The sequence below is a fragment of the Muntiacus reevesi genome, chromosome 2 (genome assembly GCF_963930625.1).
Source record: "Muntiacus reevesi chromosome 2, mMunRee1.1, whole genome shotgun sequence".
Lineage (NCBI taxonomy): Eukaryota > Metazoa > Chordata > Mammalia > Artiodactyla > Cervidae > Muntiacus > Muntiacus reevesi.
In genome coordinates this window covers 72,880,409-72,941,356 of record NC_089250.1, presented here as the reverse complement: position 1 = coordinate 72,941,356, position 60,948 = coordinate 72,880,409, and the positions used below count along the sequence as shown (strand labels likewise).

Sequence of the window (60,948 nt, the reverse complement as noted above, 5' to 3'; positions counted from 1 at the left end):
AATAATTAAAAAGAACAGTCTGGATAATAACAGTCTTCTGTGAAGATCTCACAAAGCAATGGTCTACTAAAAGCTTTGGTAGGCAAGGGTTGGGCAAAGTACAGCCACAGGTCAACACCTATTTTTTTGTAAATAAAGTTGCATTGGAATACAGCCACCCTCACTGGTTTATATATTGTCTGTGGCTGCTTTCACAGTACAACAGCACAGTTGAATAGTTTTGACAGAGGCTGTATAGCCAAAAGCATTTACTATCTGGATATTTATGGAAAGTTTGCTGATGACTTCTGCAAGGGCTGTAGCTACCTTAGCTATTACTAAGCCACAACCTCCATGAGCATCATTGTATTCACCAGTAAAAGGGGACAAATAAAAGTCATCTTCAATTCCAAGATGTTTTGAGGTTCAAATGAAACAGCATATGTAAAACAGCTTTTCAGATGCTTTGCAGAGTGTAAAGTGTAAATGGGAGTCCTTATTTAGTCTCTTTGCTGAGTATCAGTTCATTATTTCCTCTCTTTCTTGAGCATCTGTAAAAGGGACAACAAAATACCCACCCCTCAGGGGGTTGTAAGGATCTGTTAAAGCATTGACTTTAGAATCAATCAGGCACAGGCTGGCGTCTTGCTCTGCCCATCACTAGCTGCACGGTCAGGGGATCCATTTAATATCTACATCGGAGTTGCAGTGCGTGTAAAAGGGAGGCCGCACGAGTGAGGCCCTGGCGCAGGGCCCGGCTCCGATCTGCAGGTGCAGTGACAAATACCACCTCCCACGGGTCCCTGCCAGCAGCACGGCTGAGCTGTACCCCTCTGCCTCTGCTCCGCGCCCACGGTCAGCCCTGGGTGCGGGTATAATTAGCTCCAGCGCGGTGGTGAGCAGCCGCGGCTGCTCACAGCCTCTGACACGACTGTCACCTCCCACACAGTTCTCCAAGCCACAGTTATCCCACTGCTGAGTGCGTTCCATGCCTGCTGGGCACCCGGCCGAGTGCCATTAGTGGACATCTGAGCCCTCAAAACCTCTGATTTATCATCAGGGACCCAGGCTGTGCCAAAAGAAAAGTTTCGGGGAGCAGGGGAATGTAGGGAGGAAAGGCTGCCTCTTGCATTTGCGGGGGGCCGGAGGAGGGGTGGGAATCCCATTTCTCCCAAATCCATAGCCCGAGGCGGGCGAGGCAGCCTGCGCCTTTAAGAGGCCTCCGGCAGCCGGGCGGAGACCAGCGGCTCCCTCTGCCCCGCCCCGGTTGGGCCCGCCCTGTTTTGAGTGACAGGCAGTCCGTCCAGTTGAAGAAAGAGAGTTCAGCGTGACGGCGAAACGGAGCAATAGGAGCCCGGGTCGGCGTGCGCGGGGCGGGGTCCCGAGAGGGCCGGGCAGGCGGGAGGCTAGCGGAGCGGCGACTGGGGGACCTCGCGGGAGCTGGGCCTTGGTCGGCGCCCTGGTGAGTGTGGGGCGCTCCTGGGGCCCGGGCGCGCGGGGCAGCGGAGCGGGGCCTGGCCCGAGGGGCGGAGGGCAGAGGAGCCGGGCCGGGGAGCGGGCGGAGGGCTGCGGCCTGCTTCAGCCCAGGAACCTTGGGGCTGGAGAGGGCGGGCCTGGGCCTCCCGGTGATGGCTCGACGAGCCCCGAAGGGGGTCAGCAGGCCCCAGGTGGGCCCGCCGGGACCTGAGGGCACCGGGTCTCCAAGCCGGAAGGGCCGGCTGGTGGGGAAGAGGGCGGAGCAGGCCTTGAGGAGCGGCGACTAGGACGGGTAGGGGACGCGAGGTCGGGAAAGAGGAGGGTGGGAGGATGGAACCCGGGGGCGAGACGAGATGCTGGGGGCAGGGAGGGGGTGACTGGAGGGGGAACGGTTGGCTGAGGACTCGATCGGAACCCGGGAGTGTGTGGGGCTGGGTGGCACCCATCGGAAGCCTGGGGAGTCTCCCTTGACATCGCCACCCTGTCCTGCACAAACGACCCTGCTCATCACCCCGCCTCGGCTACCGGGCCGGCCCTGGAGTCCCCCAGACCGTTTATTTACTTGCATTCTGCCGCTTCCCCCTCAGTGCAGACCTCTCTCACCTCTTACCTGGACTGATGCAGTGTTCTAACCCATCTGCCCACACAGGCGCTGGGGCCGCTCTCCAGTGGGCCTCGCACCGTGGCCCGAGGGATCTTTTCAAAATTCTGTCCAGGTCCCTTCGCTGTCTTACTCTGTAACTGGCCGGCTTCCACCTCTTTGCAGGACCACCCTCAGATCCTCATCGAAACTCTGGAGATGGGATGCCACCCACCTTTCCTCCCTAGTCTCAGTCTACTGACCCTTCTTGCTCAATACCCTGGTCACAATGGCCTTTTCTTGTTCCTTCTACATACCGAGCCCTGGGCCAGATCAGGATCTGCACCCTTAACCTTCTTTCCCCAGGAAGTACCTTCCCCTCCTGCCTTCTTCCAGTCAAGTCCTCTTTATTTTTCAAATCTCCACTCAAGTATCAGTTCCTCTAGAGGCATCCCTGGTCCCCGACTCACCCAGCAAGTGAATTCCCCACTTTCATCACCCTCTGTACTTCTCCTTCACACCACTTGAACAGCAGCTGTTTGACATATATTTATGAACATATTCCTGTTGGTCTATCCCAACCTCCCCAGGTAATAAGATCCACAAGGGAAAAGAAAGGGTCCGCCCTTGCTCCTTGTATTTCCCGCATCTTGCCCAGAGCCAGGCACTGTGAATATGTATTAAACAAATGAATGGAGGACTTGGCTTTGGCCAGAGGTACAGGGTGTGAGTCTGGTCTCTAATGTCCTCCACAAACTATGCCAGGCTCTGTGCTCAAGCATTGCTGTCCCATGGAAATATAATGCAATATTTGTGGTTAAAAAATTTTAATAGCCACACTAAAAAAGCAAAAGACTTCCGTGGTGATTCAGTGGCTGAGGTTCTGCACTCCCAGTGTAGGGGGCGCCTGGGTTGGATCCCTGGTCAGGGAATTAGATCCTGCCTGCTGCATCTAAGTCCCGGAGCAGCCAAAAAAAAAAAAAGGGAAAAAAGGGAAATTACTTCTTGTCATTTTACTGAACATAGTAGATTCTCAAATAATATTCTTTTGACATATAATCAATAGAGGAACATTACTAGTGAGGTATTAATGTTTTTGTGTGTTATTAAGCCTGTGAAGGGCTTCCCTGGAGGCTCACTAGTGAAGAATCCACAGCTAATGCAGGAGTCATGGGTTCGATCCTTGGGTCAGGAGGATCCCCTGGAGAAGGAAATGGCAACCACTCCAGTATTCTTCCTGGCAAATCCCATGGACAGAGGAGCCTGATGGGCTACAGTCCATGGAGTTGCAAAAGAATTGGACATAACTTAGAGACTAAACAAGAACAATAAGCATTTGAAATCTGATGTGTGTTTTATACCTAGGGCCCATCTCAGCTTGTGATACCACCTATCAGCTGCTCAATAGCCACTCACAGGGGTGTGCAGCGCTAGAAGCTTTATATACCTGCGGCATTTAATCGCCTTAAACCGTTTGAGGTAATTATTGTTACGTGCATTTCACTAATAAACATAATGAAGCTCCTAGAAGTCATGTTGCCTGCCAGCAACCATCCTAAAGTTTGTGAGCAGAGGAAGCAAGATGGGGCCCAGGACACCAATCTCTTCATCTGGAGTTTGGTCATTCTGTATCCTATGCCACTTCCAGGAAGTGCCAGGGGAGTTTGGGGGTGCCAGAAGTGGGGGCTAAACTTCTTCCCCCAAAAAATGGCACCTGTGGGTCTATGCTTATTCTGCCTCGTCCATGCAGAGTCAGTGTGCCTGGGTGCATCAGTACCACCTATGAAGGTGACTCAGAAACAAGCAGGTTTGATGCAGTTGAAGGAAAAATCTGCAAAACCAGTGCTTCTGGGTCCAGTCACCGCAGCTCAGCGCCTTCACTAACTCAGCCTGGCCCTTGGGTTGAAAAATGTACCCAGCCCGTAGCATCTCATACAAGGTGCCAATTAACTCTCCGGCTGTTCAGTTCAACAGCTACTTGCTGAGTGAGGTCCCCATCACCGTGAGACCAGCATCTGGGGAGACTGGGGGGTGTGGCCACAGCCCTCATCTTCAGGATGCCAGCTGGGTACGCGGAAAGACAAGGCCAGACCACGGAATGACTAGATGAGCGGCTGGATGCTGTGCAGTGTAGTGGAGGACCAGCAGCAGTGACATGCAGAGGCTGCCGCGGCTGCATAATATGTCTCAAGTGCTGGCTTTGAAATCCTCTAGGCTTGGGGGGGGTTACTTTGCAGTTTGCTACAGTTCCCATGTAGATGCTGCCTGGCTTAAGCAGCCAAAATTTGTGAACCCATTAGACACACTAGTTTTAACTGAGCCAGTAGAAAAGGTTTATTGAGCACCTGCTCTGTGCTAGGCATTGTATTGGCCACTGCTCTGGAACTCAAGCTCTCCAAGGTTCTTCTGCTAGGAAAGGAATATTAAGTATTATAATATATAATATAAACATTATACTATATTTTACAATTGTTATGATATTTATTATCTGATTACTATATTTATTGTCATTATTTTTATATTTTCCTTCCCTGATTGCCTTAACATATATTCTTTCATTCTGTCATCAGTATGTTAAAGCCCGGCAGGTAGGGCTTTGTCATGCCAGGGAAACAGTTACTGTGTTTTTGCAACTTTGTCAAGTTCACACTGTTGGAATTCCGCTTACTGTGGGTCAGGTACTACGCTTAAATGATTTACATGTATTATCCCACCCCCGTGTTCACAACAGCCTTATAGGGTAGGGTCAGTTGATTCAAATCCCTATTTTACAGATAAAGAAATTCTTAGAGCTGGGATCCAAGTCAAAGTCTGTCCCACCCCAGAACGCACGCTCCTAACCTCAGTAAGTTACTCTGCCATGCTAGAAGGTCAGGCTTAGAAGGGACCTCACTTACATCTAGTCCAGTCTCCTCGTGTCGATCAGGACCGAAGGCCCAGAGGCTCGGGCTCGTGGCAGAGCTGTCGGCCAGGCCTCCTGTGCTCAGGGGGAGGACTGACCCAGAAGCGTGGGGCGAGGCCCTCTCTTGTCCCTGACTGGTGGTGAGGCCTTGCCAGCTTCTCTGGACCTCAGTTCCTGTATTCATAAAACAAGAGGCTTGGCCCAGCTTGCCAGCGAGAGCAATGCTGTGTTGTTGGGGTCAGGATTGAAGGAGTTGGGCCCCCAGCCCGGGATTTCAGTCATCCCCCAGGGCTTCTAAGCGCGGCACACCCGCTCCCTACACAGGCTCTGCCTCCCTGCTGCAGCCACCACAGCCCCTTGAAGGCCGGCAGGACTTCTGATTCATCCTTCTTTTCCACTTCAGTGTCTGTTTCATTTCCGGAAACTCAGGCAAGTGATCTGGAAGCACTGACCCCTTCTACATCCACCTCGATGACCATAGGGATTTGCATAGTTCTAGGCAACAGCTCGGAGAAGGCAATGGCACCCCACTCCAGTACTCTTGCCTGGAAGATCCCATGGATGGAGGAGCCTGATAGACTGCAGTCGCTAAGAGTCAGACACGACTGAGCAACTTTTCACTTTCACACATTGGAGAAGGAAATGGCAACCCACTCCAGTGTTCTTGCCTGGAGAATCCCAGGGATGGGGGAGCCTGGAGGGCTGCTGTCTATGGGATCACACAGAGTCAGACACAACTGAAGTGACTTAGCAGCAGCAGCAGGCAACAGCTAGTCCTCTGTCTTTATAGAGTTTTTGTTTCTCTTTTAAAGGCAGTCAGGTCCAGGGGCATCTTTGAGGGTAATTTTGGCGTGGAATCCCGTGGGCACAGCTGTGTGCCAGCCCCTCTGCCGCCAGCTTTAGGGAAAGGTGGGCAGGGGAGTAGATGCGAACTTGATGAGTCCCTGCCCTCAGCTGGCAGCCTGGACGCAACCTGGCCCTGGCCGCCCATCACCATCCCCTGCTGGGGGTGGAGAGGCAGGTGTTGCGGCCCCCCGGGGTGGGCCTGGATGAGGCACAACGAGAGCGGAGAACCACCAGTCTCGAGTCTGGCTTCTCAGGCTGTCATGCGCGTGCCAAGCAGCTGTGCATCTTGTTTGAAAGCAGCTTCTGGTTCAGTGGGTCAGGGCTGGAGTGGGTGATTCTGCGTTATCCCGGGCTCCCCGGCAACGTTGGTGGTGCTGGAGGGCAGGTCACAGTCTGAAGAGCAAGAGAAAAGGCTGCAGTTGTGAATCAGCTGGATTGTGACCGTGTGTAAAAGATGCGAGTGCAAAGGAGAGCACAGTTCACTTTGCCCGAGGTCAGAGCACCAGGAAGGCCACACAGAAGAGGGACTCTTGGGCCCCGAAGCTCGAGGAGAAGTTTGGCAGCCAGACCAGAGGGAAGCAGTAACCACCGAGACCAAAGTGCGACTTGGAAGCGTCAGCAGTCGGGGGAACAGGGTGGTCCGCCGGGACATTGGGAGTATCCACGAGGAGGGTCCATGGCGGGACTGGAAGGAGCCGGGTGCCCTGCTGAGGAGTCTAAGCTCGATTCTGTAAGCATGGGACCCTGCAGAAGTTTTCTAAGCCAGAGACCTGGGTGGTTCTTAGAGCAGGTGTTACGTGACAAGAAACCCAGACAGTCACCGGCCTCCCTCACCCTTCCTCACCGCGCTTGTGGCTCTAAGTCAGTGGCTTTTAACTAAGCGTTTTGGTGAGTTTGGTGTCCGACAAAAAACTGAGGAGAAACCTCAGCTGCCATTGATGCGATGGTCCTTCTAGGCGTTTCTAGCAGTAATTGGCAGAATCCGAGCCTGCAAACCCAGCTTGCCCTCCCCGTACCCCCGAGTCTCGCCTTCACTCAGGGGTCTGACCCGAGGGAAGTTGAGTCACTTCTCACTTGAGAAGCTGTCCGAGGGAGAAGCCTCTGTGAAGATTGTGCTCTCGATTAGAAAGAGGGTGTGACCTCTGGTCCCCTTTCTGGTGCGGTGGGTTCTGTCACAGGAAACAGAAACCGACCTCCCGCGTGCCTCCCCCACTGACTCAAAAGCAAAAGAATGGAACAAAAAGCACAGTCAACCCTGATCCTTAAAGGAATGAGGGGGAGGGTGGAGAGCTGGAACCTTCTGGCCTTCCTTCTTCAATCTGAATTCCTTACTAATGGCCAGGGATCGGCTTTCACTTCCGTTCTGCTAGGCTCTCGGCATCCCGCTCCCAGGAGTGGTCCTCCCCCCAACCCCCACCCCCACACAGGCCTGGTTTATTGATGGGGCTCCGTGGGGCCTTTTGTAATTACTGATTTTATAAGCACACCTTCCAGAAGCCACTTAAAGAGGCCTCACTGGAGACCCAGAAGGTCCTGTTTTCCTCTTGTTTTCCCCGGCTTCGCCTTGGAAAACCTGGGCTTTCATTCTCGAGCCTTAGAGTAGAATCATCTTCCCCACATCGCCGTGCATCTCTCTAGTTTGGCGGCGTTTAGTTTTCTCAGTCATCTTTGTGTCTGTAGTACTTGAAAGGGGTGGGGTGGGGTGGGGAGGGGTGGGGAGTCATTTAATTCAAAGAGGCTGATGACTTCTTTGTCCTCTGGTCCTGGATGTGGACCCAAAGCTCCCTCATCCTGGCTGTTTGCTGTTGAACTCTATGGGACTGCTGAGCGGGAAGAGCAAGAGGCTATTTATAACCCTGAGAATTTTGCAATGTTATTGAATTGCTTCGACCTAATTTTCGCTTCCTTTCTAAAGTGAAAATGAAAAGAGTAAGCAAAGGAGCACTGAAAGGGTTCCCCACAAGGAGATCCTTTATCCTCGGGCTGTTTGTTATTGTTGTTGAGTCACTAAGTCAAGTCTGACTCTGTGACCCCTTGGACTGTAGCCCTCCAGGCTCCTCTGCCCTTGGGGCTGTCACCTGGAGAATATTACTCTTCTAGTCTCCTGTCTCCTAATATTTCCAAGGGAGGAAAGCAGAAGGATGTTTTCCCTACATCTTCTAACTGGAGTCAGATGTGCTAAATCTGGTTCTCCAGTGAGACACATCCTGATGTTAGATGTGAAAACCCTGGAAATGCTGTGGAGTTGGAAGGTGCTGGGTCATGGTGGGAACACACAGTCAGAGCTCCGGTGCCCGCCCCCTTCCGTGTGGCACCGGCCCTGGCTTGTGGGAGTTGAGGATGTCGGAGCTGCTGGATTTGAGCAGATACGGATGCTCAGAGCGCTGTGCTTGGTGATGAAGCTGCAGGGTTGGACCTGACCCCAGGAGGAGAGAGTGGAGAAGAGAGCTGTCTGAATATAAAGCTGTAATGGGGTAACCTGGGAGCCTTCGCAGAGCTGTGGACAGAAGGCCATGAGAGCATGGGGTCCCGTCCTATTTAGCTTCGCCAAGACTGGTGCAGAGATGAAATGACATTTGAGCAGGGCTCTGAAGCTTGCATAGGAGCTCTCCTGACAGTCCAAGGAAGGAAGGAAATGTGCAAAGACATGGAAGAGGAGGAATGTGCCCTTCCTCTTGGAAGTAACAAGTAGTCCAGGAAGGTCCAGCTGGACCCTGAAGGGCCGAGCCCCATGCAGGAGAGTGGAGGTCACCTTCTTTAGACAGTGGACTCCGTTTTCTGTCACTGTGGTGAGGTCTTGTTGGTGCAGCCTTGGCGTGCTTCAGTTTCAAGTCCAGCTCGCCCACATCCTCCCTGGAGGGCCTGCTGTGGGTACAGTGCCCGCTGCTTTCATGTGGCTGAGATCAGATTCTGGTGGGGCTGCTTACTAGCTGCGTGACGCTGAGCATGGAACTTAATTTTTCTGCCTCTATTTCTTGTCCGTAAAATGGAGTGACATCACACAGGGCTGCGACAGAAGAGAACCAGCTGTGAAGTCCCAAAGCCTGGTCTTCTTTCTCTTTTTTTGGCTGCTATTGGTCTCCACTGTGGCTTGAGAACTTAGTTGCCCCGAGACGTGGAGGATCTTAGTTTCCCGACCAGGGATCGAACCCACATCCCCTACATTGGAAGGTGAGCTCCTAACCACTGGACCACCAGGGAAGGTCCCCCTCAGAGCCGGTCTTGAGATCTGGTCTGATGTGGTGTCTTTTTTTGTGTGTGTGTGGGGAAGAGACGGGAAGGAGGCATGTGGAAGACCCGTTTGTTATCGCGTGTGAACTTTGCCTCATCTGTCTGCTGGGGATGGTGTTCAGGGTTTAGGTGAGCATCAGCAGTAGTAACGCCACAGATGTGTGTGATGAAGTGTAAGAGGCCGTCTGCATGTTACTGTTACACACGGGACGAGTGCCACAAAGCCACCACGTAACTGAACTGTTGTAAACAGACTAGACTTGTCGAAGCGGGTTTTGCTCTTCAGTGTTGAGGCCAGTGTTCCTTAAGGGCCTGCTCCATGCCATCATCCTGTGCATGTTAGGCTGCCGTCTGTTCATCTCCTTCCTCTGTAAGGCTTGTGATTTTTGCATTTTCGTATCTTTGGCCTGCCGTGGTCCCCACTCTGAAGCTGACTGTGGCCTTCTGCTCCAGAGCCCGTCAACATCCATCTCCCTTGGCTTGTGTCTTTTAAGCTCAAGAGAGTGGATTGGATTAGTCTGTGGAGGGTGGGTGTTCACCTTGGTCCCATAGGACGTGGTGTGGGTGGAGAGAGTGCCAACACACATGGGCTGCTTGGGCATTTGGGGAAAGGGCAGAATCGCAGAGAACAGGGGCTTACAGTGTCTCTGGAATAGTCCCGGTGGTTCAAATCCCCGTGCATTCACATGGATGTGAATTTTTGGAACAGACAAGAATCACTCAGGACTGACTTTAATAAAGAGATAATCAGCCTAGGAAATGCCATATGGGGTCAAAGTGAAGTGTAACTGTAAAATACAATAATGAACGTTAGCTTTGTTTAGGAGTTCCGAAATACGTGATTTGTTTCTTAGCAGTACCACTGAAGTAAGGGTAAAGCTTCTTATTTGAAATGGGCAGTCTTCATTTGGAATTTTAAGCTCTAGTTTAGAATCTTAGACTTAAAAGGCACATTACACGCGTTTTAGCTCCACAGTCTCGCCTCACAGGTGAGAAGAAAACTGAGACTTGGGTGAAGGGACACATGCTTATCTCCCAGACACTCAGTGACGGAGCTGTGACGAGGTCCCGAGTCCTCTGGCTCTGAACCCAGGTGCTTTCTTCAGCAGGGACAGGCATCCCAGCCCAGCGCTCTTCCTCTTGCACCTACACGGCCTGCTGATTTTAAAAAGAAGAAACCAGGGGCTTCCCTGGAGGTCCAGTGGTTAAGACTCTGTGCTTCAACTGAAGGCGACGTGGGTTCGATCCCTGGTCCGGGAACTAAGATCCCATATGCTTCACTCTGGCCAAAAAGTAAAAAGAAAAAGAAGAAACTAAACTAAATAGCAAATGATCTTAGAGGCCATGTTATGCATTTCCAAATATATGAAGTATTATATTAATATAAAAGCCAGCAGGACAAATCCATGGTTATAAAAGTCAGAAAGAAGTTGCCTCTTGGAGGGCTGGTGGGTGAGGGGCTGACCAGAAAGCGGTAGGAGGGAAATTTGGGGGGTGTGAAATGTTTAGTGTCTTGTTTTAGGTGGGTGGTTACAGGAAGGTGCGTGTGTGTGTTTCTGTTTTGTGTGTATGTATGTATATATACACATATTTATTTACATATGTATACACACATATATATATAAGCTCTGCATTTTATTATATGTAATTCATATCTATATTAAAATGATATGACAAGGATACCCTTAGAAAAGGATAAGGGTGTCCTGGGGATCCAGAGATTCATGGTACCATGCCTGCTTTGCTCTGTCACCTGAGCAGAGCATCTCCGCCAGGACTTGGGCCTGTCTCTTTTTAGAGATTTGTTGTGTGTCTAGGCACATAGAAATCACACGTGAGAGGTTCTGCCTGGAGCTGCAGAAGCTGTGAAAGCTCTCAGGGCCATGAGGCCAGCCCACTTCACCCCTAGGCTTGATTCAGTTGCAGCGAGCAGAAATTCAGGCCAGCTCAGTGGGGGTAGGGGGATAGGGGCACAGGGGGCACGCTGGCCAAAGTCAGCTCCACGTCTGTCCCCTTCACTGCTTTTATGCTGGATGAACTCACGTAGCTTAACCCCCTGAGCTTCAGTTTTGTCACCTTCAAATGGAGATGTCTTCAAATAATCCTGTTCTGCCTACTTCATAAGGCTGCTGGCAGAACTCAATGAAGTAAGTGATAGCACGTCGAAAACCATCTCTTCTGTGCTGCGGCGCTCTGACAGTGCTGGTAATATAAATATACCGTGTGTGTGTGTGTGTGTGTGTGTGTGTGTGTGTGTGTTTTGACCGTGCTGGGTCTTTGTTCGCTGGCTTTCTCTACTCGTGGTGAGCAGAGGCTACTCTTGTCGTGGAGCCCGGGCTTTTCTTGTGGTGGAGCACGGGTTCTGGGGTTCTCGGGTGTGTGGGCTTCAATACTTGCAGCTCTCGGGCTTGGTTGCCCATGGCATGTGGGATCTGCCTGGGCCAGGGATCAAACATGTGTCCCCTGCATCGGCAGGCGGTTTCTTAACCCCTGGGCCACCAGGAAAGTCCAAGTGCTAGTATTTTTGACAGTCGACTTCTGAAGCAGCGCACCCTGGTCAGGAAATGGTCAGGAAAGCTTCCCTCTGTCTGAGACCTGTGGGTTGGTAGGGTAAGGTAGGGTAGGGTAAGCCAAGTCGCTTCAGTCGTGTCTGACTCTTTGTGACTCCGTGAACTGTAGCCCGCCAGGCTCCTTTGTCCATGGGATTCTCCAGGCAGGAATGCTGGAGTGGGTTGCCATGCCCTCCTCCAGGGGATCTTCCTGAACCAAGGCTTGAACTCACGTCTCTTTAAATCTCCTGCATTGGTAGGTGGGTTCTTTACCATTAGCGTCACCTGGGAAGTCCGAGGGGCTTGTACCCCGTCACCAAAGAGGTTTGCACGTACAAGTACTGTGAGAACTGACATCTGTGCTTGGGTTGAAAAAGTGATGGCATCCATGAATACCAGCTTAGCAACAGCTATGCTGCATGTTCCAGGAGAGGCAGGCGGTATCCATTCGGAAGCAGAAATTGCGGGCGAGTGGTTAAACCAGGAGGATACAGGAAAAAGTTCTTTTTGATGAAGAGCGAGGCCTCTCCTGAAGCTGCGGGCATGGAGTGTAAACACACATTGAAATCATCCATCAGTGGGGTGACTTCCCTCCTCAGACCTTGGAGAGAGAATGCTTTAGCTGCTGCCTGGAACGCCACAAAGCTCTCAGTTGCCTAGGAGACTGGTCACATGGGCCCATCTTCCAGACTTGTTCAAAATGATTTACTTTCCTTTATGTTGTAGGGCAGTGGGGGAGTGGGGTCAGAAGTACTTCCGAAGCCTTGTCCTCCGATAGTGGAGCCTTTATGAAGGTGTCCTCACCTCCCTCCACTTCTGTTTTGGTGGCCCTTGCCCTGGGCAATTGGGATGAAAATAGCATTTCCTGTCCCGCTTCTCTTCCCCATTTTCTGAACCCTGTGTCATCCCACACGGGGGAGGCTTGAGGGGGAGGCTTGAGGGGGAAGGAGTGGCAGCAATAAGCAGGGAGGAAGCAAGAGAACTGTGGCCGGGCCCTGCTGACTCTGGGATCTGGGCTGACCGCAGAGCTGGCGGGGCTCCTTTAACCAGCCAGGAGCAGCCTGTGTCTGTTCTTATTGGTCTTCCGGCATATGTTTCTCCCTCTCAAGGTCCCAGGACAGGGCTTTGCAGTCAATATGCTCATTTACCACGGGGCCTTCCTGGCCCTCCAGCTGAAGCGTCACATTGCAGATCTTGCCGCTGGCTTATCTGCAGTGGATAGATAGGTTTGCCCCTTTTCTACTAGACGATCTGATCTAAAGAGACAAAAGGCCCAAGGAAAGGTTGTGGTTGATCTCGGAAAGTGCAAAGCAAGTAGTTCTATATGTTTATTTGGACACTACCTTCCGATTTTTCAAAATATGTAACAAAAGTGAAAACGAAGGCAAAGTCATTCTTTCCCATTCTTTCTCTCACAGCTGTGTCTGTGTGTCTGTCTTGGAGAGGCAGGCCCCGTTGGGAACGATGCCACCACCATCAGACATCGTCAAAGTGGCTATCGAATGGCCAGGTGCTAATGCCCAGCTCCTCGAAATTGACCAGGTAAGCTCTAGAAGTGAGGAGTCAGGGAGTGCGGGGCAGGAGGCATCTTTCAGGGTAAGGACCACTGGCAGACCACTGGCATCAGAAGTCGGAGTCAGTCAAGGCCTGTCCCCTGCTCTGGAAGGCTGGTCACCACGGCCGACAAGAGGCTTCCTTTTCGAGAAAAGCTCTCAGAGAAGTCTGTGTTCAGGCGCCAGGCTGACGCTGCCTGGCAGACCCTCTCATCAGGACCCTGGCCGTAGCAGGGTGTGGCAGCTGGTGAAGGATCTCTCCCCTCATCCCCACCACCCCCCTCTCTTTCAGAAACGGCCCCTGGCGTCCATCATCAAGGAAGTTTGTGATGGGTAAGTTGAAATTGCCCCCTATTTTAGACAGGCTAAAGACAGAGGAGCACTCCCAGACCCTGAAAGGAATTCTGCCCGAGGACCTACAGTTAGGCAGATCCCCAGTCTGGGGCTTTTATGGATCATCGTCCCATGATGGAAGGATTGCTGGTGGGGATGTCCCCAGGATCTGCTGTCAGTTGTAGGAATGCCCCACCTGAGGTCCTGGTGGGGTCTGAGACCCGCGCTGAATTATATGTGCCACCTTTGTGGTGCCAGTCTCTGCAGAAGGCAAAGGAGATTACTGTTGAATATCTCAACCTAAAGCTTTGTTTCCACCCACTCCACACGCCTCCTCCCTGCCCCCCGCCCCCCATACATCACAGCGACCACCCAATCCCTTCAGCAACTCTACTGAAAGTTCTTTATTTGCAGCTTCTAGACGGGCCCCCAGGTATGTATGGCCAAAGAGGCTGTACTGTTTTTCTCTTACATAGGTGGTCATTGCCAAACCCGGAGTATTACACCCTCCGTTACGCAGATGGCCCCCAGCTCTACATCACCGAACAGGTTAGTACGGGGACTGGCTCTCAAGTGAGCCGCCCGAGGCGGTGGTGCCGATGGCCCTCGGGAGCTTCCACCTCCTGGGGCGAGAGCTGCTGCCTGGGCAGGTCAGGGCACGTCAGTCCTCACTCTCCTGTGGTGGCTGGAGAATGTGGCTTCTGCTTCCTGAGAGGTGCTCGAAAAGCATCTTAGAAATTCGTGGCCAAGAAACAAGCAGGAGGAGAGGGCCTGACTGAAGAGTGTCAGTTACAACTCCTTTAAAAGTGACAGAAAGTTCCTGCTGACTCAGCTTGCTTGCCCAGTTTTATATCTTATCTTAGCCGCTCTTTGTTTCTCTTTGCCCCCAGACTCGCAGCGACATTAAGAACGGGACGATCTTACAGCTGGCTGTCTCCCCGGTAGGTATTCTGCTTTGCTCAGGAATTCTTTCATCTGTCAAGCGTACGTGAGTCCCTGCCATGGGCCAGACTCTGTTCTGCAAAGGAAGACCTGGAGGTGGAAAATGCCCGTCTTCGCTCCCACAGCCTGGTGGGGAGTAAACAGACACAGTATAAGGCCTCCCTCCGGGGTCTGGGGAGAAAGTTGCTCAGGGGGCCGTGGGAACTCAGAAAAGGGTGCACCGGACTCAGCCTGGGGAGAGGAGGGCACATGTAGCTCCGCTGTTGAAGGGTAAGCAGGAATCAGCTGAAGAAAGAGGAAAAGGAAATGTACTCCAGGCAGAGAGACATCCTTTGTTTAGGGGTGTTGGGAGTGCTGAGTGGCCGAGGGCCTGTAGTGATCAGTCAGAAGCCAGCGGAAGGTTCCTCGGTGGCCTTCTTGCAGGTTGGACTTTATTCAGAAGGGGATGTGGAGGACGCTGAAAGATTTTAAGCGGGAAGCAATATTTTGTTTAGATTTGTATTTTGAAAGATGACTTTAGTGATAGTATGGAAGATGGTGGAAGGCATCTTCAAGAAGCCCATGAGCAGTGTTAACAGCCCATGAAGGCAGTGGCCGTGGAGATGAAAGGGTGAGCGGGGAAAAGTGGAGGTGAGCTTGGCGAAGAAGCTGGAAGGAGCGAGACAGTCCACGCTGGCCCCCTGATTTCTGCCAGCACAGCCCTGCCAGGTAGCTGAGGAGGCATCCAGAAGGTGGGAAGGAAGCAGGAGCTTGAAGTGGCTTAGGAGCGGAGGGCAGGGGCAGCGTCAGGATGGAGGGCGGCGTGGTCCGCGGTGAGCAGAGAGAAGGGAAACTGAGGACAGAAGAGCCGCCTGATGATCTGGGAGACAGGTTCGCGGCCGCAGGCAGCCAGGTGGCGGTGTGTCGACCTTTCCAAGGTGAGGACCTTGAATTCACTGTGTTATCAGGAAGCTGGGTTTAAGAGGAAGTAGATACAGAAGGTACCAGCTCTGGGATACAGAGTTGAAAAGATACAGTTTCTTAAAAAGAGGTGAAACATTTGTGTATTTTAAAATCAAAAAGGTTTGACAGAGAGCCAGCAAAAGGTCTCCCTTGCACTCTCCTCTCCTCTGCCTAGCTCCCTGCCTCCTCCCACCCATCAGGGTTGTTCCCTTCTCTGGCGGTTTTTCTATGTCTTTGAGAATGTTTTCAGATGGAAGAGACGGAGGTCGCCAGTGCGGGAAGGAGGGGGCAAGCGATGGGGCAGGCGGGACCTTGGTGCCCATGGGACAGGAGGGGCCCATCGCCCAGCGAGGGGCTCGCCCTGACTGCTTGGTGGGACCGGGGACACGGGGCTGACCTCGGCGCATCTGCAGCTTCTGTTGCAGCTTCTCATGTGTCCTGTTACGGGCATGTAATGGAGGGCGTGGCCGGCCGCCGTTCCCTTGGTAACGTGAGAAACTGCTCCATCCGCACCATACCAGCAGCTGCTTTTTGCTGAACGCCTGGGTTTAGCTGAATCCTTTCACATATGGTATCATGAGATGGATGAGTACTCTCAATAGCCCCATTTTTCAGACCAGAAAACTGAGACTCAGGTTCAACAAGTCGCCGGTTGTGGACACTCAGGACAGGTCAGAGTCGCCTCTCAGACCCAGGTCCGGGAGCCTCGGGTCCAGTGTTTAAGGCATCTCCACCTCCCGCTTCCCTCTCTCCTCTGCTGTCTTTGTCCTGAGGACCCCATCTCTGCCCCCAGATGCTCTGTCAGTTTAATGTGACAGCCTGGGAGCTGTGCCCTTCACAGAAGTGCCCAAGTGTTTTCCGGGCCCCTGCACAGAGCAGGTGACTCTCCCTGGAGCAGGGTGCTGTAGGAGGTGGCCGCCCAGAAATGCCGTCTCAGGAGGAAAGTGAACATCTGGAGTTGGAAGGTTCTAAGTGTGATGTGGGCCAATGCGCTTGGAATCGTTCTGTCCTGTGGCCCTTTCTCTGGCCCTCATGTTCTCCACTGAGGTGGTAACAGAGGATTTCCGTGTCCTCCAGGCATGTGCGGTTGGAAGGGCGAGACGCGGGCAGCCTGACTCCTTGACAGCGGAGAACCGGGGCTCCTGTCACTTGCTTTAGCACTGTAAAGAAAAATTAAGACCCCAGGAGCGGGTTTGCTCTCCAGACTCTTCCATTCCAACCGAGACCATGAAATTAACCCACAAAAAATAGAGTGATGAACCAGTAAGATGTGAGGCTCTGGCTGTAAGATTAAGAAGTTCAGCAACAGGAAGGACCCGTGAACACGAGAGGAGGGGTCGCAGCCGCGTTTGCAGGAAGGAGGCAGGTGCTCCAAGAGGGAAAGGGTCACCTGCTTGGGGGAGGCTCTGACTCCAGCCATCCTTTTCTGAAAGCTGTCTCGAAATCAGTTACTGTTTGGTATTCTTAAAGTTTCTCCAGGGCTAGCACTTTGCGGAACAACAATATGGACTTTTGAGAGAAAGTAAAAATAAATATATGTATCGGGCTTACCAGTTTCAGATTGAAAAAGAGACCTTAGAGGTCATCAGATTGAATTCTCCACCCAATGCGGGAATCCCTCCCATAGCACTTTTGACAGATGTCATCCAGATTTTCCTTGATTCTTTGCAGTGACCAAGCCCAGTACTTCAGGAGACAACCTCTTCCACAGTCTGATGGCTTTAGTTAATAGAGAACTCTTACGGTTTGGGGAAAGGGGGTAGGGGGGTAAGTCAGGAGTTGGGATTAGCAGGCACAAGCTACCATATTTAAATAGGTTAACAAGGTCCTACTGCATAGCACGGGGAACTAGATTCAGAATCCTATAATAAACAATGATGGAAAAGAGTACGAAAAAGAACGTATGTGTAGAAAACATGTAACACTTCAGTATACACTAGAAACTAACACAACGTTCTAAATCAACTGAAAGTCAGTTTTAAAAAAGAAAAACTCTCCAATATTGATTGAACCATTATCTGTTGATTCATTGGAAAAAACCCTGTGGGAAAGGCTGAAGGCAAAAGGAGAAGGGGATGGCAGAAGGTGAGATGGTTTGATAGCATCACTGGCTCAATGGACATGAATTTGAGTAAATTCCAAGAGATAGTAGAGGACAAGGAAGCCTGGCGTGCTGCAGTTCATGGGGTCTCAGACTTGGACACGACTTAGCAACTTAACAACAGCATTAGTCTGTCTCTTTGTGACTTGCCGTAGGTAGTGGATTGTCATCCCTCAGATCTCTTATATTCCCTCTGTGGGACTCTTTTTAATACATAGACCAGAGTGATATAGAAAGGATACACTTGGCTACAGATCTGTCTTGACCTACTGGTGATTCCCTGATGGATCCAGTAAACATTTATTTAGCAAATATTAAGCAGTGTGAAAAGCGCTTTCTGCCTCGGGCTTGAGAGTCCACAGGGGCCCCTGTGAGCTATTCCCAGAGCAGCGACCCACCACGGGGAGCAGATGTCCTGTATCTTCTCCTTGGTCCCATAGTCCCGGGCTGCACGCCAGCTGATGGAGAGGACCCAGTCCTCCAGCATGGAGACCCGGCTGGACGCCATGAAGGAGCTGGCCAAGCTCTCTGCCGACGTGACCTTCGCCACTGAGTTCATCAACATGGACGGCATCGTTGTGCTGACGCGACTCGTGGAAAGCGGAACCAAGCTCTTGTCCCAGTGAGTGTTTCCAGGGTCTCGATAGGGGGCTCTCAGAGATCTACGACACTCCTCAGGGCATCCCAGTCTCTTTTCCATTGAGTCAGATGCACTTACTGAGCTCCATCTGCATACGGAGCAGCGTGCCAAGCACTGAGGTCCACACAGGGGTATAACTTGTTGTGGCCCTAGCTCTCCTAGTCTAGTTGGGCTCTCACAAATTCAGAGACGGGACAGAGCAGCTCTGTGCTAAGTGAGAAGTAAAACTCAGGGCTGAGGATGTTGGAAAGAGAGAGGTCAGCTCGCAGCTGCAATCATTTCTGGAAAGTAGATGCGACGCGATGGAGGTTAGTGAGCGAGCTATCCGTTATCAACTAGAATAGATACTGTCTGTCTGTTCTTAACCACATCCCACCTCCCTCCCTCTCCAGTCACCTCCCCTGCCCCCCATACACAAGCTCCTGATACACAGACATGTGTGGCCCTCCTCTGTAATAGCTCTCCCTCACCCCTTCACTGTCTCCCTGTCACCCGTTTTCACAGTGGGTGGGGTTAGACGGGGCATCCAGAACTTTGTGATGCACCGGAAATGTCTCTGTGCTACTCGAGTGCCAAGGGGAACATGGCGAGAAAGTGCCCTGTTGATATCAGCAGTGAATAAACATGTTTAGTTTGTCTTCTAAGCCCATGGAACCTAAGCCAGCAGAGAGGGAATCAGAAATCTTCTCTCAGCTGATGGATCAGCTGCTGAAGTTTCTTACCCAAACTGAGCTACTCATCTCGGGTATTTGTCTTAAGCCGTGGATTCACCGGCTGCACGGAAATGCTGAAGCCTGTGGCTGCTGTCAGCACTGACCCGGGGGTTCCCAGTCTCCCAGGAGTGCAGGGTTAGACTGGCCGTGGTTCCCTCCTCTTTAAAATGGAGGTGATACCCAGCTGGCTGCCCTGTCCTGAGGAGGATCGTGGGTGAGATGGGTCAGAACGTGCTTTGTAAGTGGAAACACGGTCTGTAAATCATAGAGCACTGGTGCACCACAGTCCGAGGTGTCGCAGAGTCTGACACGACTTAAGGGACTGAGCCCGCACACGCACGCACGGGTGTGTAACGGATACAGTGTATACAGAGCAGAGAAGGGGGAGAAACCATTTCAATCCTTCCTGTCCGTCAGCACTCTGGTCAGGTTTCTCATGCCTCATCATCCTGTCCTCACCGCAACCCCGTGAGGTTAACAGTGCGAGAGGAACTCCATTTTGCAGAGAGAGAAATAGAAGTCTGAAAAGATAAGATTTGCACAGCTAGTAAGTGGTCGGACAGGAGCTGAAACCATGGGCCAAAGTTCACCCTCTTTCTCCTGCGTTCTGCTGCCTCCTGGCCTAAAGGTGGACCTGGGATGCAAGCTCCCTTGGGCACCCCCACCAGGTGTTGTGGTTTGAGGGGGCTTGGTGGACGGGAGATGGCTGAGGGGCTGTTTCCCTGAGATGAGGAAGCCTGGCCGCCCAGCCGCCTTCCCCTCCGTGATACTAGAGGCCTGGGGAGGAATCCGCTCCTCGCCTGGCGTGGGCTCAGCCAGGCGCTGGCCCCCGTGGCGTCCGTGGATCTCTCGCGTGGTGCTTCCGCTGAAACCCGCGCCTGCTGTAGCGCCCTTCTCGCCTGTGTTCCCTGGTGCTGAATCTTCGTATCGTTTTGTGTGTGTTTTGCACATGTCTCAGCTACAGTGAGATGCTGGCATTCACCCTGACTGCCTTCTTAGAGCTCATGGACCATGGCATTGTCTCCTGGGACATGGTTTCAATCACCTTTATTAAGCAGGTGAGGCTTCCAAACTTCCGTCTCTCCTCTGTTCGTCACCAGGCGTTCTCTAGGCTCAGGGGAGATGCAGGCAACACAGCTGCTCCAGGGAGGCTCGGCCTCGTAGCCCCAAGGCCAGGTTTTTCATCCGCAGGCTCTGGCCTTCCTGTGGCTCCTGGAAGATGTACCGAGACTTTGTTATACTCACAGGGCCTGCGCTGAGAAGGGGGGACTGGGCTCCCAGAACCCAGTGTGGCCAAAGTGGGATTGGATTGTCTGTGAGCCCTGCGGTAGCGCCAACCAGCCCGCCAGCCCCATCCCTAAGTCTCTTGACTGCTTCCTGAGCCCTCCCTCCTCTTGGGATTTAAAAGAAAAAGTTCATTTCATTTGCCTTATATTCTCTTACATTTACTAGTGTGCCTTCTGTTTACGAATCTGCAGGCGAGCCTATTTGTCAGATGAACTCAGTGTGGAGAGGAGAGACTTCTAGTTTTGTCCTTCTTCTAGAAGAAGAGGCAGTGTCACCTCCAAAAACTGAACTGAAAACCAATAAATGCTCTCTCAGCTGATCTAGATTGCACCTGTCATTGGCTTGGGACATTGAGAACTTCCTGATGCTGGAGACACTTAGGCACACGGGCAATGACCGTGTGTCAAGGATATTCTCATGGGGACTGAGCAGAGACTAGATTACGAGACTCAGGTCCTTTCCGTGTCCCTGAGTCTGCGTGTACAGGGACAGGTGTACGTCAGGGGAACCGCACGTGGCGAGCACATGAGGTCCCAGGAACAGGAAGAGCCTCTGCTCCTCACCCTCAGCCCCTCCAGGCCCGAACCCTTGTTTTTAAAAACAAGGGATTAAGCCCTTTGGTTTAAGGAAACACAGTTGAGTGGATACCGTCATTTGAAATTGAGTTATGCATTATCCATGCCCGGGGACTCCCTGGCACCCTGGCCAACACAACAGACACCACTGTCTCCTGGGGCAACTGTCCAGAAGCGGGCAGCACACCTAGCGGGGAGAGTCCTGGGCGGGGGGCGGGCAGCCGAAACCCAAGCCTCCAGCCCTCGCGGGCTTCCTGACCGCCTCGCCCTCTCTGGCTCTAGATCGCGGGCTACGTGAGCCAGCCCATGGTGGACGTGTCCATCCTGCAGAGGTCCCTGGCCATCCTGGAGAGCATGGTCTTGAACAGCCAGAGCCTGTACCAGAAGGTCGCGGAGGAGATCACCGTGGGGCAGCTCATCTCGCACCTGCAGGTGTACGTGCGACCCCGCCCGGCCCGGCCTCCCCTGCCCTCTGCCCTACTCCTGTCACAGCTGTATTCCCAGATGCTGGTCCGCTTGTCACTCATCACCTCTTCCCTACTGCTCATTCCCGGAACTCCTCCCATAATTCAGATCTGGTCGTGTCACGCTTCCGCCTGAAACCCCCTGTAACTCTCTTCACCTCTTAGGATAGCATGAAACTGTTCCTAATCCATCCGTGTATCACCATGGTGCCAGACAGAATTAGACGCTTTCTCCTCTATGAGCCCAATAGTCCCTGTTTGTACCCATGACAATCATATGAAATACTGTATTTTTTATTATTTGTCTCCCATTTTAAACGTTGAGTTGGGAACAGGGGCCAGTTTTGTATCCCTTATTTTAAGTAGAAGCTCCGTTAGTATTTGTTGAATGAACCCTTGCTGAACTAGCAGCATGTGGTTGAGGGTAGCAGGAAGTATCTTGCAGAGCATGAGTTCTAATTCAGACTACTGCAGACGAGGTCTCAGCCCTCACAAGCTGCCTCCTCTCTTCTGGCTTCAGTTTCCACACCTCTACCCTGGGGTTAATCCTTCCCATCTCTCAGGCTTGTGAGGATCACAGGAGAGAAAAGGTCTAGTACAGGGACCCGCATGGGATAGGTATTCATTCAGGAGAGGGTTTTTTGTTGTTGGTCTTTGTTTTTTTAAGAAGTTTATCCCATTCTAAGATATTTAATAGATAGTAAACAGAAGCTAAAGACAGATGAACCCTTTGGAGCCTGTTCTCGCTTCCCCACTCTTTTTTCTTCCCTTTCAGCCATTCCACGCAATTTAAGGGGCCTGGACTTTCCAAAAGCCAGGACGGTGACAGTGCTGACACTTCCCTGCCTCCTGCCCCCTTCCAGCATGTGGGTGGTTGACTGAATAACCTGCCGGTTCCCAGGGAAGCCAGAACTCCCAGACTCGGTTGTTTTTAGCAGCCTTTTCTTCACTCAGCTGTGCTCGCAGCCCAAACCTTCCCACGAGCCCAAGTGAAGAAAAGCAGCAGGAACTCTGCAGCTCTGACTCCTTCCTCCTTGTCACTTCTCTGGGGGATTCTTCAGCCTGTTTTCATGCCCCCAAAGCCACAGAGGTTGATTGGAGTGAGGGGACATGATCAACCCCAGATGGAGAGTTCTGATTTCCTGACCTCAGAGTTACCTCTGTTTCTTTGTTTCTGAATTGGAATGACCCAGTCACGTCCTTAGGGAGGCGAGAGGAGCTAGGCGTTTCTTAGGGGTCAGTCTGCGAATATTTTCAACCCATTGCTGTCCCCAGAAGTCATGTCCACTGCTGCTGGGCTGAGGGACCTCTAGTGCCCTCAATCAGACTTCCAAGATGCCCCCGCCCGACCTGGGAGCCCCGCAGCCCCTCTGGAAAGAGCCCCAGAATACAGTTGTGACACAGCAGGTGGAGAGTTCTCATCAATTGCTGGGAGTGTGAGATTCCAGAGAACAGTGGTAGCTACCGTTTATTTAAAATAAAATATGTTCACAATTGAAGACTTCGAAAAAACAGAGAAGCACAATAAGGAAATCATTTGCCCATTATCCCACCTCCGGACAGAACCACTATTAACTTTTTTTTTTTTGCCACCCCACCCCTGAGGCATGTGAGAGCTTATTTCCCTGACCAGGGATCAAACCCACGCCCCCTGCATTGGCGGTGCAGAGTCTTAACCACTGGACTGTCGGGGACATCCCTAACATTACATTGACTGTCTCACTGGTCTTTTTTTTTTTTTCCTTCTATGCATACTTGTGAAAAACTTGGAATCTTACTATACATACTGTGTGTGCCTTGACTTTTTTTTTTTTAAACAGAGTAATAGCTCTTGAACATTTCCCATGTCAAAGAACCTTCTAAAAGGGTAGTTTTTAATTTTTTTTGCATTCCAGATGCCTTTGAAAATCCAGTAATGGTTATGAGCTCTCACCTCCATGGAAAAATTGTCACATAGTCAACCGGATAAACGGAATAATGGCTATACCGTTTCTAGGGTGTATAGATACCCTAAGCCCATCCCTAACCCCAAATGAAGAACCTTTGTGCTAAAACAGTGACTGCTTAGGATTTTAATATACATGGACAGAGTTGCTCCTGTGGACATTTGCGTTATTTCCTGTTCTTTTTAGTAGTACTTTGATAAAACACTTTGCCAGTAACTCACACACAGTTCTCTGATGGCTCTCTTTGGATAAATTCCTCCTAGTTGAATTGCTGGGTCAGGGGCTCCTCCCTGTTTTAAGGCTTTTGATCCTTGGCCTCCGATTATTGTATGACAGTCTGCAAGTGATTGCTGTAAACCATCTCTTGCTGGTCAATCTTCTAATCTCCCTCTGCCTTCTTTCTCCGTTGACACAGCTCCAACCAGGAGATTCAGACCTACGCCATTGCACTGATTAACGCACTTTTTCTGAAGGCCCCTGAGGACAAGCGACAGGTCTGTGGCAGCCTTTTCAAGCTTTCCATCTGGGCTTTTCCGAGAGAAGACCTCACCCAGCCAGTCAGGGACTCTTGGGAGAGTCCTTCGTCCTGTCCCTCTGTAGCAAGAACCCATCACAGTGGCTTTGCTAATAAGGAAGACCCTGGGAAGGCCAAGTGGGGGAGACTAGCCGGGTCCTAGGTCAGGGCAGGGACCTGCAGACTTTTCCCGCTCAAGGCCGAATAAGTATTTTTTTCTTTGGTGGGCCTTATGGTCTACGTGGCAGCTCTTCAACCTTCCCGCTATAGCCAAAGGCAGCCTCAGACAGTAGACAGCAGGTGGGTGTGGTGACTGTCTTTGCATAACACCTTGACATCTCATTTGGCCTTGGTGTGGCTACCCCTGGGTTAGAGGATCAAGAAGCAGGGAGAGGAGACTGTCCAGGCAGCCCTGCCGGGTCCTAGGAGACAGAAACAGATGCCATCCTTGCTGAAGGAAGCAACAGCGGAGAGACTTGGCTTGAAGTTTCATGTATAAAGATCCTCTCATCCAGGTTCTAAACTTTTCCCTATTAGTTAGCTATGTGATATGGTGCAAATTGCTCTACTTCTCTGAGCCCCAGTGTCCTCACCTATAACATGGGAGCAGCGTATGCCCCGTTCATTCATAAGGATGTCACGGGAAAACGGCAGAGCCCTGCTTTCCCAGGGAGGAAACTAGGGATGAGCAGAGCAGTGGAGCCAACACTGGCGTCAGAGGCCAGAGCCCAAGGCCGAGTTTTTCTCACCACTGCCAGGCAACTGCTCTGACCCCTCTGGGTCTCCACTTCTCTTTCTGTAAAATGCAAGGGCCAGGTTAAAGGATCTATAAGTGTCCTTCCAACACTACCATTCTAGATTTCTCTAGTCGAAGCCCATGAGAGGTACATAAGAAAGGCTGTGTAATTCTCAGTCAGCGCCCTGGGCTCAGTAAGTTGTAATTCCCGTGGATCATGTACCGACTTCTTGGAAGGTTCTGGTGGGAGGACCTGGAGCATCTGTGGTTCTGTCTGTCCTTGTCTTTCTTGGATGGCTTGCTGTGTTCATCTCTTCCTCCCTAGTCCTGTTGTGAATGTAAGCCGAAAGCTCATTCTTCCATCTGCTTCTCTCTGTGCTTTTTGCTTTCTGCCGGCAGGACAAGCACCTTAATCCTCTAGACCTGCCTGTCACTGTAAGTAGCACTGCCGTGTGGAAAGGGGCCCGCTGGCTTCCAGGTGGGGAGGTCAAAGCCAGGCGAAAATCTCCCGATCTGATCAGGCTGTTCAGGGAGCTCCAAGACACAGGAAGAGGTTGTGTGCTGTAAATCTCATTTGTCAGGACAGTGAGGGAAGCACCGAGGACCAGAGTCACTGCAAGGATTAGGGGGCTGCTGCCCCGGGGAACGAGGCCCAGTCTGTGCTTTGTAACCTGCCTCCACGTGGGTCTGTGGTTCCACTGGAGAAGATCAGATTCAGAAATATCTTGTGACTTTCATCTAGATGATGCCAGATGCATCGCCTTCCTGCTTTCTGTAGCAGTAGTAAAGGGAGATGTGTGCCCTTCTGGATGCTTACTAGGCCTTAGGAATTGGAGAAGCTTTAGACAGTTCACAGAGGGAGTTTACATGCTCGTTTCTTGGTTAGAGGGAGCTCAGAGAGGTCAGCTTTACAAGGATATGAAAGAGTGAGTGCTTTCTCCCACCTTCCCCTGCCAGCACTGCAGAGAAGTCTTTGGTTGAAGGCCTTTATGTTCCACTAGCAGACCACTGGCAGTTACCCACTCTGTGAGTTGTCAACAGCAAGGTTTAAGCTCCATAACCAGGCTCCCATAGCTACTGAAGAAGTTTCTAGTCCACCTTCTTCCTCTGCCAACCAGTGTGTGCTCAGGGGACACAAAGTAAAACTTAATGTTCCTGGCAGCGTCAGCCGTCCAGAGTGCCGCCAGAAATCTAGAAGCGAGAGAGGCCTTCCAGCTCAGAAAGATGATTATCTGTGGAATTAAATGAAGGCAGCTTAGAAAGTGCAGTCATACGAATTAACATTATAAGAAGTGATGGCTGACACTGGAAGGAGGAGACAGAAGAATTATGAAAAGCTGTCCAAAAAATTAAAAGCACAGTAATCTACATGCATTTTGTTTAGGGGAAAATAGCTTCACATTTCAGAAGCCCCTTAACAGTGTCAAAACACAGAATAATAACTGATGTGGGTTTTACTGATGGAACCAAATCCTTGGTAGTGATTAAATTAGAATTGTTATAGTCTCTTCAGAAATAAAGAAGTGTATATATTTTGAGAAGATTAGCACAAGAATGGTCAAAGTAATGGTTCTGAGAGGACCCTTAAGGCTTCATTCCCTGGAAGATTCACTTAAGACACTGTATTTCCTGAGTGTGCTAAATAGTTACTGTCAAACTCTGAACCCAGCATAATAAAAAAGGTGACCCTGTTGTGAAAAATTACCCCAAAGCACACAACAGATTGTTCTCTAAAACCAGCCAGGAGTGAGTCATGGACCACTTACTGTTTCAGAGCATCCCACCCGAGCTCCTGCTGGCGTGGCGCTGGGGGCTGGGGGGATGCTGGGGCCAAGGCCTTTCCCTGGTTTGGAGGCAGCATTTCACCAGAGCCGCTTGCAGCCTTGGCAGTGGTTCCGGCCGGGGCCGTGCATGTGGCCTGGGAGCTGCCACGCCGCTCTGTGCCCTGTGCTCATTGTCCGTCGCCCAGCGTCCTTGTAACGTCTTGTCTTGAAGCAGTCCTTGTCCCTCTCTGAAGACGACTCAGTTGGTTGTGCCATTGAGAAGGGAAGCCCTGTTTGCCTTCATTTGTACTCTGAAAAGAAAATGTGTAGGAATTTTTCAGAGTATAAAATACATAGTTGAAGGTCTGTGAATTTTTACCCCATGTGCCCACTTTTCATTTGAAAAGAAGAAAAAAATCAAGGGAAAAAGCCTAAGAGCTGTGACATCCCTTCCTTTGGATTGTTGTCACAGCTGCAAGCCTGCCACCGGCTCATGTTTGCCTCTTCTCAACAGGACATGGCCAACGCATTTGCACAGAAGCACCTTCGGTCCATAATCCTCAATGTAAGTTTCCAGACAAGCTGTATTTTGTTACTGTTACTGTTTTGTTATGGCCAACTGCAACGATTATTGTTTTTTAAAAAGTTATTTATTTTTGGATGTGCTGGGTCTTTGCGGCAGGGGCTTGTGGCGAGCGGGGGCTTCTCTCTAGCGGTGGTGTGCAGGTGCGTCCTTGCAGTGGCTTCCCTAGGCGTGGACACCGGCTCTGGGGTGTGTGGGCTTCCGTAGCTGCAGCACGTGGGATCCTCCCAGACCGGGGGCCGAACCTGTGTCTCCTGCATTGGCAGGTGGATTCTTCACTACCAAGCCACCAGGGAAGCCCCTACGATTCTTAGAGTTGTACTATTATTAGTGAAATGACTATGGAGCAAGGTGGGCACTCAGGAAACTTGCTGGTAGGTACTTAACCCTTCCTCAGTTGGAAAGCTGTGTTTTGTGATCCTGTAAGCAGGGTCGTCTCGAGGAGGCTGGCCCACCGGGAACTGCAGAGCCTCCAGAGAGGTCCTTAGCCAGGTAATACTGCCTGGCTGTTTGTTGCCAACTGTTTTGCCCCACAACTCCAAGAGAAGTGTATCCGGAAGGACTGTGTTAAAACAGACACAGAAAGAGCAGTTCATTCAACTGACACCAGCCATAACCCCGAGTTGTGTGGGGCCCGGGGAGGGATGCCCGGCCTGTGGGTTCCAGGGGAGGACCCGGCAGTCCTGCCATGAAGGAGGGCTGTAGGAGGCTGTAGGTGAGGCTGGGGATATGCGAGCAGTCCAATCAGAAAAGGAATTCCTGCGTGGGGAAGGGGGACGCCCAGGAGGAATGCGTGGTCCTGTAAAGGGTGGAATAAGGATTTGTGATCGGCTGGTGCGCTATGTGCTTAGTCGCTCAGTCGTGTCCAACTCTCTGCGACCCCACAGGCTGTAGCTTTCCAGGCTCCTGTGTCCACGGGATTCTCCAGGCAAGAACACTGGAGTGGGTTGCCATGCCCTCCTCCAGAGGATCTTCCTGACCCAGGGATCAAACCCAGGTCTTCCGCATTGCAGGCGGATTATTTACCATCTGAGCCACCAGGGAAGCCCATGACCAGCTGGTGAGGTAGCAAAGAGGACCTTGGTTTTCTTTTTCAAAAAGCAATTGAGGATCTTTAATCAAGATCTTGAAATAACCCGGCTGCCTTTTAGAAAGATCACACTGCAAGGTCTGTGTTTTCTGAGGGGCGGCGGTGGGGAGAGAGCTGAGGCAGGCGGTGAGGGCAGAGGCAGAGAGCCAAGGAGCTTGGTTAAAAGGAGGCCATTGTATTGGCTGTCAAAAACAAGGCAAAACTGGGAGACTGCAGTGAAGGAAACGAAATGAGAAATCAAAGAGTCAAGTGTGAAGCCTTCAGAATTCTGAACATGAACTTTGGAGTCGGCTGCCACTCCCCCCCCCCCCCCCCCCCCGCTCCCCATTAACCGGTCCTTGGTCTTGAGCAATCTGCTTACCTTCTGTGGGCTTCGATTTGCTCACCCGGGTGTGGGGACCCATGAGCTCACGGACACACTCAGGACTTGGCGCTCCGTGAGCGCTCTGCTCCACAGGGGCAGTTCCTTCACCGTGAGCGAGAGGCATGGTGGGGGGGACGATTCAAGACGTCCCCGTGGGCGCTTGAGAAGTGGGTCAGCTGCTGTGAACAGGCAGAGCCAGACGCCACCCCGCAGAACCAGCCCCCGCCTTGGGGCTGTCCCCCCGCTCAGAGCCCCCTGCCAGCGCGGCAGGATGGACAGGAGCAGGCGCTGCTGCCCCCGCCTGCCGCTCCGGGCCGTCCACGTGCCCGGGCAGCTGTCAGGCGCCGTCCTCTGCGTGTGTGGGAGCGGGTGCCCTCCCGGAGAATCTGAATGAATTCCGGGGCTTGTCCTTTACCTCAGTGGGTTTAGAATTTCAGCTGGTTCCTGGACAAACCTGGCGAACAAGCAAGGCTCCCGTCCACTAGAGAAGGCAGTTTGGTGTCAGGACTCGGGACCCAAACAGTCCGCTCAGAAAAGGTTAATGCGCGCTCACTTCCGTCTGGATTTAGCGGAGTCGAGTCAGAGAGCGGAGGCCTCAGGTGACAGTCGAATGAGACTCCATCAGACTGGAGCTGTCCCTCCTTAAGCCTCTGAGGGCTGGAGTCACCACCCTTCCCCCGCTCCGACGTCTCTCAGTGTGAGGAAGGGGGATTATAGTGAATGAAAACCAGGCTCTCTTCAGAGTGGGTTTATGAAATGGAGCGAGGCGAGGAGGAAGGAACGGGGGCAGACAGGTAGGGAGAAACCAGGGTGGCAGCGGGACCCGGAGAAAGGAAGAGACTCGGGCCGAAGCGGAGGGTCGCGAAGCGGCCAAGGCGGAGGAGAGGGACTGGTGGGGGCGGACCGTGAAAAGGAAGCTGGAGAGACAGACGGACACCCAGACCCACGGCGGAGGCGGCCGAGGAGGGCTGGGGTGGGAGATGAGGGCGGAGCGTGCGCACCGCGGGCCAGGCAGGGGCAGCGCAGAGCTCGAGATGCGCCCGAGATGCGCCCGTGCGCCTGGAGAACTGGACTTGTCATTCTGGACAGTTTCAGTTTAATTCCAGTACCCGCCTGTGGCTTGTGGATGCTGTGATGGGCCTTGCAGTCCAGGGAAAGGAAGAGAAAGGAAGAGCTCTGGAGTCGCAGGTGGGGAGAGGACGCCTAGGGCAGTGCTGGCCAGTGGGAATACGATGTGAGCCACGGGTTTCATCATCAGTGTTCCAGTAGCAGCATCAAAAAAGGGAGGAAAATTAATTTTTTTTAATAGCATAGTACATAGGGAAAATTAATTTTGATAGCATACTACATTTAACCCAGTATGTCTGAAACCCTATGATATCACCATGTAATCAATAGAAAAATGATTAAGGAGATATTTTACATTTTTTTTTCACGCCAAGACCCTGATATCCAGTGTGCAGTTTACATTTGCAGCACATCTCGGTCTGGACCAGCCACATTTCCAGTGTTCAGCAGACACGGTGGCCAGTGGCTACCAGGTTGGGCTGCACAGATCTGAAGAGAGTGTGCAAGCTCCGGAGAAGGACTGATCTAGAGTGAGGGAGCGCTAGAGTACTTTAGACACAGCAGAACTTTCTGCGAATGGACATGTTCCACACCAGCTCTGTCGCTGGACGGTAGCCACAGCCACAGGTGCCTCCTGAGCTGAAAATGAGGCCAGTGCCTCAGCTCAAAGTGAGGGCTCGTAACCCGAGTTAATTTTAACTGACTGAGAGGCACGTGGCCACGTACAGCAGGGGCTCGCATGCTGGCCAGCACAGCTCTCGAGACAAGCTGGACGGAGGAAGAGAACGCGAAAGGGACAGGCGGTGGTACGTGTGGGGAACCAAGCGGGAGTTTCATTTGATGAGAGAAGACCAAAGCGCCGGGGCCTCAGGATGGCGGGTGAAGCGGAGGGAGCATGGCGTGCAGGGAGCACGTGGGAAAGGTCAGGAGGCTGCCGCGGGCGGGAGGCGGGGTAGACCAGCGTGGTCAGCCCGGAGAACAGCGGGGCGAGTAGGGCAGGGCAGAGATGCAGCGTGGGCAGCGGAGAAGGCCTGAGCGGCTGGGGCGAGCGGGCGTCGGGAGGAGGCGGTGAGCTCGGGGCAGGGGGGGATAGTCAGAGAAGGGGGACTAGGGTAGCGGCACAGGGAGGGGGCCGTACCCAGAGTGAGCAGGGGGAAGGGGAGACAGAAGGGGTGAGTGGGGGCCCTACAGGGAGCATTAGATGCCCCCCCGCCTTGGTGTACGTGTCTCAAGACGACTAAAAGGATCTTTTCGAAACCTCTCGCCTCGATGAGGCCATCCTGAACATTTTCCTAAGAAAAACGTGCCGTCCAGTTCTGCCAGTGACTCTTGAGACACACTCTCTGTTGTTGGGATCAACTGGAATGAGGCCCAGCCACCCACCTCCCACTTCATAACCTTACCCTTTATCCTACTTCCCTGCCCAGGGCCGGGCAGAAAAAAAAACAGTGCCCTTGGGGCTTGCAGTGCATCAGCGCTGCCCACGTCAGACCCGTTCATATCCCCCCCTTCTGGAGTGTGCAGGCGCTCTGAGGGGAGGAAACCCTGTCCCCTGCTCATTGCTCTGTCTCTTTCACCAGCGTGGGTGCGACCCTCCAGCGGAAATCACTTCAGCCCTCTGCCCTTGTTCTTTCCAGCATGTGATCCGAGGGAACCGCCCAATCAAAACCGAGATGGCCCATCAGCTGTATGTCCTGCAAGTCCTGACCTTTAACCTTCTGGAAGAGAGGATGATGACCAAGATGGACCCCAACGACCAGGTAGGCTGCCAGTGGGACTGGGCTCTCCCGGCTGGCATCGTGTGCCTTGTGACCTGGTGCCCTCCGCCCTGTGTTTCGAGTACCTGCCGTGTGCCAGGAACTGTGCTTCGTTGTGTCTGCAGAAATGGTTTTGTCAGCTTTGTGCCTCACCGCGATCCCTTCCTGCTGGTGATCCTGGGCCAAGCCCATCTGTGTCCTTCTGTGTGATGCCTCCTCAGGGATTGATCGGGGCCAGGGTTCTGCCTGCAAAAGCTCGACCCACTCTTTTCCTTGCTTCTTTTGATCAGCTGACTCATCTGCTGACAGTCTGTTTCACCTCCCAGGCTCAAAGAGACATTATATTTGAACTGAGGAGGATTGCATTTGATGCAGAGTCTGACCCCAGCAACGCCCCTGGGAGTGGGACTGAGAAACGCAAAGCCATGTACACCAAGGACTACAAAATGCTGGGGTTCACTGTAAGTTTCCCAGAGCACTAACACTGTAGACCTTCTCCCCTGACAAGGAGTGAGAGGCTCCCCCCCACCCCAGACTGAACCCTGACAGCCCTCCCTCGTAACATCTCGTAACATCAGGGGAGCCCCGGAACCGGAGACGCTGAGAAGCTGGAGGGCCCTCGACACTTGGTCCACTTTGGCCGTGGTAGGCTCACAAGTTTATGTGCAACATTTGGCCCCTTGAAACAAACCCATCTGCAGGAGGGCCCAGGAAGTGGGCCAGATGAGTGGAGAGGGGACCGCTCATCAAAGCAGCTGGTTCCATGAAAAGCTGGAGTGTGTATTGTGATAGGAGACAGCTTGAGAATGGAGTTAATTAAATATTTACTGGGCATCTACTCAGCAACCAGCAGTATTCTAGGCCCTGGGGATGCCAGACAAGTCAGCCACAGTCCAGTGGCCAGGAGCCCAAGCCCTCGTAGTAGAGATGGCATGTGACAGGGGCTTCAGCAGGGGCAGGCGTAGTGCAGGGGCGATCTGACGTCCCCCCAAGTGAGCCCCCACACGGGGAGACCGTCGGGTCTCAAGTCAGGTGTCTTTCTTTCCCCAGAACCACATCAACCCCGCGATGGACTTCACCCAGACTCCGCCCGGGATGCTGGCCTTGGACAACATGCTGTACTTAGCGAAATTCCACCAGGACACCTACATCCGGGTAAAGGCTGGGGCCAGCTGCCCCCCGCGAACGCCCCGTCGCTGCCTCCCCTCTCCCTCCCTCACGCCCTCTCCTCCCCTGTAGATCGTCCTGGAGAACAGTAGCCGAGAAGACAAGCACGAGTGCCCCTTTGGCCGCAGCGCAATCGAGCTCACCAAGATGCTGTGTGAGATCCTGCAGGTCGGGGAACTGCGTAAGTGCGCAGCTCCCCGCATGCCCGTTCCCTGGGCTCGAGAGCCCGGTGAGACCCGAAGGTGCAGCATTAGGCATCCATGCGACTGGACAGCCTTCTTGGCCTTTTTTTTTTTTTTTAATCACTGAGTGGGCTGTAACCCGTCTACCCTTGTTTATCATGGGAGTCGTGGCCGTGGCTTGTTTGAGCTGGTGATTTGAGTACATTTGGCAGCTTCACCACCACCCACTTACCCTCCCAGTCCTGAGTCTGATTCTGTTCCTCCGGACTGCAGAGGAGCCCAGGCTTCTGGACACAGGCTCCCAGCGTCATTCTTTGCCCGCTTCTCCTTCCACAGCAAACGAGGGACGCAACGACTACCACCCGATGTTCTTCACCCACGACCGCGCATTCGAGGAGCTCTTTGGCATCTGCATCCAGCTGCTGAACAAGACCTGGAAGGAGATGAGGGCGACAGCCGAGGACTTCAACAAGGTCAGGGTCGCAGAGCTCGAGGCCTGGGCAAGGCCGCCCCAGGGCAGACTGGGGCAGCTGGCCCAAGCCTGGCCATCCCTGAGCTGGAAGACGGCGTGGTTGGCAGCGCTGAGTCACAGGACAGAGGCGTTGAGAGTGTCAGCGCCGCCGGAACCCTGAGCAGGGGTCTCCCCGCTGGACCGCTGTTGCGCCCGGTGGACCAGTACAAGCCCTTCCCGCCTTCCTTTGGGGACAGGAGGGAAGCTGGCGGGGACAGCAGGGGTGACAGAGCACACAGGCTGCGCAGGCACCGCGGCGGTGTTAGAGTCCGAGCGACCAGAGTGAGTTCACGTCGGGGCTGCTTAGCAGTAGGAGCCACTCCTCGATGCTTTCTGAGCACCTACCTCTGACGGCACTGCCAGGCCCTCAAAAGCTGATCATCCAGGAGTTGGCTGTTTTGAAGCTGCTCACCTCACTGTAAAAACTTTGTAAAATATAAAGAAGGGGAACATCTAACTCCCCTGCCCAGTGACCACGACCCGGATTATGTTTCCCTCTAGTATTTTTTTTTTTTTCTGTGTATTTTTCCTTCATTGGTAGGGAGCTGATGGGACATACAGATGGTGTCCTGCTTTCTACTGTAGCTGTTATTCTGAGGGAACTAACAGGTATTTTGCACTCACACCAGTGGGCCAGGCATGGTGCATCCAGAGACTGGGGGTCTCCTATTACTCGTGGCGGCCTCCATCGAAGATGTATCTTCCTTTCTCTCACTCTAAAGACCAGTAGGTGGGGCCTGAGGGTGTTGAGTGAGTTGCTCGAGGAACAGATTAAGGTGCACAGTCAAGCCTTAAACCCCTGTCTCTCTGGTCCAGCCACCTCCTCTCGTTCTCCCGAACCGTTGACCTGTTGAGAGGTACGAGAAATGAAGCGTTTGTCAGCATCGCGGTCCTCCGTAACCGTCTAAGGCAGTGTGCCTTGAGGGCCAGTGTTCTTCCTCGGCCAGCAGATGCCCGTGGTGCCTGCTCTGCCCAGGACCCGGAGGGTAGAGCCCGGGGTCTGTTTCCCGGGGTTGTGCTGAGGCCGCGCCTCCTCCTCTCTCAGGTCATGCAGGTGGTTCGAGAGCAGATCACTCGAGCTTTGCCCTCCAAACCCAACTCTCTGGACCAGTTCAAGAGCAAACTGCGGAGCCTGAGCTATTCCGAGATCCTGCGGCTGCGCCAGTCGGAGAGGATGAGTCAGGATGACTTCCAGTCCCCGCCGATCGTGTAAGTGCCCGGACGGGGGCGGTGCTGGGGGTGCTGCCAGCACCTTCCCTTCCCCACCCCCCCACACCCCCAGTCCCCGTGACCTCCCCTGATTCAAGTGCTTGTCCACCCCAGGGAGCTGAGGGAGAAGATCCAGCCCGAGATCCTGGAGCTGATCAAGCAGCAGCGGCTGAACCGGCTCTGTGAGGGGAGCAGCTTCCGGAAGATTGGGAACCGCCGGAGGCAAGGTGACCTGAGGGCGTGTTCCCTGGGTGTCCGTCCCTCCTGCCTGGTGCTGCCGCTCGCAGGCCTGGGGTGTCCCTGGGGTGGGCGGGAAGGGAGTCCTCTCTTGGCCCCTCGGGTGCCCCGGCCTTTCCTAGAACTGTCCTTGTTCACCTACCTGGCTTCCCGTGTGTTCTAGAGCGTTTCTGGTACTGCCGCTTGGCCCTGAACCACAAAGTCCTGCACTACGGGGACTTGGATGACAACCCTCAAGGGGAAGTGACGTTTGAATCCCTGCAGGAGAAGAGTAAGTTCAGGTCCCCATTGGGCTGTCATGTAGCCGGACTCCCTGTCAGCAGATCTGAGTTCTGCTTCTGGCTGCTCCAAACTGGTTATCTGGCCTCAGGCCCGTTATTTCATCTGAACCTGTTTCCCGGGTGGTCAGTGATTATCTCTGCCGGGCTGACGTCAAGGAGCTGTTTGGAGATTCAGTAAGATCACAGATAGGAATGGGTTTTGCAGATTGGAAAGGATGATGCAATTCTGAGTTGAAAGGCAGTGGTTAAGAGCAGACGCTCTGAACCCTGACTGCCTGGATTCAGATCCTGGCTTTGCTGTTAATTTTAATTAATTACAAGTTACTTCTCTCTGCCTTAGATTCTTCTATAAAACGGGAATAATAGCCACATTGCCCCCTTCAGAGGATTGAATGAGTCCTATCTGTAAAGCACTTAGAACAGTGGCTGGCAGAGAGGAAGAGTAATCATTAGTGGCCGGCTGCTATGGCCAACGTTGTCAGCCTTATTACTGTGAAGTGGAAGTGAGGTGTCTGAGGCCCCGTTCCTTCGGGAGACCATGCAGAGGTCTGGCACTGACCCCAGTTAGATTTGACCCAGCCCAGCAGGCCAGGGTCCAGGCCCAGGGGCCACAGGGGAGGGAATGATGTAGGCCACCCTCCCTGAGCTCACAGTCCTGTGGGGCGGGGGGGCTAGGGCGTCCCTTTCAGCACTAGGTTGGATGCAGGGACCAACCTACAGCATAAAGCTTCCGGAAACTGATTCTCTTCGTTTTTCAGTTCCTGTTGCAGACATTAAGGCCATTGTCACTGGGAAGGATTGTCCCCACATGAAAGAGAAAAGTGCTCTAAAACAGAACAAGGTGAGTGGAGAAGCGGCCCTGGGTCTGAACTGCTGTCCCAGTGATCCTGGGCATGGTCGGTGGTGGCTGCTTTCTGGATGCTTGGCCTCTCATTCTCTCTCTTTAAACTGACCCTGAATGTTTTATTAAGAACAACTGAACAGACACCAAAATAGAAAGAACCCTCATATAGGCCTTGCCCAGCCTCACCCACCATGACAGTGTCCACGTCCACTTGTCCCTCTTCACTTATTACTTTGACGAAAATCTCAAGTGTTATTTCATTTTACCTGTAAACATTTAGATTGTATTTCTGAATTATAAGGACTCTGTTTAACGTAATCACAATACCGTTTTCACATCTAAAAGGAGATAAAAAGTTGTTATTTAGAATCAAATATTCCACTGATACTTGATTTTTCCACTAACTGTCTTAAAAACATCCCACTTTCTCCACATAAAAATACATAAATGTTTATAAGCATTTGCACGCACATATTCACACACTCAAACCCAGTTTGTCTGCCGAATCAGGGTCCAGACAGGGTCTGCACTTTGTGATGGGGCTTCCCTGGTGGCTCAGCGGTAAAGAATCTTCCTGCAATGCAGGCGATGCAGAAGACGTGGGTTTGATCCCTGGATCGGGAAGGTCCCCTGGAGGAGCAAATGGCAACAAAGTCCAATATTCTTACCTGGAAAATTCTATGGACAGAGGAGCCTAGTGGGCTACCATCCATGGCGTCACAAAGACTAAGACGTGACCGAGTGTGCGAGAGACGCAGACACATTGTGATTAGTCTTTTAAGGTTTTTTTAAATTCTTTAAAAAAATGTTTTTAATTTAAAGAATTTTATTTGTTGTTTATTTATTTGTGGGATCTTAGTTCCCTGACCAGGGATTGAACCCAGGCCCTCAGCAGTGAAAACACAAGAGTCCTGACCACTGGACTGCTAGAGAATTCCCTCTTTTAATTTCTTAATTCATAAGGTCCCCCTCCATTTTTTCTCCCTCTCTCTTTGCAGTTCATTAGTTGAGGAAACCAGGTTGCTTGTTTGGTAGTTTTCCAGAGTCTAAATCTGCTGATTGTCTCCCCATGGTGTAGTTGAGTCCGTTCCTCTGTCCCAGATCTGTAATTGGTAGCGAGACCTTGAGGCTTGATCCAGTCCAGGCCTGACCTTTTTTATTGTGGCCAGACTCCTTCCTAGATGGTATCATATTCTATCAAGAGGCACATAATGTCTCTCTCTTTGTGATGTTAGCAGACTCTGGACGCTCAGTGCCTTGTTTCATTAGTACATTAAGGTTTGCAAACTAGTGATATTCCAGTGCAGTCATCCCTTTTCATGTATTAACTGAACTACTTTAAAGAGAAACTTGCCGTCACTGACTGTGGTTTCCCAGTGGTACAGTTTATATAAGAAGGGAGGCTAAATGCTTGATTCTTCCCTTTTAAGTACCTACTTTTAAAACAAGGAGTTAGGTCTTTGGTATCGTCCAACAGTGACTTATTTTGTGCATGTGTTTTGTTTTTTAGTATTATTATAAACTCATGGATTTAAACCCGTTATATTTCTTTCATTACAGTTGTGTTGTTGATGCTCAAGTTGTTCCATCTGTGGCCACAATTTGTTTTTGTTGTGGTGGGTTTTTTTAAAACTGTTAAGACTTTCAGTTTAATTACCCATATATATATATATGAGATAATACACAGTCATGGACTCTGACATTCAGAGGTTCAGAGTATTGAGAAATGAGTTCTCTATAACCTTAAAAGTGTCGTCATATCCCAGGCATGACTTGGGTGGGGAGTGGGTGAGTGAAGGTTGATGACTGTGGGCCTCATCTCCGGCCCCACTTGTGCACAAGCCCGAGGACCTTGATGCCGTCACAGCTGAACAGGCACGTTTGGTGATGGTGCCAAACTGCTAGGACTCTGGCCAAGGTCTCGGTGTGTGGAGTTCAGGCCAGTACATTGCTCCAGATAACTGGAACCCTTTCTCCTTTAGGAGGTGCTGGAATTGGCTTTCTCCATTCTGTACGACCCTGATGAGACCTTAAACTTCATTGCACCTAATAAGTACGAGGTGAGCGATGTGGTCCTGTCTTGGACAGCCGAGCCTTCTCTGTGACTCTGCGGCTGGAGGGGAGGAGTGGGCAGAACAGGCACGTCTTTCTAAAGGCAGGGCCCTCCAGAGTGTCTCGAAGACTGTGACACCAAAGATCTGCCATGCTGGGGGTCCTTCCAGCAGCAGTAGGTTGTCTTTAGAAGGACAGGGTTCACTAGGGGTAACTTATTTGCCTGGAACTAGGAAAAGTCTCCTCTTTGCAGTTTCTGCATGGCCACCCACCCAAGAGAACCTGACCAATCCTCCCTCCTTGGGTTTCTGGGGCACATGTTGTAGTGCATCTGACCTGGGCTTTGAAGCCAGGTGGATCTTGCGCTCCTGACACGGGCCTGCAGTTTCATCTGTAGCACCAGAAGATGCTAGATATTAAAGAGCAACTGTGGTTAACAGCATACGTGTCTGGTGAGCTCTGGGAGCCACTGGAGGGAACTGGAGGTGGGGCTTTTGGAAGAGGAGACCCTAAGGCAGGGGGCCTGAGCTGCCAGTGGAGTTTATTGGGAAGAAATGAAGAACTTGCAGGTGGGAGACAGGTGAGCAAAGGTATGGAAAAGATGGAACAAGAGGAATTAGGGAGGAATGGGTTGAGAATTCTCTGTTGTTCCCTCTTATCCTAAAACCCTCATGTTCAGCTTTTCTATTACTTATTTTTAACATTTATTGGCTTTTTTTAAAATTGGCTTTTTTTAAAATTGACTTTTCTTGAAAAAAAGTTGATTTTTACAGGGATTCCTTTCCTGCCTTTTTCACCGGATATGTCTTTCCTTCCCACTATTCCAGATTTGGTGGCAATCTCAGGTAGCGGATGTCCCTGTTCTTAGATCCCATTTTGCTGTTTTCCTTAATAGTATTTTTTTTTTTAATCACACTTCATATTATCTTAGGGAGTTTAAATGTAAATCCCTTATAAAAATCAAAAGGTCTTTTGAGCAAGTGACCTCCCAGCAAGCACCCCCCAGCAAGCATCTCCCAGCTTCCCTTCGCCATTATCTCGGAGCGGTCCTGCCTGTCCTGCAGGGGGCCCAGAGAGACTGTGAGCCCTCTCAGCAAAGGGACCTCAGCAGGCCCTCCCACTGACCAGGGGCCCCCGGGTGACATTTGCAACTTGCTTCCCACAGTACTGCATCTGGATCGATGGCCTCAGTGCCCTCCTGGGGAAGGACATGTCCAGCGAGCTGACCAAGAGTGACCTGGACACCCTGCTGAGCATGGAGATGAAGCTGCGGCTGCTGGACCTGGAGAACATCCAGATCCCCGAGGCCCCGCCGCCGGTGCCCAAGGAGCCCAGCAGCTACGACTTCGTCTACCACTACGGCTGAGCCTGGAGCCGGAGCAGACAGTACCCTGCAAGGGACTTGGGGCCCAGGAGGAACACTCTCAGTCTGGTGCCTTTGCTTGTACAGAATCCGTAGTGACCGTGGGGGCCAGTCAGTGCCAGTCACACCTCAGACTCACCTCGGACCACCCCGAGCCTCCTCTCGGTCCCCATCCACTCCGAGTCGTGAAGGCAGGGTGCTCTGCCCTCGCCATCACCGTGGAGCCTAGGGACGGGCCATGAGGGACGAACAGCAGACACCCTTGCCTTCCAGGCCAAGAAACTGCTCCTGGAGCCAGAGTCAACCACAGCCACTCACCTTTTCTCCCTGAGCCTGCTCACCGGTCGCCTGGATCCCCCAAGGGGGCAAGAGCTGGCCCAGGAAAGGCTGCCCGCAGAGGACAGTCATGTTGGGCGGTTTGAGAGCCTCAAGTGACCCTGGCCTGTGTCTCAGATCTAAGTGGAAGCCTCGGCCTTTGCTCAGTAGATGCCTTGCCCTTGCTTTTGCCGTCTTCGTGAGGGCTCACCCGGCCTTGCCCGGGGTCAGTGTGCTGCTGCTGCTGCTCTGACATCTCTGGTCTCCAGGGCCACCAGGTCCTCTTGCCCACTCATTTGCCTGGGCAGAGGGACATGTCTCCGTGCAAGCTCGCAGTCTCTCATCCTGGCAGGTCAGAGACATGCAGACTGAGTCCCACCCTCTCAGCCTCGAGGCAGAGCCGAGAGGAGGCCTGGGCCTGGACTGTGGTGCGGTCACTAGAGTCCACTCCTCTCCCCTCCACATTTACATCATGTCCTTGCTTGGGGAGAAAACTCCCACCTGACCTGAACAGCCGCCCTTCCAGTTTGCACTCCTTCGGCCTTCCCGGCCTTGGGAGGTTTGTCTCCCCTGCCCTCCTCCCCCAGCGCTGTGGTCTCTGCCATTGGCCATGATTTCAGGGAGCTGGCTGGGGCCCGCAGAGGCCCCCACTGTGCCCATGAGGCTTCCCTGGTGCTGCAGCACTCATAAACCACACGCGCGGGCACCGTGGCATTCAGTATTGGTAGCCTAGCATGGTGGGGACTGCCCAGTGAAGAGTGTACTGTATATTTTCTTTACTATAGGCCATACTTCTACAGACATGTATATATATTTATATAAGATCTACCCATCCTAGGGTGGAATGTTGGAGGGAAAATAAAATGGGAGGCCAAAAAAAAAACACAAACCAAAAGTCAACACTTGCAGTTGCAAGCCAAGATTGTAACCTGAGAGTGGCCAGGAGCTTCCTGTCAGTAACCATGTTTTCAATAAATACTCTTTCATGTACACACTGGTTCCCACTAACAGCTGTTTCTCTGTACTGGCTCCCTGCCCCGGGGAGCTTTCACCTTGACAAGCCTTCATTTCATTGTGTCTGGGAGACGCTGGAGAGCTCCAGCTGGAGTCCTCAGCCACCTTCCCAGGGCCGCCGCCGCCTCCTCTTCAGCCACTCTGCCCCACCACACGCGGGACTGCACACACTCACACACAGACCTGCCTGCTGGCTAAGGGCGCTCACAGACTCTCCCGCAGGGACAAAGTGCTTTCTGCTCAGGCCTGCCAGGTACAGCCCTGAGGACATGGCCTCCCTCTTCTCCCTGCCAGGGACACAACCAGGAAACAGCTCGATACTTGTGCCTTACAAGGAAGACATGTTCTTCACCCTGTGTGCCGCCGGTGCTCGGTGCCCAGCCTGCCAGCTGGTGTTCCGTACTGTCCTCCAAACCTCAGCCTTGGTAGCCCGGAGGCTTGAATGAGGGCCGTGATGAAACAGATACTTAATCTTGCTTCTGTGGAAGAAGTGGGTGAGGACACGTGCTTTCAAAAGGCACAGAAAGTGTATGCAGCCTTGACTGAATAAAGCCAAGAGCCTCGGTGCCATTGTGGGTGTTGGTGTAAGTGCTGAATGAACGAATGCCGGGTGATGCCAGCTGGCGGGGGCAGGGCAGCAGTGGTTTGCATAAAGAACTGCTTACACTCTGGCCTCGAGCCTTCTGTTCCGAGAGGCCAGGGAGCCCAGCTGGGTCACTTGCAAGGACTCCTGTTTGCAGCCAGCCTGTGAGCCATCCAGGAGGGGCTGGAGAGGGAGAGCAAAGAGTTCCAAACTGAACGCCACTATGTACCCTAGCCGGTTCTGGCCTCCAAATGGTTCTCTCTCTCGGCATGGTCTTAATGCTTTCCCTGAATTCTGAAAAGTGGGTAAGATCTCAACTCCCCAGTTGGCGTTTTGGGGCCTACCACAACCTGCCTTTTACCTACTTTTCTAACGCATGGTTTTTGTCAACTTTGTGTAAACAAGTGGGCTCCTAGCCAGACTCCAGCCTTCTCCTCACCTTCTTATTTCCCCTGCCTGGGATGTTCTCTGCTTACTCAAGTTCCTGAAGTTGAGACCATGCTCATAAAATTTTCAGGCACTCAAAATGTTTCACCAATGTTTACTATTTATTCCCTCCCACGGATCTTCTAAGTCCTGAAACCTGATGCCTCCGACATCACTCCCTAGCTGGCTTGAGCTCCCATAGGAAAAAGCCCAGGAGAGATCCAAGTGTCTCCATGGTTGCCCAGCACTGGGTTGGAATAAGGTAAATACTTAAATTTGTAAGTAGGTGACCTTTTCCTGGCTGCCAGTGGTGCGCAGGGCTCTTGCAGCAGGCACCTTGGTTGATCACAGGAAACACAACCAAGGGGGATGCTCAGGCCGGGCTCCTGGGGAGCCAAGGCGCGCAGCAAGCGGTTTCACAGACCGCACGGGAGGACCTGTCCCCGCCCCGGCCCCGCCCCCGACACGCTCCGCCCCTGACCCGGCCCCGCCCCCAGCGGCTTCCGGCAGAAGCGCCCCCCAGTGGCGGCGGTCGGCCTCGCACTTCCGGCAGGAAGATCCGGGCCTGCAGCGCCGGCTGGGCGAGGTGAGTGGGCGCGCGGCGGGCCTTCCGCGCGCTCCCGGGGTTGGAGGGGGACCCGGGCGGGGCTGCGAGCGGGGTCTAGGCTCGGCGCCGCGCGCCGGGGCCGCGGGGCCCGCCGGGGTCCTCCTCCTCTCGGGCCTCGGTATCGCGGTCGTGGAGGGGCACGGGCTCCGCGCTCGTTCCCCGCAGCGTGACCCAGGCGGGCATCACGCGGCCCGGGCCCTGCACTAGGAGAGGCCGCATCCCGCCGTGGGGTGGGAGTCGGGGGTGGGTGGTAAACACGTGGACAAACAAGGAAACGTCAGGTAGTGGGAGGTGCCACCAGGATTAGACACCCCCCTCCCCACACCCCTACCCCGCCCCAGGCCCCAAGATGTTCAGCCGAGCAAAGATCTGCGGCCACGAATACAAAGGACACAGGCCTGATGTGTTGGACGAGTGGCCAGGGGCCAGCGTGGCGGGTGAGGGGTGGGGAGGGGAAGATGAGGTTGCAGAAGCGGGAGGAGGATGGCAGGCCTTCCCCTCGGGTCTGCTGAGGAGTTGGGATTAACCCTGTGAGGGCCTGGTCTGCTTTCTGTACTCAGGCCACCTCTGCGGCTGGATGGCGGCCTCCAGACTGTAGGAGGAATTGGAAGCAGGGACACCAGTGAGGAGCCTCCTTAACTTTCGAAAAGGTGCTCCCTGTGGGCTGGGGTCCTCATGGGGACTTCCCAAAGGTGGCGGGCCTGGGCTGGCTCCTTGAAAGAAGGGCAGGATTTGAACAGTGAAGGGAGCGTGTGCATGGCAGTGTTGGGCCGAAACCAGTCCAGAAGCAAGAAGATGCAAGAAGTTGATTCCCAGCAGGGTGCAGATTGCCCTGGTGTTGGGAATGCCTAGTGCCAGCAGCCCGGTTGCCTGTGGGACTTAGCAGTCAGTCTCAAGGGGGAGCAGTTTTGCCCCCCCACCCCACCCCGCCCCAGCCCTGCCAAGTTAACAGTTGGCAACATCTGGAGACATTTTTGGTCATCCCAACTTGTGGGGAAGAGATGCTTCAGACCCCTAGTGCACAATGACCAGGGATGCAGCTAAACATCCTCCCATGCACAGACGGCTTCTCCCAGCAAAGAATTATTTGGCCCCAAATAGCACTAATGCAGCAGTTGGGAAGCCTTGGTATAGAGGAAGGAGCGTGGGCCTGGAGTTCTGTCAGAGGTGGGTTTGGTGCCTGCACGCTCCACTCTCTGGCCACGTGAAGGAGTCTGACGCGGGGAGCACAGGTTTCCAGAATTTCCCAAAGAGAACCACAGCCTCGGGTGTCCTTTGGGCCAGGCCTTGCGCCAGCTCCCACAAGGGGGAGGGGACACGGTAAGCCAGGTTCCAGAGTACAGAACTGAGTGCTTTCCTTCCAGAAAGGACTGGGGGTGGGGGAGGTAAGATATGTCTGATAGGAAGGCTTCCAGAAGGAGGTGGTATTTCAGCAGGCAGGAGCGTGGGGAAGGAGAGACACATGGATGGGGCCGCAGGTGGGTCACACTGGACCCGGGTCCGCCTGGTATCCCGCCCCACCCCAGCCTGCATGCTCTGGATGTTCATTAGGCTTGGCTGGGTTGATAAGGAGGCAGGGCTTGGTTTCACTGGTTTTCTTTGACTGAGACTTGAAGGCAGGCACCACCTTTTTCGAAGTGGTTGTTAGAGGCTTAAGGCACAGGAGGCATTAGTTTTCTGGTTCATTTTCAACGCCTCCAAGACCAGATCATCCCCTGAAAATCATGTGCCCTCTCTCATCTAACCGCATAGGGAACACAGGTGCCAGGTGGCCATAAGCTGTCGTGAACACCACGCCTCCTGTGTGCCTGGGGCTCACCGCCTGACGACGGGGCACATAGCCGGCTCTCAGGCCTGGCACACGAGTGATGGCGGAGGAGTAGGGGAGCAGCCGTGTCTCGGGGGCCTGTGGGGGCAGCGCTCCCCCGGGAAGAGCCGTCCGAGATGATGATCAGTAGGACCCGCGGAGGAAGGAATGCAGGGTGTGCAGGGCGTTCGGCTCCCTGGGGCAGCAGGGAAGAGCCCTGCGTGTCTGGGGAGAGGAAGGCCCTGGGTGAGACAGGGCACCCAGAGCCCCGCCACGGGGCAGGCCTCCTTAGCCAGGGGAGTGTCTTGGTCTTGCTGTGAGAGCCCTGGTAGCTGCTGAAGGGCTGCAGCTGCTCTGACATGATCACATTTCATTTTGAAAAGGTCACTTTGGTGCGAATTCATGGAAAAGAGCTCGGGGTGACAGGAGAGTGGAGGTGACAGGTTGTGGGGACTCCCGTGGCCCGGTCAACCCCTGCTCCCTGCAGGCCAGGGCCGGGTTGGCTGCGTCGGGTCACCCAGCCCCCTCCCCCGCCAACTGGCGCGACCCTTTTTCTCTTTCTAGTCTCAGCCCTGGGGTCCGGTGAGCCGCGTCTGCCATTGATCATGGAGAGGGTCGGCCTGGGCCACCAGCCCCGAAGGTGAGGACAAGAGGACGGCACCTGGGGCTCCGTGGAGGATTCCAGATCATGGAAATGGCAGCCAGGAGGCGTGCTTGCTAAAAGTCGCTGGCCCAGCCCCGACCGGCCCTTCCTGCGGGGCGTCTTCCCGAGAGGTGGTTGCCGCCCCCACTGGCCAGCGTCCGCGGATGGGGAGGTGCGCCCCCGACGTGGCCTTCGTGTGGAGGGCGGTGCTGACCCTGGGGCTGGTGCTGCTCTACTACTGCTTCTCCATCGGCATCACCTTCTACAACAAGTGGCTGACCAAGGTGCGCAGGGGCCCGCGGCGCCCCCTAATATTTAGCAGCAGGGAGGCACGGGCTTCAGCCAGCCAGCCTGGGAGCCAGTCCACACCCGTGGTGGGACAGGGCCTCGCCGGGGAGTCCCCTGAAATACCGGGATGGAGGGGCATCAGGAAAGGGGGAGACTGCGGAGTGAGCCGGGCACACTTGGGTGTCAGAGGGCCCCTCAAACACTGCAGAGCCCCCCGAGGCCCCTGGGCCTGCAGCCAGGCCAGCAGGGAGGTGGGGGCCGGGGGCCGGGGTGCGCGCTCACGGAGGCACCCCGCTCTGTGCTTGGGCTCCCCAGAGCTTCCACTTCCCCCTCTTCATGACGATGCTGCACTTGGCCGTGATCTTCCTCTTCTCCGCCCTGTCCAGGGCCCTGGTTCAGTGCTCCAGCCACCGGGCCCGCGTGGTGCTGAGCTGGCCCGACTACCTCAGAAGAGTGGCTCCCACAGGTGTGCGCCTGCCTGCGGGCCGGAGGGAGGGGGCCGCTCAGAGGGGAAGGAAGGCGTGAAGCTGAGCCCATCCGGGGTCCCTCCTCTCCTCGTCCTCCTCACCCCCGCTGCTGCCTCGTGGCAGGGATGAGGTGGCTCAGCCTTCCCCACCCTTGAACACGTACATTACGGCCTGGAGACAGTGGTCAGAGGGCGCATCACGGCCGGCCCTGCGCCCGGCACAGGAGCCCATGGAGCCCAGGGGAGGGCGCCAGCTGGGGGCCGCGCGGGAAGCTTTCCCGGGTGCGGGGGGCTGGGGGCTGAGACCTGGGGGGACGTGGGTCCCCTCAGAGGGGAGGCTCCCGTGTGCCCGGGAGAGGCTTGGTGCGTGGGCAGGTCTGCGAGGGAACTGAAAGTGTCTCCGGAAGCTGAGGACTCGGCTTCGTAGCGCGAGAGGAAGCGGAACTGAGAAGACAGCCGGCTCAGATCCTGGAGGACCAAGTCCTGGGGGCGGGGGTGGGGGACAGTGTGGTTCATCCCGAGGGAGGCGGGAGCCAGTCTGCAGGGTTTCCAGTAGGGGGTCCTCAGGATCTGATGAACACCCGCTCCCTCTTGGTAGGGGCGCTGCGTTCCTAATATCCAACAAGTGGGAAGTTAGACAGTGGACTGTTGGCCTAATGCTGGAGCAGCCCCCTCCCCTTTAGCGGGGTGGGGCCAGGAGTTAACCCTTCAGTTACTGGGTGGAAAAGACAGCTCCAGGAGGGCTCCTGCCGGGGCCGGGTATCCCATGGGTGCCCCATGTCTCTGCAGCACTGGCCACAGCGCTGGATGTGGGCCTGTCCAACTGGAGCTTCCTCTACATCACCGTCTCGCTGTGAGTCCCGGGCCCCTCTGGCCGTCTGTCCAGCAGGCGAGGGCGGGGGGTGGGGGCTGCACCTCCCTGCCAGGCTCCCCCTACCAGTGGGGAAGGGGGCGCGGAGGGCAGAGGGAGCAGCTATCGCCTATCTCAGATTCTGCACTTCAGCAAGCCCTATGTGGCTGCCCCCTCTTTCTCCATTTCTCTCTTCCCTCCTTAGTCCTGATCTTCACTAAACAGCAGGTAAATCACAGGACTCGGGAAGCTCAGTTATTTTTTCCCCTGGTGATAATCAGAGGCCTCCGAGTCAGAGATTCCTTCCGACTAAAGGTCGCGTGTCAGCCCAGAAGGCCCGGGCTGCCTTCCTTTGGTCTTTCGTATCCCGCGGGGCCTGCAGCCCTCAGGGAGGTCAGGGGTCTCCCCTGGCCTCCTCCCACCCCCTGGTGGTGCCGCGTGGGCTCCTTTCCTGGCAGTAAGTCTGCGTTGTCGGCTCAGCAGCGCATCACGGGGACTTCTGCCCTTGCAGGTACACGATGACCAAGTCCTCAGCCGTCCTCTTCATCCTCATCTTCTCTCTGATCTTCAAGCTGGAGGAGCTGGTGAGGCCCCAGCTTTCCTCGTGTCCCGCCAGCCCCCACCGATGCTAAGAATAGAAAGAGGGAGCTGCGCAGTGGCTTGTTCCTGCCTGTGACCAAGGAGGCAAGCCCAGCTCAGTGGCACTCCATCCCTGGGGACAGATCCGAGGCACTGCTGGAGAAGATTTAGGAACCGGTGTGGCAGGAGCGGTGACCGCAGGAGACAGGGTTCAAGGACACGGGGCTGGGGCAGTGGGTCCCGGGGGCTCCCTGCTGTGCAGCTGGAGCCCTTTGTTTGCTGGGTCCAGGGGGGCGGTGGGGCCACGTGGGGCCCTCGGACCGCTGTGGGACCGTACTACCGTCATGAGTCAGGGTCTGGGGTCCGTGCCAGCCAGGTGTCAGCCCTGGTAACCCCGAGGGGAAGGGACCAGCCAGGACCCCAGGGTGGGGCAGGTAGAAGGATGCCTTGCCCCAGGGGCAGCCAAGATGGTCAGTGACCCCCAGACTCCCAAGTGTGATGAACTCAAGACCCGCCTCTCCCCGCCTCTGCTTTCAGCGCGCGGCGCTAGTCTTGGTGGTCTTGCTCATCGCCGGGGGCCTCTTCATGTTCACCTACAAGTCCACACAGTTCAACATCGAGGGCTTCGCCTTGGTGCTGGGCGCCTCATTCATCGGCGGCATTCGCTGGACCCTCACGCAGATGCTCCTGCAGAAGGCGGAACTTGGTGAGCCAGGGCCCGGGCCGCCAGGCAGGGTGGAGGCAGGCTGGGCCGGGCCGGGCACGATGGCTCACCCACGTCACTTGTGCAGGACTCCAGAATCCCATCGACACCATGTTCCACCTGCAGCCACTCATGTTCCTGGGGCTCTTCCCTCTCTTTGCCGTGTTTGAAGGTACGTGGGGTCATCCACCTCGGGGGACCTTGGCACAGAGCTCTGATCTCTGCTCAGAGCCCAACACTGTGGTCGCTGTGGAGGTTCCAGAGATCAGTGATGGTGGTCCTGACCCTGGCAGTGCCTGGTTTGGGGGCTGGCCAGACCCTTAAACCAAGGGGCTAGAATCTCGCAGGATAAATGCTACTGAGAAATCACATGTAAAACACACCAGGCAATAATGATGGTGAATGCACACAGCCCTAAGGTATACCAGGGCTGTTCTGATGGTTTTAAACATATTAATTCCTTTAATACTCCCCCAAAACCCCACGTGCCAGTACTAGGACTGCTTCATCTTGCAGATAGAAGAAACTGAGGCAGAAGTCAAGATAGCCTTGCCCAAGGTCCCGTAGCTCATATACAAGCCAGCCCCTGGCTCTGGAATCCCTCTCCTAACCACGATGCCCTCTTTCTCTTAGTTTAGAGCACAGAGTCATGAGTGATTCCAGAATGGTGGGGTAGAAAGGCAAGTTGAGCTTCCCAGACAGTGCATTTTTGGAGAATGAATGGGATTTTGACCCCCTGATGGGGGCGGGCACCCCCGGAAGTGGGAACGAGAGGTTCAGACCTGGAGAGGTGTGTGGGATTGGCCTTAGCTGTTTCTCAGTCAGGCAGGCAGCAGGGGAGTGAGGAAGGGGTGGGTGCACATTTCCTTCCCCCCTTCCCCCCTCCCCTCCCAGGGAAGAGTTAGAAGGATGTGTCTAGCCTAGGCTAGGCCAGGGCAGGGGGTGTGGGGGAGGGCCACCACGTTCCTCTCCCTGATGCTTTGAAATTGGTCTTCATCCCCTGTCTGTTTATCCTTCCTCCCAGAGTCCCCTCTGTTCTCAGGGTCATTACAGAGAATTCTGTCCCACATCCATTTAAGTTTCAAGCAGTGAAGCGTCTCAAACCTCTCGGAGAAGATTATTCTGCAGCCCCGTTGTCCAGGAAACTTGTGTTCTGCAACCTTTTTTTTTTCCCCCTTTTAAAATCTCTCTCCATCCCTTCCTTATGCCGCTCACCAAGCACCACACTCTCCCTCCCTTCTTGGGTGTTTACACCATTTCCCCATCTCTGCAAACCCTCACCCGAGAGCCCCTGGTAGTCATCACTTAGCAAAGCTGCATGGATTTAGCTTCTTTAATCTTTTCTGGTAAATTAATCCCCCAAGCGCCTTCATTACTTATGTTGCTCTTCCCCGAATTCCCTTCAATTTGCCAACGCCTTTGCAGTGCTGCCGAGCCTAGCGCCAGACAAGATGTCCTGCGTCGGAAGGCTGTGTGTCCAGGGGGCTCTGATATTCTGCATCTCCTTGGTGCTTCCCTCCAGAACCCTCAGAGGGCTCGGCCAGCCTCCTGCTCCCAAGAGTGTCCATTTGCCACGTCTGGGGCGCACCTTCCCACCGGCTTCTGCCCTCCAGGAGCCTTTCCTGTTCTCTCGGGTGGGCAGTGCTGGAGGGCCAAGGGTCTTCCAACAGTCTGGGCGCAACTTGGTCTGTCAAGGCCTATGTGGGTGTCTCTGGAACAAGGGGCCTTGGTTTTGTCGTGTCTTTGAACGTGTGTGTGTTTACTTTTTGAGAACTGTTCCGCAAACTATACGGTCTGGTCTAGTCCCTGTCGTTTTGTCAGTGGGGAAACGGTGGTCCAGAAAAGGGTGCATGTCTCGGCCAAACCCCACAGCTCTGTAGTGAAATGGAGGTTTGTGTGGATGGAGTTTTGTCCTTGGACCCACCTGAAGTGGAGGGCCTCCTCCAGCGGCCCCGGGCACTGACAGTCCTCATGTAGCGGGTGCCCCATCTCTCTTTGGCCCATGGGGTCTCACAGCTGCCAAAACCACAGGAAGTCACCCCCCACCCCCCGCCGCCTCCTCCCCCGAGATGGGTGGTACATGGGGTGTGAAGGAGCAAGGCGCTTCCACCCGATGCCCCTGCGATACCAGCCCCCAGCTCTAGTCCAGAGGCTCAGAAGCCTCCATCACTCCCTGTTAGGATCCCCGGCTTGTATCACCCCCAGGCTCCCTGGCAGCCAGCCCTGCTTCCCGGTTTCCCCAAGTCCCCGGCCATCTGCGTGGGGTTCTCTGACGCCTCCTATCCCAGAACTCGGGGCCTCAGGCGACAGGTGCAGGGAGGGTGGGGTGCAGCCGTGGCAAATCACACCCGACGGCTGGGTGGGGTGAGGCCGCCCAGGCAGGCACACCCAGGACGTGGCGCCCCGCTCTCTCCTCCCGTTGCTTCCAGGTCTCCACTTGTCCACATCTGAGAAAATCTTCCGTTTCCAGGACACAGGGCTGCTCCTGCGGGTGCTCGGGAGCCTCTTCCTTGGCGGGATTCTCGCCTTTGGTTTGGGCTTCTCTGAGTTCCTCCTGGTCTCCAGGACCTCCAGCCTCACTCTCTCCATCGCTGGCATTTTTAAGGTACAGTCTTGGAGGCCACCCCAGTCCTGTCTTAGAGGGGAGTTCCTCTCCGACGGGTTTCCTAGCTCCTGCTTCCCAGAGCCCTGCGGGGAAGAGATGGAAGTGCCTGTCTCACCTGGCAGCCCGTCCATCATCACCACGGCCCGCAGTGGGGGTGGGGGCGGGGGCAGCCCTGCTTCACACACGGGGAAACAGACATGAAGAGCTGCCCTCACCCAGGGATATACAGCTAGCAGGCGGCTGAGCTGACTCCACTAGGCCTGGGACGTGTTTACATCTTACCAAGAAAGCCAACTCTGGTCATTAGGCAGCAGCCAGGAGTCAGGATTGAGAAGCCCCCAGTCAGACTCATCAGCATAGGGTTCTGTGCGTGGCAGTGATTGATTGACAGTGTCTGCCAGGAGCACAGTGAGGGGTGGTTCTATCACGAGGGCCCTGTGGCTGCTGATCCTGCCTTTACCGCTGTCTAGGAGCCCCTAGCCGTCTCCCTGCATCACTTCTCCCCTTCCTCCCCCCATCATCACTCACTGCTTCCTGCTCGGGGCTGTGGACAGGCAGACCCTGATCCTGGAGCACTGTTCCCTGAAACCAGCCAGACAGGGCTCCCCCAGGGTCTCGCCCACCCAGTGATGATGTGTGAGCCGTGTTTCTCAGGATGAGTCATCTGATCAGTGCCCTTTGCACCCAGTGCTTACGAAGAACCCCGTGACCAGTGTGACTGCACCCCACCCCCGCCCCAGCAGCAGAGGCGCTCCGTGCACAGGTGGTTCTGGAAGGGCAGCTGTCCTTCCTGCCTGTGAACGTGGCTGCAGACTCGCTACCCTGTGTCCCCGGCCTGGATTAGGTCTGCCTCTTCCAGTCCAGACAGAATTCTGTAAAGAGCACCTCCCCTCTGCCCACAGTAACACAGAGCAGGGGAGGCCTCAGGCTGGCCCCAAGCTCAGGGAGCCTTCCCCCTTTGTGCAGCAGGGAGTTTGGACAGGTCTGGCTCTCCCCTGCAGTGTGACGGCGCCCCCCGGCCCCACCTTCCCTGACAAGGAGCTCCACACACACACCCTCCCCGCCCCCCGGCCCTGAGCACGCCCCCTTTCTGCCTCTCTTCCTGCAGGAAGTCTGCACTTTGCTGTTGGCAGCGCATCTGCTGGGCGACCAGATCAGCCTCCTGAACTGGCTGGGCTTCGCCCTCTGCCTCTCGGGAATATCTCTGCACATCGCCCTTAAAGCCCTGCACGCCAGAGGTACCCGGAGCCCCCTTTCGGAGTTCTGTCTTCTGATGACCCTCTCCCCCTGGATTTCCCCTCTACCCATCCCTGCCGGGAGGAGGCAGGTGGCTCTCAACACCCCTCCCCGACTCTCCCGCCAGGGCATTTGCAGTCTGGTCTGCTCAGTTGAGCTGCCCCACGCCCTGGCCATTCCTCTGATTTAGGGAGTTTGCCTGGTGATTCAGCCGCCGCCGCTCTGAGAAGTCACAGGGGTCATCTGCAGGGAGCGTGTGGGGGCCTGGGTCCCTCAGCAGGCTCTCCCGTCAGGCCGGGGCAGACAGACCCTTGCTGGGTGTGTGACGTGGCTGTCTCTGTCCCCAGGCGACGGCGCCCCTAAGCCCCTGAAAGGGCTGGGCTCCAACCCCGACCTGGAGCTACTGCTCCGGAGCGGCCAGCCGGAGGATGAGGACAACGAGGAGGAGGAATACTTCGTGGCCCAGGGGCAGCAGTGAGCAGCCAGGGGACCAGTCGGCGGCTCGGGGACCTGGGTGGTTCCTCCCGGCCGCCAGGCAGCAGCGGGCCCGGCGTCTCCCGGGCCGGGCCTCGGAGGGCATACGACCGGTGGTGGGGCCAGGGCAGAAAGCTGGTGCACCGGGTGGGCATCAGGCCAGCCTCGGGCCTGGCTGGAGCGGGGGCCCAGCGGCACTGGTGTCGCGGCAGGAGCAGGGGGCAGGCTGTCTCAGCCACTTGGGGTCTGAGAGCCAGGATGGTGGTTTTAGAGAGAAGACAGGTTTCCGGGGGCCTGGGCTTGAACTGCAGTGCAATTAGGGACGGGAGTTGGGGATGCTGGGGCCCCTGTCACCTGGAGAGTGTCCTTTCTCCGCAAGCAGACCTATTTATAGCTTGGAAATAAAGGGTTTCCGGTCCACTGGCTACCTTGTGTTGCCTGGAGGTGTGGGAGCGGGGGCCCGGCCTCTCCCCCTCCGCCTCCTTCAGCAGACTCGCCCTACTCCAGGCCACCTGGGTCTCTCATCTCTGGTCGGGTCTCTTGTCTCTGGTCGGAACCCCAGGACCCTCTCTTGGGGCCCTGCCGCACCTGCAGGCAGCAAAGAACAGGTACTGAGTTTCATATTCTGGGGACTCCAGTGTTTTCACAGCCTGATTTGAATATTGACTCGTCATTCACTGTGTGACCTTAAGCAAATTACCTAACCTCTCTGAACCGCAGTCTTTTCGTCTGTGGAATGGGGATAATGGTTTTCTCGGAGTTGTTCTGAGGACTGAATCAATGTTGGTGGCAGATCAAACGTTATTTACGCACATATTCTGAAAGACCTTTGACAACCATGGGGCTAAGACTAAGTGAGCAGGCGTGCTCAAATTCACGGCCAGCACTGTGTGCCTACGGACATGTGTGGAAGGGTTATGGGCCTCTGGGACCTGGGCCTTACGCCCACCTGCCTTGGACAGGTCCCGCCTGCCCACCAGTCTGCAGTCTTTATAAAATAGGGAGGGAGGAGAAGAGATGCGCCTCTCCTCTGCATGGCTGCGCTCCCTGGGAGCGGGCAGGCGGGTGGTCCTTCGGGCCCCAGGGCGCCCAGCACTCACAGCAGGTGGCGCCACCGCACCAGGCTTCAGCTCCCATCCAGACCCAGGCAGAGTCCCGGGAGGAGGACCCGCCCTGGTGCCTCCAGGTAAAGGGACTTGTTAGGAGTTGGTCTAATCAGATCAGAGCCACGACAGCCCCGCCCGTCAAGCCCAGGAGAACTTAACTTTTAATATTTTAGAAACAGGTCGACAGACTTTCTCCGTGAAGGACCAGATAGTAAATGTTTTCCGTTTGGGGGCCATGTGGTCCCTGTCGCAGCTCCTCAAGTCTGCCTTTGTGGCAGGAAAGCAGCCACAGACAGATACAGAAGCGAAAGGGCGAGGCCGTGTTCCAGGGAACGCCTCCTGCAAAACCAGGATTCCGCCTGCATGCTGGAGTTTGCCAGCCCCTGCTGTAGAAGGAGCCTTAAGAGCGACGTAAGTCCCACGCTCAGTCTTACGGCTAGGGAAACTGAGGCCCAGGATGGGGCAGTGAGTAGCCTGAGGCCCCCAGAGCTTCTGGGCCCAGGAGGAATTAGAATTGGGGTCTTCTGCCGCCAGCTCAGCTTCACAACGCAGACTTCTCCCGCAGATGGAGGTGTGACACCCAGGGCTCCCCTGAGGTGGTGTCTTATCTGGTTCCTGCACCTCCACCCCCGTCCTCGGATTCTGTAGGCTCAGAAGGTAGGATTAAAGGAAGCTCATGCTCCACACCGCTGATGTGAGGAGAGCCAGCAGACAGGAGGGGCCGGGGCCTCCGCCTCTGCCAGGGAACCTGCTTGGGATGCAGGATGCTTGGGCAGTGGGGAGAGGCTGCCAGAGCCCCGCTGGCTCAGGTGGATGAGAGCTTCCTGTCTGCTTCCCGCTCCATCTCCCTCTCCCCGCACAGGGAGCAAGTGCTGTCTGGTGCAGTATTTACAGGGTGCAGAGCGGGGGGCCCCACTGTCAGCACATTGGGTTCAGTGGCAGCCCCTCACTTAGCAGCAATTACCAGCCAAGCCTAGAGGAGGGCTCCCCTCTCCGCCTCCCCCTACTGGGCCCACCCAATCTCCTGGCCTCCCAGGTCAGACAGCGTCCTCCTCAGCTCTGAGCCCTGGGAGCACCCATGCCGTTTGCAGCTATTGCATCTCAGGGCTGCAGTGTCGCCATGGTAACTCCATCGCGCACAGGTTGAAGGAAGCTGAGGATGTGACTTGTCTCCAAGGCTGTGGCGTCTGTCCCCACGAAGCCTCCAGCTCCAGTGCTGCTGCTGAGGAGCGGGGAGGGGAGGAGGGCTGACCCACAGGTTCAAGTTTTAAGTGCTTACATGCCCACTGCCTCTCCAGGGGCCTACAGTGGGGGGAAGGTTAATGCCCCCAATATATGAGCCTGTCTGCAGTGGGGGGCGTGGTAAGGATGGGAACAAGCTGGAGTTTGCCTGTGGGAGAAAGCTGAGACATCAGGCTGGACCGGGAATACCCTCATCTTCCTTCTGGTACCTTCTCTGCCAGGAGGGCTCAGGGGATCACATCTTACCTGTTAACACTCCATTCTGCTGAGAAAAACCTAGATGTTCCAGTGGCTTGATAATGAGTTCCACCGCACTGAGAGAATCGTCTTTGTGGAACTTGCCACAGCTTGCTGCATCATGGACTAAGACCGAGTTGGGTCCCCGATTTGCAATCCAGAGAGCCGAGAGTGGGGACCCCCAGATCATCTACTGGGGTCGACAGATTCGGTGAGCGCTGGCCGCAAGCCAGACACTGCTGGACCTGGGACAGGGACGCGTGTCCTTGAAGAGACGGCAGATGGGGCCATCATTTCTCCCGTCCAGGGAAGCGTTGAGGCACAGGGGATGAAGGAAATGGGGAGGAGAACACAGTGGACACTCACCAGGCACCTTCTAAACCTCACATCAGTCATTTAATCGCTAACAACCCCAATACAGTCAAAATTGATTGTACCTATTTTCATTGCTGTGGATACTGAGTTCATAGACATCGAGCATGATAGTGCCTAAGAAGGCAGCCTCGAGACTCCACCAGACCTGGGTTCACATCCCCCCTTGGCCCTGGGATCAGCTGTGTGTCTCGGGTATGCTGCTGATCCTCTCTGAGCCCATGTCCTTTTCTGTAAAGATGGAATGATAATATATATCTCTTAGCGAGAGTTGATGTTTGTGATGATGAAGATATGAAGATGAACTCATGTATGTAAAGCAATTAACACGTACGGGGGACACAGTAATAACCATTCAGCACACATCAGCCATGGGGATGTGACACATAACTTGCCTGGATGACAAAGCAAGTGAGTGGCAGAGCAAACATTGAGGTCCTGGCCTTTCGAGGTCACTGTCCCTCCTGCCCTGCCTGGGACAGTGGAGACACTTGACAGATGTTTGTTTCATGAAGGAATTTCCAACAGTGGAAATTGAAGTGAGGTTTTCCCCAGGTTCCGAGGACTAGTCTAGCTTCTAGATGATCTGCCGAACAAGAGAAATCTGTGCCCTCACCATCACCCATCCCTGCCGGCCTCCCAGCCATCCCCTTGAGCCTCCATCCTAACCACACAGCCTTGACATCAGCCAGGCCCCTTTGACCTTGTTTCATAGTAACCAATTAGCTTGACTTCTGTTCCCATGGTTATGCACAGTTTCGTTGGCAACTAGTAGATTTCCCCAGAAACAGGCCCACAAGCCCTAGTCCGGCTGGCATCCTGCCGACGGGTTCATCTTTTTCTCCTGGATGTCTGATGAGAACTCTCCTGCTGGGCCAACAGAGGGACAGAACAGAGAAGCAGGAGGAAATGCATTCAAATGCATTCAATAACTGTTTTGGAGCTAGCCCACCCCCCCCCCCCCCTGCCCCTTGCCCTGCCCAGCGAGAGCTGCTGGAGATACACAAGGCGTTACAGATGCTGTTGCTGTCCTCAAGAAACTTCGGCAGGGCTTTTAAATCTAATGGGTTCCCTGGGAAGTATACCCAGAGGTAAAGATTGAAGTCCAAGATGTTATTTAGAGAGGGGGCTTGGAAAAACACCTGCGGAAGGGAGGCAACCGGAGGCAGGTTTCAGCGGAGGAAGAAGTCAAGCTTCAAGGCATGTGTGACACAAGGCCTCAGTCAACCCCGTGGGGAGCTCTGGAGCTGGGATGACCCTGCAGAGATGTCCCAAGCCAGGGTGAGAGAGGTTCAGGCCTTTGCACTTCCACACTGGTCTGTCGCTGGAACTGAGTCTACCCTGGAAGGTGGCATAGCCTTGGATGAGGCAGTTTTCTTCCAATCAAGACAGCCCTCCAAAGAGGGCTGACCATCCTTCCAGCCACACTCCCAGGGGCTCGTGGAGTAAGTCTTTCATTCCCAAAGGGCGACCTGCAGCCTATCACAGCATCCACCACACGTCTGGCCCAAGGTCACTCACCTCCCTCACCCCCAAGCACAGCCAGGAGCCCTCATGGCGGGGCTCACACCTCGCAGTGCCCGCCTTCTGCTTGTCTGCTCTGCAGATGACCAGGGATCCCTGAAGAGGAAAGCAACATCTGACATGTATGTTCATTTTCTTGGGAGAGGGTTTCTTACTCCCCCCCGCCCAAAGATTAAGAACCACTAGTCCAAGGAAAGCCAGACTTGTCCAAAAACTTCAAAACATGATCAGAGATGCACACTATCAGTGCTCAGTGAATACGAGTGGATGGATGATGGATGGGCGGATGGATAGATGCCATAACAAGACGGTGTGGAAGGTAGAGAAAAACGAGCGACCAATTCTGCCCGGGGCAGAAGGAGAGCAAAGATCCCCAGGAGCAGCTGTCCCTTTTGAAGTGAGCCTTGAAGACTGGATAGGAGTTGCCAAGCAGACGAAAGGAGACAGGCATACCAGGCTGGGGGAAAAGCAGACGCAGGCCCAGGTGTGAGTGAACGGGGGACGGTGCATTTCACCACCACGGGAATTAGCTCTCTGTGGGAGGTCACAGGTGCACACAGGTAAGGTTGGGGGGGTCTTCTTTGAAAAGCCCCCAGCTTCCAAGGAGGTGTCTTGATAGGAATTGCTCAGGTTGTTCTTGAACAGGCAAATATCTCTTCTCCTCCACGCTGCCAACACTTTATCTCCAGGTGGGAGGGTGGGGGAGGTCCTAAAGATAACCCCACCCAAGCGAAGGGCATCTGGTCATTTACCACATCTTTTCCCATCCTTTTTCGCCTCTGCAGTCCATGCCTGGGAGGTCAGTGTTACTAGTCGCCCCACTTTGCAGAGGAGAAACAGGCTCCCGGGACCAGGTTACTCGCCCAAGATCACTCACCTCCCTCGCCCCCAAGCGAAGCCAGGAGCCCTCACGGCAGGTCTTTCCACATCTCTGCTCTGCAGCCCTCTACTAGGATGCCAGGAGTCTTACCTGCCTCCTGGGATTCCGCCCTTCTGGTTAGCGACAGGAAGAATTGCCCGCCGCAGGGGGACCAATGGCCTGGGGGCAACCGCATTCTGCTGTCCATGTTTTGCTCTGGGAGGAATCCCCCACTGAGCCAAAGCCTCCGTCCTGTTCCAGGGCTGCCCCATGAATTAAACATGCCCCCATGGTTAACTCAGTAATGCTTTTATTAATAGTTAATTACTCAATGCGCACTGGGGAAATGAGGCTCACTCATGCCTCTTAAATTAAGGCAGTGATCTCGTGAAAGAAGCCAATGGGAGTTCATTACCCCCTCTGTCGCCGCACCCCCTGGCTGGCCATTTAGCAGCGCTAAACGACGGGGGCGGGCAAGGGGGGGGCACCTTCTCCGGGTGGAGGTGGGAAGCAGTGGATGAACTTACTCCGGTTTCCTCAGTGGAAGGGCCTGGGCTGGGCCTGTCGATGTAATGCGCTGGCTCTTGTCATCGGCCTGTGTTCCTTGTCACTGCGCGGGACTTGGCGCGGGCCCCCAGGGACTCCAGCCCGGGGCAGGGCCCCCTGTCCTGTCCCAGGCCTGGCGGAGCAGGTCTCGGGCGCTCGGCCTGCGAGCCGCAGGCTCCCTCCCCCACGCGGTCTTTCTCATTTCAGCCGTGTCAGGCTTCCCCGGCTGGGTTTTTGTTGTGGCTGAAGCCAATTTCCCCTCCTGATTTTGTGGCTGAGCTGGAGAAGGGGCTTGTGCTAACCTGGTTTCGCTTTTCTAAATTTAACTTTCTCCCATGTTTTGTTACCCCAGAGACAGAAGCCCCTCTGTTTATCTTCCTGGGAAATGAAAGCCAGCCCCTGCTTTGAACCTACTATGTGCCAGGAGTGGCCCCACCCGCCCTGGTTTCTGTCAGATTCGTTCTCAGGTTCAGCTGTGCCTTTGGGTCAGTGACTGTGCCTCCCTGGGTCTCCATTTCTTCATGTGAAAATGGAGATCATAATACTGCCTGCGCCTGGAGTTACCCCGATGATTAAATGAAGTAATAGATGTAAAATACTTTGAATACTGCTGAATACATAGTAAGTTCTCTCTAAGGGGCAGCTATTATTATTATCTCTACAACTGCGCTGCCATTTTACAGATGAGCAAAGTGAGGTTTTAAATCTTTGTTTTGATCTATTTGAGGATGCTGGACCCAGAACTTCATGTGGCCAACACTCATCACTTCCCTTCTGTGGAGGCCAAGCCGGGCGTCAGTTTCTCCTCCAGAAAGGCACACTGGCCAAGTCCCAGCAGCCAGGAAAGATGTGTCCCTGCCTGTGACGCAGAGCCCTGCCAAGGCGGTCCGGGCTGAGACACAGGAGCGCAGACGCTGTCGCTGGGCCAGCTTGGGTTCAAATCTTGGCACACCCATTGGCTGTCACGTCCATCCCTGCAGCCCCAGCTTTCACTTTGGGCAAAATGGGATCCTGGTAGCACCTACCTCCTTGCACGGTCGTAAGGATTTCTGCTTAGAAGTGCCTGACACCCCTCAGCCTTCTCCGAGAGCTGCCTGCACCTGGGCTCACAAAGAAACCTCCCTCCCGAGGTCGTTGCAGGCCCCCATGGAGATGATGGCATCCAACTGCCTTCAAGGAAATTGTGCAGGAGGCGAGCTGCTGGTGTTCTCTGCTCAAAGGCGGAGATTTTTGGAGAGCCTCCGCGGTTAAACAGGCTTCCCAGGTAGCTAAGTGGTAAAGAATCCGCCTGCCGCCTGCCGTTGCAGGAGACACAGGAGATGCGGGCTTGATCCCTGGATCAGGAAGATCCCCTGGGGGAGGAAATGGCAACCCACTCCAGTAGGCTTGCCTGAAAAATTCCACAGACAGAGGAACCTGGTGGGCTACAGTCCAGGAGGTCACAAAGAGTCGGCCACGACTGAGGCCCGAGCATGCATGCCGAGGTTAAACACTTGAGGTTAAAATCCCACGGGTGCGCTGTCCCTGGCCTGACGAGGATTCTCCTGGGACTAGTGACACAGAGGGTTGGGGACAGGTGGCCTCCTGAAACCCGCTCAGGCCACGAATTGCCTTGCAGGCGAAGGTCAGCCTCTCTTCTGTGAGCCCGCCTCCAAACTGCCAGAGCCACACACACGGGCAAGGAGTCCGAGCAGGAGCTTGACGAGTGCGGCTCCAGGTTCGTCTGTAATACGTGGCATCAGATTTAAATGTCACTGCTGCAGGCAGCTGACCGGGGTCCCCAAACAATGGGCCACGAGGGCCACCTTCGCCGCCTCTCCATCTTCCCGGCGGTGGCTGACCAAAGGGAGGGAGATTTGGTTTCTTAAAAAACTAAACAGTTGTTGAGCACTCTGGCGTTGCCTGGGCAACAGCCGAGGGGGAGAGAGAAGCATCTTATTGTTTAAAGTTATTCTTGCTCAATTTCAAAGGGTTTTTCTGAAAAGACCCGAATCCTCCAAGCAGCCAGGTTGGTCCTCTCTCTCTCTTTCTTCCTCTCTCGCCCCTGGCCCGGCTGGCCGTGCAATCCTGGCTCCTGTGCGCTGTCAGCCCCCAGCCCCGTCTTCCCAATCGGGGACTGTGGGAGGGGTCCTGGCCGTGCTGGACATCAGGGCCCGGGAGACAATTCCCTCCTGTCCCCCGTGTGTTCACCCCCCGGTCCAGGGGCCTCGTGTGGAATAAACACACAAGGACCAGGCCAGCAAGGAGGATCCCTGCCCCCGCCCCCCCACCGCCACGGGCTGCCACTCGGCCTGCGATCCGGACATGAGTTTGACTCCGTGACTCAGGAGTCAGCTTACAGAGGTGCCTGAACTTGGTGGGGTGGGGGCAGGAGGAGTCCTGGCCATATAACCCAGAGGTGGGCATCTCGGTTCTCAGGCCCAGCCTGGGCAAGACCAAGGTGACTCTTGTGCCAGGTCATTGCTCAGGAGCCGGGGCTGAGTGTAGCCCCGTGCCCCTCTATCCTTTGAGTGACACTGTTCTGGAATTGTTTACGTGTCTCTCTTCCCCATGAGACTGTCAACTCCCTGACAGCAGAGCCGCATCTATTCATCTCTGTGAATTCTTGTAAGCTGCCTCAAATTCTTTCAGGAGCAAGGCAAGTTCTGACAATTTAGATGAGACAAACATATATTTTTAATTAAAACTGTTTAGATAGTGAATACATACATACAATGCAAAATTCAAAGTTCAAAAGGAATGAATACCCATGTCTACTGCTGCCCTGTCTCCCTCTATGGCGACAGCCATGTTTTTTTTTCTGATGTTTCCTTCCAGAGAGATCCTACTCATATAGAGGCAAATGGGCATCACATAAAATATATTAGTCACATCTCTAGCTCCTGTGTGTAGCACAAGACCCAGAATACATAGATGCTTGATAAAAGTATGTCAGATAGCTGGACAAACAAATGGATGGATGGATGGATGGTTGGGTATTGCATGCATGGATGGATGGTTGGTGGATGGATGGATGGATGGATGGGTGGGTGGGTGGATAGATGGACGGACTGATGGATGACTGGATGGATAGAGGGATGGATGGATGGATAGAGGGATAGACTGATGGATAATTGGATGGATGGATGGATAGAGGGATAGACTGATGGATAATTGGATGGATGGTTGGGTGGATGGATGGATGGATGATTAGATGGATGAGATGGATGGATAGTTGGATGGGTGTGTAGATCTTGTAATATTAGTTCCCTTTTCCCCCAGATGTCTGAGTTCCCTGACCAGGAGTTCCTTGAGAGAAACACAGAGACCCATCAGACCCATTGGCCTGTGTTCAGATGGAGACATTTAATAGGTAGTTGGATTGTGGCTGTATCAGTTGGCGTCTTATTTGACTGCTAATAACAGAGATCTAACTACAATGGCTTGAGTCCATAAAGGTTTTCTTTTTCTTTGACTAGTTTGATAGGGGTTAAGCCCTCAATGATACCAGAATTGGGAAAAATGAACAGGGAGGAGGCACTTTCATCTCATCACTCTCCAATGCAGGACTTCACCCATTTGGGACCACAGACCTCTGGGCCTCTGGTGAAGCCTATGGACTCCTTCCCAGAATTGCCTTTTTAAATACATAAAAGATACATAGAATTACAAAAGAAGCCAATTATACTGAAATAGGGAGGCGCTCG

The 60,948-nt window shown here is 54.2% G+C and overlaps 2 protein-coding genes across 5 annotated transcripts; both read left to right on the top strand.

Annotated features, from left to right (window-relative positions):
- The first annotated feature begins 1,362 nt into the window (after positions 1 to 1,362).
- ELMO2 (engulfment and cell motility 2) lies at positions 1,363 to 40,085 on the top strand. Of its 3 annotated transcripts, XM_065922111.1 has the most exons (23): positions 1,363 to 1,441; positions 3,401 to 3,514; positions 8,776 to 8,954; positions 12,982 to 13,105; positions 13,409 to 13,449; positions 13,926 to 13,998; positions 14,340 to 14,390; positions 17,875 to 18,056; positions 19,746 to 19,845; positions 20,932 to 21,083; positions 23,475 to 23,553; positions 26,587 to 26,637; positions 30,815 to 30,937; positions 31,261 to 31,395; positions 31,985 to 32,089; positions 32,174 to 32,282; positions 32,620 to 32,756; positions 33,840 to 34,003; positions 34,118 to 34,230; positions 34,404 to 34,511; positions 35,280 to 35,362; positions 37,348 to 37,425; positions 38,583 to 40,085. In XM_065922111.1, the coding sequence occupies exons 4-23, from the start codon at positions 13,028 to 13,030 to the stop codon at positions 38,781 to 38,783; spliced, it is 2,163 nt and encodes a 720-aa protein (XP_065778183.1). In that variant the 5' UTR covers positions 1,363 to 1,441; positions 3,401 to 3,514; positions 8,776 to 8,954; positions 12,982 to 13,027; the 3' UTR covers positions 38,784 to 40,085. The 3 variants fall into 3 exon arrangements, with proteins under 3 accessions (XP_065778183.1, XP_065778182.1, XP_065778181.1); XM_065922110.1 differs by lacking the exon at positions 8,776 to 8,954; XM_065922109.1 differs by lacking the exons at positions 3,401 to 3,514; positions 8,776 to 8,954 and having other exon boundaries at positions 1,368 to 1,441.
- Positions 40,086 to 41,640: 1,555 nt separating this feature from the next.
- On the top strand, positions 41,641 to 51,799 carry SLC35C2 (solute carrier family 35 member C2). 2 transcript variants are annotated; one of them, XM_065922107.1, is made up of 10 exons: positions 41,641 to 41,704; positions 44,097 to 44,459; positions 44,779 to 44,929; positions 45,719 to 45,782; positions 46,291 to 46,363; positions 46,896 to 47,064; positions 47,150 to 47,233; positions 49,491 to 49,666; positions 50,775 to 50,904; positions 51,250 to 51,799. In XM_065922107.1, the coding sequence occupies exons 2-10, from the start codon at positions 44,340 to 44,342 to the stop codon at positions 51,378 to 51,380; spliced, it is 1,098 nt and encodes a 365-aa protein (XP_065778179.1). In that variant the 5' UTR covers positions 41,641 to 41,704; positions 44,097 to 44,339; the 3' UTR covers positions 51,381 to 51,799. The 2 variants fall into 2 exon arrangements, with proteins under 2 accessions (XP_065778179.1, XP_065778180.1); XM_065922108.1 differs by lacking the exon at positions 41,641 to 41,704 and adding an exon at positions 42,287 to 42,375.
- The last annotated feature ends 9,149 nt before the right edge of the window (positions 51,800 to 60,948 follow it).

What these genes read in the sequence shown, in the direction of transcription:
- SLC35C2 (XM_065922107.1), top strand. Translation starts at nt 44,340, where the DNA reads ATGGGGAGGTGCGCCCCCGACGTGGCCTTCGTGTGGAGGGCGGTGCTG. An exon ending in ACAACAAGTGGCTGACCAAG is followed by an intron (nt 44,460 to 44,778) that starts GTGCGCAGGGGC and finishes TGGGCTCCCCAG; the next exon opens with AGCTTCCACTTCCCCCTCTT. An exon ending in TAAAGCCCTGCACGCCAGAG is followed by an intron (nt 50,905 to 51,249) that starts GTACCCGGAGCC and finishes CTCTGTCCCCAG; the next exon opens with GCGACGGCGCCCCTAAGCCC.
- ELMO2 (XM_065922110.1), top strand. Translation starts at nt 13,028, where the DNA reads ATGCCACCACCATCAGACATCGTCAAAGTGGCTATCGAATGGCCAGGT. An exon ending in CAATCACCTTTATTAAGCAG is followed by an intron (nt 19,846 to 20,931) that starts GTGAGGCTTCCA and finishes CTCTGGCTCTAG; the next exon opens with ATCGCGGGCTACGTGAGCCA. An exon ending in TTCGGTCCATAATCCTCAAT is followed by an intron (nt 26,638 to 30,814) that starts GTAAGTTTCCAG and finishes TGTTCTTTCCAG; the next exon opens with CATGTGATCCGAGGGAACCG.